A 72,089-nucleotide genomic window follows, 5' to 3' on the forward strand; every position below is an offset into this window, starting at 1 on the left:
TTGACTTATTTAATTGAGTGTTTTGCAAAGGTGACAATATATTGAGGAGTGTAGTGCAATTGATGTGATTTGCATGGACTTCAGTAAAGCCTTTGACAAGGTCCCACATGGAAGGCTGATCCAAAAGCTAAGACCCCATGGGATCCAAGGCAATGTTGGCAAACTGGATCCAAAATTGGTTTGCAAACAGGAGGCAATAAATGATGGTGGAGGGTTGTTTTTCTAAATGAAAACCTGAGACCAGCAGTGTACCACAGGAATCAGTGCTGGGACCTTTGCAGTTTATGAACATGAATGACTTGGATATGAATGTAGATGATTTAATTAGTACGTTTGCAGATGACATGAAAATTGGTGTGTTGTTGATAGTGAGGTCTCGGGCTGCATATTGGTCAGCTGATAAATTGAGCAGAGCAATGACTGATGGAATTTAACCTCAAAGTCTGAGTTGATGCATTTTGGGAGGCCTCATGAGGAAAGGTTATATGCAATGTATGGTGGGTACCCAGGGTGTCCTGAGGAACAAAAGGACTTTAGTTTACAAGTCCATAGATCCATGAAGATATTAGCACAGGTATATAGGGTGGTGAACGAGGCTTACTGGATGCTTGCCACCTTTAGTTGAGGTGAAGAATATAAGGTCAGAAATGACAATACATGATGGGGCTACACTCCGAAAGCTTGTGTTTTCAAAAAAGCCTGTTGGACTATAACCTGGTGTCGTGCGATTTCTGACCTTGTTCATCCCAGTCCAACACTAGCACCTCTATCATGAAGAATATAAGAGCAAGGAAGTCTTGTTCCAACTTGGAATACTGTATGCAGTTCTGGTTTCCACAATGTCAGAAGGATATGATTGCATTGGAGAGGGAATTCACCAGGATGTTCTGAAGAAAAGTTGCTGGACCCAAAATGTTAACTCTGCTTTCTCTCCACAGATGCTGCCAGATCTACTGAGTTTTTCTAGCAATTTGTTTTTGTTTCGCAGAATATTGCTTGGGATGAAAAGTCAGTTATGAGGAGAGACTGGATAGACTGGGCTTGTTTTCCTTGGAGTAGAAGAGGCTGGGGTTTGGTTCTGATTGAGGTACACAGAATTAGGAGAGGCATAGAGTAGATTGTGAGAATCTCTTTCCTATGGCAGATGTATCTAAGACCAGAGGGCGCAAGTGGTTTAGAGGAGATCCGAGGGGGAAAGAAACATTTGCATGCAGAGGGTAGTAGATAAATGGAACGTGCTGCCTGAGAGGATGATGGCAGCAACATTTAAGAAGCATCTGAATGAGTACTTAAAATGCGGGGCATAGTTGACTGTGAACCAAATGCAGGTAAATAGGATTAGTGTAGTTTGATGTTGGTTGGCATTGTCAATGCCATTTGGCATTGTCAAAGGATTGCTGTGAGAACAAGGAGTATAGCAGTCCAAGTGAAAGATCCATCGTCTTTCTCAGATGAGAGATGGGTAGTGCTGGTTTATTGGTGGCAAGACAGGTATCAAGGAAAAACAGACTTCACTGAGTAGCAGCACCTGATTGGAATTTGATTTGCTGTAGCCATGGTATTCTGGCTCATCTTTCTGCTGTTCAGTATTACCGGCGCAGATTCAGGGTAAAGCCTGGAGCTGGTAAGGAATTTGCTGATGTGTCAATACCTCGGGGGAGCTTTTGTTTTTAAAGAGTGAGGAATTGGAGTCATTGAGGGAATGTTCTAATGAAGTCCTCTTTCTCAATTACATTGAACATCTGAACTCGGATTAGTAAAGTTCTCAATACTGAACCAGGAAGAGAGAAGGTATTAGAATTTGAGGAAGCAGTCACATAATAGCAATGGCATTGCTTAAAATATTTAAATGGAAAGTAGAAATTGTAATCTAAAATGTTCAGATTTTCCAAATCTCTTGGTATTCTGATAGAAATGGAGGTCAGCATTGGAATTAGTTGTTTGAACGTATGCCTGTTAACTCACCATAGAGACTAAACCATAGCTTGTTTCTTCATGTCTCTTTTCAATGCTGCCTCCACCAGAAAACAGACAGCGAGTAATATGGTTTAGAAGCATTTGAAAGTTAATATTTATACTGCTGAGAAAATTGTGCTAAGTGTCAGTTTTCAAAACCTTGCATCCTTTTTACTGGGGGATTCGTGTATGTTGTGTACAACCAGAAGTAAAGGTGATAAGGCATCACAAAGCCCTGCTATCTAATCCCAGCTCAAGCAGCAAATCGTAAGATAGTAAACTTCTTATTCCTGTCTAAACTTGGTAAAACTTTTCAGCACTGATTTAACTGTTTGCATCTTTTTCTAACTGTACAGTTTTGGTTTTTTGGTATAATCATGACCATTAAGGAAAAAAATGTGTTTTTTTTTTTTGGGCTAGCTTTGAATGCTAATAGTTTTTCTTACTCGGCCTGTGTATTTTAATTGCTTTAACTGATCAGTTTATGTTGACCATGGGTGGAATTCTTGGGCTAATAGAAATATTATGTAGGAATTTCAGACCAAGGGGAGGTCATTCAGCCCTTCACACCCGTTCCACTATTTTTTTTTAATCATTCACCGAATGAGGGCACTTCTGGGTAGGCTGGCATTTATTGCTCATCTTGTGGAGTGTTTAGAGTCAACCACATTGCTGTGGGTCTGGAGTCACATGTAGGCAAGACCAGGTAAGAAAGGCACTTTCCTTCTCTGAAAGATATTAGTGAACTATTCAGTATGATCATAGCTGATCTTGCAACTCAGTACCCTGATCTCACTTTCTCCCCATATGCTTTGATCCTAAGAATGAGCCTAACAACTCCTCCTCAAAGATTTAGTGTTGAAAATATTTAATGTTTTGGCTTGCACAGTATCCTGTGGCAGAGAGTTCCACATTCTCAGCACACTGTGGGTAAAGAAATTCCCTTTCATCTGTCTTCTGTCTTTTGTCAGAAGTCACACGACACCAGGTTATAGTCCCAACAGGTTTATTTGAAATCACCAGCTTTCGATGTGCTGCTGCTTTGTCAGGCTCTTCACCTGACAAAGGAGCAACACTTTGAAAGCTTGTGAATTCAAATAAACCTGTTGGACTATAATCTGGTGTCGTGTGACTTCTGACTTTGTCCACCCCAGTCCAACACCGGCACCTCCAAAGCATGGTTACCTCTCACTTTTGTAGTTGCACATTCTGCATTTTTTACTGTGCGTGCACTGCCATTATATTGTAAACTTTATATTTCCCTGTGGTAACTTCCATTGCATTAATGAATAATGAGCTAAGATAGAAACAACTGGTTCCAGGTATTCCTTCTGTCATAGGCCTGTGTATAATTTAGTGCACAAATAGAATGAAATATAAATTTACCTCTTTTTAAAGATTTTTAGTTTTCACTTGTTTCAGTCAAGCTATTTAACACAAATTGTGTATGTTGGTCATGTCATTGTCCCATATGCTTATTATAGCTTGATGTGACTGTTCTTTTAAATATTTGATCAAATGAGGAAGAAATTGGATAACAAGGAGGGATTTTAGCCAGACCAATAATTATGAAGTTTGGAAAGAAATGTACAATTTTGAGAATTATTATGTACTTAAATTCTAACCTTTCAGCCTCCAGGAGAGGAACCTCTTGGTCGACTGGAACCTCTCAGCAATGGGCCTTTGCTTGCACTTGTGCACAAAATGAACAACTGTCTGAGCCAGATGGAGCAATTTCCAGTGAAAGTGCACGATTTTCCAAGTGGGAATGGGACCGGAAGCAGGTATCAATTGTTTGCTAATTTGATTTAACTAAATGGGAATATTGCAATTTAAGTTTGTGTGGGGTAGTTGATCGGCATGATATCAGGTATAGTTTTCATGCAAGCCCATTGTCTACCCCTGGAGTTAGGGACTCTCCTAATATTCTTCGGTCAGAAGCTTTTTTTTTTAGAAATTGCCTTGTGAACAATCCACTTTGCTCCAGATTAGCTTAGTGAAGAAACTAAGCTTCTATATTTCAGCCTTGGGTTGAAATTGTAGTCAGCCTCTGATTAATGGTGGCAGTCCTGTTCCATCATCTGAGGAGTGAAATAAAATTGCAATCTGTGGAAAGGCGGTGATGTCGGCAATTAAGTTGCTATGGACGTTTTAATGGCCTGTCCAGCTGATATCCTACCCATGTTAAACCGGCTTATACTCTTGAAGGTCCAGCTGAAATCTAGAACTTCTAAAATCATTCTGTTGGACAATCTAATGGGCTGTAGTTCTTGACGTGGAATGACTTCAAAATGTTACTTTCAGGAAGTAGTATTCTCCCTCGTTAGGTTAATTGACAGGCCAACTGTGCGTCATGATTGAAAACATCATTGTTTTTGCATTGTTTTGACGCAATTTTGACTTTTGACAGTTTTGCCTAACTAACGCATATGGAAAAGCATTTTTCATTGTTCTTGAAAAAATGTTTTCTTTGTTAACAGGGGATCGCAGGCCTTGAAATTCTTCAATACGCATCAGTTAAAATGCCAGCTACAGAGACACCCAGACAGTACCAATGTCAAGCAATGGAAGGGCGGTCCTGTGAAGATTGATCCATTGGCTTTAGTACAGGCTATTGAGCGCTATCTTGTCGTCAGAGGTGGTGGCTGCTTTATTTCTGTGTTAAGCAGTAAAACTTTATTTTCTTACCCTTTTGTCTTGTGCTGCAGGCAATACTGTTTAAGATTGATGATTAATGTGGTCGGATAAAGATCCATTTGAGGGTGGGCAAGTTTTGGCCAAATAAAAAATTATCTACATTTCCTTACATTTCATTAATTTTAGGAACAGAACTACATTTTGTACTTGCAGAAATAAACATTATCTATAAATACAATCCATCTTAAGCATTAATTTTTGATGCCTTAATGATTTTAAATGCTGATTATCCATGAAGAGCTATACCAGAATTAAGAGTAGTGCATGAATCCACAGCACAGAAATATTTATGGTCACAGTTTCTTCAGTTGATTCTTTTAGCTCACACAAATTGGACTGCAGAGTATAAGTCTCTATCATGGATGTAGGCTGAAGGGCAAATCAAAACATGTACTGCAGTTTCTATCAATACTTTTTAATTCATTTGTGGGATGTGGGTGTCATTGGCTGGCCAGCATTTGTTGCCCATCCTTAGTTGTCCTTGAGAAGGTGGTGGTGAGCCGCCTTCTTGAACCGCTGTAGTCCATGTGCTGTAGATTGACCCACCATGCCATTAGGGAGAGAATTCCAGGATTTTGACCCAGCAACAATGAAGGAATGGTGATTATATTTCCAAGTCAGAATGATGAGTGATTTGGAGGGAACCTTGAAGGTCGTGGTGTTCCCATGTATCTGCTGCCCTTGTCCCTCTAGATGCAAACAGTCATGGGTTTGGAACGTGCTGTCTGAGGATTTTTGGTAAATATCGACAGTGTATCTTGTAGATAGTACACACTGACCGTTTGTGGTGGAAGGAATGGATGCTTGTTGATGTGGCGCTGATCAAGCGGGCTGCTTTGTCCTGGATGGTGTCAAGCTTGTTGAGTGTTGGAGCTGCCTCCATCCAGGCAAGTGGGCAGAATTCCATTACGCTCCTGACTTGTGCCTTGATGATGGACACGCTTTGGGGAGTCAGGAGGTGAGTTAACCACCGCAGTATTCCTTGTCTCTGACTTGCTTTCTTGTAGCCACTGTGTTTATGTGGTGAGTCCAATTGAGTTTCTAGTCAGTGGTAACCCGAGGATGCTAGTTGGAGTTTGTGATGTTAATGTCATTGAACATCAAGTTGGGGTTGTCTGTGATTGCTGATGCTCTTAGCCTGGCATTTGTGTGGTGCAAATGTTACTTGTCCCTTGTCAGCCCAAGCCTGGATATTGTCCAGATCTTGTTGAACGTGGACTGCTTCCTTGTAACTAGAAGGAGAAAATGGATAAAATTGTGCTGGTTTGTATTCTTGCTAGCAAATATTTTAGCTAGACTATTCCTTCAGAGTCACTCAAACTGTGATTGAGATCTCTGTATGGAATTTCAAATATAACTGCAGCCTAACTGTACACCTTGGTAGATTAATGTTATTTAGTTGAACTCCAGATTTGGGTTTTAGCTGTCACAAAAATAATCCTGAAGTGTTTGCAAGTAAGATGGGAAATTGTATAATGGATACTGTATAAGGAAAAACCAGGATGCATTAGTTTGTTTTTAATTGCAAGCAAAGCCTGACTAGAGAGATCCTTGAACTTGTGGGAGATGAGAGATGAAATTCCCTGTCTTAAAAAAATGATACATAGAAAAATACATTTGCACTGTTGTCTTGATGTGTACTTGACTAATTGGAGACCAAAAGACACTTTTTTTCAAGAAGGTTGAAGATGTTGTGAATTGCAGAACAATTTTTGTAGCTATTTTAGGGTTTTTTTATGTCTCCAAAACTTAAGTTTCTATCTAGCAAGGACTTCAAATGGGACAATGCTGCTGGTCAGACCTTAATTATTTCATGAGATAGCTGACATACAAATTTGGAGCTAGAGTAAACTATTCAGCTCATCAAGCCCATTCCTCCAGTTGATATAATGGTGGCTGATCTTATCATAGCCACACTCCACTTTCTTGCCTAACCCCGATGCGCTTTGACTCCTTTAGTTAAGAGTCTGACTACCTGTGCCTTTTTAAAAATATTTCATGATGTTCCTTCCACTTCTCTCTGGGGAGATTTCCACCACTTATGACCTGAGAGAGAGAGATTCTCTTCTCTGTTCTAAATGGAGAATCCCTTACTGTTTTAAACTCTGTCCCTTAGTTTGGCTGTCTCCCAGAATGGGAAATATCTACCCCAATCTAGTCTTGTCAGATCATTGTTTCAGAACAATCACGTCTCATTTGTCTGATGGATGTGACCCAAATGTTCCACATAAGATAACCCTGCATCCCGGAGATCCATTTCTGAGCTGTTTCCAATACAGCTTACGTCAAGTTTCATCAGCGTGATGTCAAATATTTAATATTGGAAAAACAAGTCTATAAACCTTTTTAGAAGGAGATAAAGCTGTAAAAAGGTATTGAGAAGATTGAAAAATGAGCTAAAATACGCTAACACATCATTAATTGTGTGAGGTGTTCTTTTGTTTTTGAAATGTTTTTAAGTTGGTTGTTGATGTCCATGCATCATCCTTCATGTTGAAAAGGCTCATGGATAGCTGCTTGGGGTGTGATGAGCAGGTGTTGCTCTTGTTTTCCTGTTTGTGGGTTATGTTTAATATTTCAACTGTACTGCACAATTGAACAGCCAAAATTACCTCTAAATTGGGAAAATATGGATATAAGCTGTATCCAACCAGTATACATTTGGACCTTTTGCACCACAATTCATGGCCAAACTTCAACTTTATTGCTTTGATGTTTAAGTTAATTCTTGTGATCTCCAACAATCTGTGATTGTCTAAGGTCTGAAAATTTAGAGCTCATCTTGATGTAATATTTCTGTAATTCAAGGGTATGGAAGAATACGAGAGGAAGATGAAGATAGTGATGATGATGGCTCAGATGATGAAATTGATGAATCATTGGTAAGTTTGTCACACGTTAATCTGAAAGTAACAGTAAAGTTTTGATTATCAAGGTTGATTATTAGAGTTGGTGAGAGCCTTTATAAGGTGCAACTGAAGGACAATTCTCCTATTCACTCCTGTCTTAACCAAATCTTAACATCGTTCTAAACAGCAGGATTGGTGCCTGAAAATGTTGAATTGAATTACGAAAAGATCTACAAGAAAGTTGATGGAATTGGAGGGTTTGAGCTAAAGGGAGAGGCTGAATAGGCTGTGGCTATTTTCCCTGGAGCGTCAGAGGCTGAGGGGACCTTTATAGAGGTTTATAAAGTCATGAGGGGCACGGATAGAGTGAATAGCCAAGGTCTTTTCCCCATAGATGGGGGAAGTCCAAAACTAGACGGCAGAGGTTTAAGGTGAGAGGGGGAGATTTGAGACCTGAGGGTAAACTTTCTCATGCAGAGGGTGGTGCATGTATAGAATGAGCTGCCAGAAGAAGTGGTGGAGGTGGGTTATGACATTTAAAAGGCATCTGGATGGTTACATGAATAAAAAGGGTTTAGAAGGATATGGACCAAATACTGGCAAATGGGAGTAGGTCAGATTGGGATGTCTGGTCAGCATGGATGAGTTGGACAAAGGGTCTGTTTCTTTGCTGTATAACTCAATGTCTGTATGTATAAAATTGTTGATGTTTCAGTATGATGTATACATTCTTGATCACAATTTAAAGTAGCAATGTAACAGGAGGTTTCTTTTTTTGACATGGAAGAAGGAAGATTGAGAAAGTAAAGGAAAAGATAATGTTAATACAATGTCTATTCACTTGTATCCATTGTCTTAGTTCTGAACTTGTTGCATTGATGTCTGGCTAGAGTCAGTTGTACAGATCCGAAACAGACCCTCTGGCCCAACTCGTCCATGCCGACCAGATATCCTAAAATTTAGTTCCATTTGACCCCCATATCCCTCTTAAAAACTTCCTATACATATGCCCATACAGATGCTTTTTTTAAATGTTGTAGTTGTACCAGCCTCCTCCACTTCCTCTGGCAGCTCATTCCATACCCGCACCACCCCTTGAAAAAGTTGCCCCTTTGATTCCTTTTAAATCTTTCCCCTCTCACCTTAAACCTATGCCCCTCTAGTTTTGGACTCACCCACCCTGGGGAAAAGACCTTGACTAATCACCCTATCAATGCCCCTCAGAGTTTATAAACGCCTGAGGTCACCCCTCAGCATCCGACCAGCAAGGAAAATAGCCCCAGCCTATTCAGCCTCCCCGTACAGTTCAAACACTAAAACACACGCACACACTAAAAACTGAAAGAACTGTGGATGCTGGAAATCAGGAATACAAACAGAAGTTGCTGGAAAAGCTCAGAAGGTCTGGCAGCATCTGTGAAGAAAAGATCAGAGTTAACGTTTAGGGTCCAATGACCCTTCCTCAAACCTTCCAACCCTGCCAACGTCCTTGTAAATCTTTTCTGAACCCTTTCAAGTTTCACAACATCCTTCTTATAGCAAGGAGACCAGAATTACACAAAGTAATTCCAAAAGTGGCCCTCCGGTCCCTTTTAAATCTTCCCCTTCTCTCCTTAAACCTATGCCCTCTAGTTTTAGACTCCCTCACCTCCAGGGTGGAAAAGACCTCAGCTACTCACCCTATCCATGCCCCTCATGATTTTATAAACTTCTATAAAGGTCACCTCTCTGCCTCCAACGTTCCAGGGAAAATCGCCCCAGCCTATTTAGTCTCACCCTATAGCTCAAACCCTCCAACCCTGTCAACACCCTTGTTAACTTTTTCTGAACCCTTTCAAGTTTCACAACATCCTTTCTATAACAGGGAGACCAGAACTGTACGCAGTGTTCCAAAAGTGACTAACCAATGTCCTATAAAGCCACAACATGACCTTCCAACTCCTTTACGAGAATGGATGCAGGGATGAGGATATGATTATAGTGATAGATTGATGTAGTTGGGACAGATCTCCATAGATAGTAGGCTGAGAAGAGATCTGATTGAGGTTTCCAAAATCATGAGCAGGATGGATAGGGGACATACAGCAATGCTTTGAGAGAAACAAGACGAGTACATTGATTTAAAGTGATGGCAAAAGAAGCAGAAGTGATGTGAGGAAAAACTTTTTCATGCAAGTAGTTCGGGCATGGAATGTACTGCTTGGTAGAGGCAGGTTCAACTGGGGTATTCAAGAGGAAATTCATTGATTATTCAGGTAAAAAAGTGCAAGGATATGAGGGAAAAAAACAGGAGATTGGATTGGTAACAGAACTGGTGCAAGCATGATGGGCTGAATGGCCTTCCTCTGCATCGTAACAACTCTGAGAGAAGAAATTTCTCCCCATTCTTCATTTAAATGTACGACCCCCTTACTCTAAGATTTCTGACCTTTGGTCCTAGACTTTGCCACATGGGTAAACAACCTCTCCACGTCTACAGTATTATAAAACAAACATCTGTGGATAGTGAAAATCTGATACAAAAAGCAGAAATTGCTGGATAAACTCAGCGTCTGCGATGGAGAAAACAAAGTTAACGTTTGGAGTCCAGTGATCCTTCTCCTCACCTACCCTGTCAAGTCCCCGAAGAATCCCCACGATCTCAATGCAGGACTGTTGTCGTTGTACCAGGCAGACACGCGCGCACACAGGCAGACACGTGCAAAGTTAAACTCCAGCAGCCATCACTGGGCAGGTGCTGTTGCTGACTCCGTGATGTGTGTGCTTGTGAAGTAATATATCCAGCAAGTCCTCACTTAATGTTATGCTTGCATTCCTGAGAAGTGCAACTTTCCTCTTAATTAGAAAATCTGATTCACTTCATGTAAAAACTGTAGTACCTTACTCAAAAGAAAGCATTAAAACAATGTACCCTGTAAGTTAAAATGCTTCGAATTGCTGAATTCTTATTTTATTAAATAAATTAACTTTTAAAAATTACTTCGAAACTTTACACTAGTAAGTTACATCCTGCTCACTGCCTCTTCCTGCCGTCAAACCCCTCACTTGCCAAACTTGCCGCTCTCGACAAACCAGCGTTCACCTTGCATTTTATGGCTGCAGCTGACCATCTGATACATCACCTCTCCCACTCCTTCTCACTACAAATCTTCATTCTTTTAAGCTCCCGCTCTGTTTCTTTCACTTGCAACTTTCTTTGCCTGAACCCTAGCTGTTGAATGAGGACTCAGGAGATGAGTGGTGACAGTCGGGCAAAACAGCTTCAACTTGCAGGAGGCAAATGATGAACTAGAGGGTTGGTAGAGAGAGGTTGGGTCATGGAGCTGCCTGGATAAATGGACTGGTGGGCCTGGGAGCAGAAGAGGCTATAAACTGGAGGTCAAAGGTGAGAGGAAGTGTCAGTGAGCAGCAGAGGTAGCTCCACAATCTGCCAATTGGGTCACCGAACCCCACATTAAACAAGAAATTACTTGAAAATGAGCTGCTTGATGGTAAACATACATTCATGTTCCGAACTTTTCTATTTGTTTATGGAATGTGGATTTAGCTGAATGGACCAACACTTGTTGCTTATCTCATGTGGTTTTGGCACAGCAAAGTGTGGGAGGGAGTTCCAGGATTTTAAACCAGCAACAATGAAGCAATGGTGATATAATTCCAGGTCAAGATAACATAAGACCTTAAGGGAACTTGGTGTTCCATGTATTTGCTGCCGTGGCCCTTCTAAGTGGGAGGGATCATGGGTTTTGAAGGTGCTATCTAAGGAGCCATGGTGAGTTGTGCGCTTAAGTTTAGAGACGGTACTCTCTGCTGCCACTGTGCAGTGGTGGTGGAGTGACTGTCTTTTGAAAATATTAAATGTGGTGCCAGTCAAACAAACTGCTTTGTCCTGAGTGATGTTTAGCTTCTTGCATGTTGGATCTGAAGGCAGATGGAGAGTATTCCCTCAAACCGCTGTGTCTTGTAAACAGTGGATAAGCTTTGAGCCAGGTGGCAAGTTTGTTTCTGCAAAATCCCCAGCCTCTGACCTGTTCTTGTATCTGGCCAGTGCAGTTTCTGGTAACCCCTAAGACAATAGGTCTTTCAGTGCCATTGAGCCTCAAGAGGCAGTGGTTACATTGTCCATTTGGAGGTGGCTGATGCGCAGCACTTTTGTAGCTACTTGTTAGTTCAAGCATGGATGTCTTCCAGGTCTTGCCACATATGGGCATTTACTGCCTCTGTCTGAGGAGTCAAATGATGCTGACCATTGCACAATCATTGACGAATAGCCTCATTTCTGACCTTATGATAGGGGGAAGGTCAGAAGTGAACCAGCCAAGATGATTGAACCTCGGACACTACCCTCAGGAATTGATCAAATTTGAAGCTGACAACATAAAGTAGGGACTTGCCATACACGGTACATGTGTTTTGGAGAATTTCTCTCAATCATCTTATCGCTGGGTTCTTGTCTCTTTCCCAAAAATTAAATAGTCTCAAAAGTAGATCCTCTGTTTAGTCCCAAATTGTTCAAAACAACAAGTAAAATTTAGATATCATCTTGCTAATAATTACCAATCCAGGTTCCTGTTATTCAGGAATAGGTTGGAGAATCAATGACAGTAGTTCACTTCCCACTGTGTACCTGGCTAAGCTCAATTATGTTCTTGCAGCTGTTTTGTCTAGCACAGAGTATGGCGAAAGTGTTTTTAAGAAAATGTTGAAATATATTTGCAGTATGCTGCTTTGTCAGAAGATGGCGCAATTTTGATAGAGCAGGCTAGATGAGAGAGGAAATTGTATGTGATATGCTTCAATGTACTTTACAATTTTGTGCAACTTCCAAGCTAAGTTGCCTGTGTTTTCTTCAAATTGTTCGTCTAATTAGCTTTTCATCTCTTCTGCAAATTGTCTTTTCAAATTGTTGCTTGTGTCCTTGCTCCTATTTTTTTTAATTAAAATGTCGGTTGCTTTATAAATTGCACGACCAGAATAAGAACAGGGGTGTAGACAATTTAGTCCCTTGAACTTGGTATCCTGTTCAGATGATGGCTGATCTCAGCCGTAATGACATCCATCTGCCTTAACCTCATACATCTGTCTAGCAAAAGCCTTCAGATCTCCAGCTTGAGCGATAATCTGCTTTTTAGGGAGAGGGTTTTACATTTCACGAATGTGTACAATATGTTGTATTCTTGGATTTGGATTTCAAAATTCAGGCAGGTGGATGTAGGTCAACTTTCTTTAAAAGGTCAGTTTAAAACTGTGACTTAACTGCAGTGACTTTCAAGGAAGCATGTGAATGTTGTGGATTATCTAGGAGAACACTTACTGTTAATGAATGAAATGTTCATGTGATTGGCTTTATGATGGAGAGAGTTAACTTAATAGCCTTTGCTGTTAAGTATTGACTTGAGAAAACAGATGGTTCATAGTCTCTTCTTTAAAACAAAATTACATTAGAAGAGAACTGTTTCTCTAGCAGGGGAACAAAGATGTTTTTACAATTACTGATCACCTGAACAGGTGCAGGTGAGCTTAGACAGAAGTTATTAGAACTGAGAGAATTGACAGATTTGATACCAGGTAAGCTCTGAAAGGAATCGTTCTTGAAAAAAATAAAGTGCCTCAACATTCCAAGGGAAACAAACTGGAAAGCTATAGTTAAGTTCTTTTGAAAGTGGAGTCACAGGTAGACAGGATAGTGAAGACAATGTTTGGTATGTTTGCCTTTATTGGTCGGTGCATTGAGTATAGGAGTTGGGAGGTCATGTTGTGGCTGTACAGGTCATTGGTTAGGCCACTATTGGAATGCTGCTTGCAATTCTGGTCTCCCTGCTTTGGAAGGATGTTGTGAAACTTGAAAGGGTTCAGAAAAGATTTACAAGGATGTTGCCAGGGTTGGAGACTTTGAGCTATAGTGAGAGGCTGAATAGGCTGGGGCTATTTTCCCTGGAATGTTGGTGGCTGGGGGTGACTTTTATAGAAGTTTACAAAATCATGAGGGGCATTTATCAAGTAAATAGACAAGTCTTTTTCCCAGGATGGGGGTGTCTAAAACTAGAGAGCATACGTTTAAGGTGAGAAGGGAAATATTTAAAAGGGACCTAAGAGGCAACTTGTTCACACAGAGGGTGGTGCGTGTATGGAATGAGCTGCCAGAGGAAGTGGTGGAGGCTGATACACCCATCCAGATGCCTTTCAAATGTCGTAATTGTATGAGTAGGAAGGGTTTATAGGGATATGGGCCAAACGCTGGCAAATGGGACTAGATTAATTTAGGAAATCAGGTCAGCATGGACCAGTTGGACTGAAGAGTCTGCGTCCGTGCTGTATATGTCTGTGACTCTAACAGACAGTTTTAAAAAGCTGAGTTTTGTGAATTTTCTCCAGGATTGCTTGTGTAAGATCATTCGAACTGTGTTGCTCACGTGCTCGCTCTCCCCCACTGTCTCTACCTGTACTCCCACCCCCCCACCCCAATCATCACATGCCATTGTTTTGTTCATAACCTCGTCATTGTCTCTGATTTTGCGTCCCTGCCTATTCATATGTACAGCTTGTAGGAATAGGCTGATCAGAAATGCATGTTTTTTAAAAAATTGTCTGTTTCAACTTCAAGAAGGCACTTCAGAGACAAAGTACCTGAACTACAAGTGGACATTAAGTACCTTGCTACTTTGGAAATGAGGCTGCTATAATCGCACAATGCTTCTGCTACAGGCAATCTGACAAATGCAGTCTTGATCCCATACATTATTCTTCATAGTTGGTACCCATGCCTTGTTACAATCTATTAATCTGGCCTCCATTATATTCCAAGCAGTTAGCTGTCAGGTATTCTGTCTAATTCATAACAAAAATCATTTTGACAATTGAGTATTGATATGGATTTTTCTTCTAATATTCTTGAATAATTGCTCATAAGAGTTGACTTCTGACTCTATTTTGTTTTCTTTCCTGTCTAGGCTGCCCAGTTCTTGAATTCTGGAAGTGTAAGACATAGACTACAGTTTTACATAGGCGATCACTTACTGCCTTACAATATGACTGTTTACCAAGCTGTCAGGCAGTTCAGTGTTCAAGCTGATGATGAAAGGGAGTCCACAGATGATGAAAGTAACCCATTAGGAAGAGCAGGAATATGGACTAAGACGCATACAATATGGTATGTATTCAATACTCCCAGCAGCTGTCTTCACTGAAAAATTGTTTTAAAAATTTACCTGTTGATTCCTATTACTCAAGTATGTAAGAAAATTGGAAAGGTAAGCATCAGCCCAGCTGAGGGTACCTCATTAATTTGCCATTCCTAATTGGGATTAGGGTGCAGTTGAGAGTAAACGATATTGCTGTGGGACTGGAGTCGCATGTAGGCCAGACCAGGTAAGGATGGCAGTTTCCTTCCCTAAAGGACGTTAGTGAACCAGATGGGTTTTTCCCCCAGCAATCAACAGTGGATTCACGGTCGTTACCAGACACTTCATTCCAGAAATTTATTGAATTTAAGTTCCACCAGTTGCAGTGGCAGGATTCGAACCCAGGTCCCCAGAACATTCACTGGATTAAGATTCCAGTGATAGTACCACTAGGCCATTGCCTTCCCTATATTAACCGTGACTTCTCTCCTCAGATGCTGCCAGACCTGCTGAGTTTTTCCAGCAATTTGTTTTTGTTTTAGATAGCCAGTACTACTTTAGAGCATTAAATTCTTCATAAACTTTGTCAAAAATTTCAGTGATCTAAAGACAATTGCAAAGATTTCTGGCATTTGACTTACTATGCATCACACATTTGAGTGTCTTGTACTGGCTTGCATATACCCTCCGAGTGAGGCCTGTGTCTGTAACGCTTATTCATCTGAGACTAAAATATTGTAGATGCTGGAAGTATTTAGGATGTCTGGCAGCGTCAGTGGGGAGAGAGGAGGAGTGACTGTTTCAGGCTTAATGAACTTTTGTCAGAAATGATGAAAGGACACCAACCTGAATGGTGACTCTTGCTTTCCTCTTGAAAGATGTTGCCAAAGCTGCTGAGTTTAGGGCAGCAGTATTTGCAGCATTTTCTCGGCAAATGAGCCTTTTACTACTTGCCGTTGCTGCTTTTAACTGCCAGAAATCCAGGTCAGAAGTCATAATATGAAAGAGTAACTGAAAGCATTTTTGAATTTGTATACAATAGGTATAAGCCTGTGAGAGAAGAGGAGGAGGGAACAAAGGATACAGTTGGTGGAAAGCGAGGACGAGCTCAGACTGCACCCACAAAAACCTCCCCAAGAAATGCAAGAAAACATGACGAGCTGTGGCATGGTGAGTGCTTTAAGGTGCAACCTCCATCCACCATTATTCCTGCATTGTTCTCACATTCTGTAATCTGATTTTCTTTTTTCTTTGGAATACGTTCAGGGTCTGAACACCCACAGCCCTTGGAGGAATCCCAAGGCCCAGAGCAGCAAATTCTGCTTTCTTAAGTGCTAAATAGCTAATCTCTTACTCTGAAGCTCTGACACCTTGATTCCAGTTAGGAGAAGCGTCTATTTGGTTCTAAGCATTCTGTTTCAGTGAAATAATCCCTGATTTAAGAATTGCAGGGATTACTTCCATCTGTAGATCTTTGATTTAAGTCAGTTCGCTCATCCAAGGAACCTCCTGAGTAAACCTTTGTTGCACTCTCTCGAAGGCTTTTCTATGTTTTCCTGTTAATATGAATAACTTCACACTTGCCCATATTGTATTCCAGCTGTTATGTTTTTGTCCACTCACTTAACCTGTTTATGTTCTTTTGCTGACTGTCTCTGTCCTCCCAGTTTACCACCTGACTTGGTATCCTGATTTGTTGTTGATATATTGCACTTAGTCCCCTTGTTTAAGTCATTCATATAGATTGTAAATTGAGACGCAAATACTAATCATCGCAGTATCCCCCTAGTTATAGTTTGGCAGTTGAGGAAATGGTCCATATATTTTCTAATCAAGTCATGTTAAGACATTACCCCTAATTCCACGAGCTCGAGTCATGTTTGTTTGACCATAAAACGAAGGAGCAGAAATTAGGCCATTTGGCCCACTGAGTCTGCTCTGCCATTCAATCATGGTTGATAAGTTCCTCAACCCCATTCTCCCGCTTTCTCCCTGTAACCCTTGATCCCTTTGATAATCAAGAACCTATCTATCTCAGTTTTAAACATACTCAATGACCTGGCCTCCACAGCCTTCTGTGGCAGTGAATTCCATAGATTCATCACTCTCTGGCTGAAGTAGTTTCTCCTTATCTTCATTCTAAAAGGCCTTCCCTTTACTCGAAGGCTGTGCCCTCGGGTCCTAGGCTCTCCTACCAATGGAAGCATCTTCCCAACATCCACTTTGTCCAGGCCATTCAGTTTTCTGAAAGTTTCAGTTAGATTCCCCCCTCATCCGTCTAAACTCCAATGAGTACAGTCCCAGAGTTCTCAAATGTTCCTCATGTTAAGCTTTTCATTCCTGGGACCATTTTCATGAACCTCCTCTGAACCCGCTCCAGGGCCAATACATCCGTCCTGAGATATAGGGCCCAAAACTGCATGCAATACTCCAAATGTGGCCTGACCAGGGCCTTATAAAGCCTCAGTAGTACATCCCTGCTTTTATATTCAAGTTCTTTCAAAATAAATGCCAACATTGCATTTGCTTTCCTGACTACTGACTCAACGTGCAAGTTTACCTTGAGAGAATCCGGGACTAGAACTCCCAAGTCTCTTTGCACTTCAGACTTCTGAATTTTATCCCCATTTAGAAAATAGTCCATGCTTTTGTTCTTCTTACCAAGTGCATGACCTCACACTTTCCCACGTTGTACTCCATCTGCCATTTCTTTGCCCACTCTCCTAACCTGTCCAAATCCTTCTGCAGCCTCACCACCTCCTCAAAACTACTTGTCCTTCCACCTATCTTTGTACCATCTGCAAACTCAGCCAGAATGCCCACCGTTCCTTCATCTAGATCATTAATGTATACAGTGAAAAGTTGTCCCAGCACTGACCCTTGTAGAACACCACTTGTCACCAGCTGCCATCCTGAGAAAGACCCTTTTAACCCCACTCTCTGCTTTCTGCCAGACAACTAATCTTCTATCCATGCTAGAAGCTTGCCTCTAACACCATGGGCCCTTATCTTACTCAGCAGCCTCCTGTGTGGCACCTTATCAAAGGCCTTTTTGATGTTCAGGTAGATAACACCCATTGGCTCTCCTTGGTCTACCCTGCCTGTTACTTCCTCAATGAATTCTAGTAGATTTGTCAGGCATGACCTCCCCTTGATGAAACCATGCTGACTTTGCCCTATTTTACTATACACTTCCAAATATTCAGCAATCTCATCCTTTACAATGGACCCCAAAATCTTACCCATGACTGAGGTTAGGCTTTGGTACCTCCAGTGTGGTGTTGTTGACAATCCAAATACACCAGATACATTGGTTCTCTACCACCACTATTATTTGTTTCTGAAAATGAAGAAACAGCTCCTAGCTTTGTCAAATGTTATTTCCTATTCATGAATCCAATCTAGCACCATCTAATTGTAGATTTCTCAGTGTTCTATTATCAAATGCCTAATAATAGATGCTGACAAATTGCCAACCATCAATGTCAAATTGACTGTCATTTCAGTTCCCTTCCTACAGCCTGTTCCCTCCCTCAAATAATTGAGCTTATGTTCACATCTTCCAATGCATGAAGTCCAGCCAGAGTTATTGGCTGTACTCTTAATATGACAATGTTACTTTGAAGGCTACAAGGCTAATTTAAAGGTACAGTTAGTGTGAAGTTGCAAATAGATAGGAAGATTACAGAAGTGACTAAATCTGAAGCAACTAAACTTTAAATTACCTGGTGTTCTGTTTTGGTGAACAATTCATTTGTGCTGTTTTCTAAGTTAAGTAGCCATATCTGACAGTGTTATAAGGTTGTTTGATGTTTTTAAAAAGTGCTTTTTCAATGGCTGTCTGGTTGCCAACCATTTTGGCAGTGATAGGACATTGTACATGACAATGCTTTCGGTTTAAGATCTGACCCCAGTTAGCTCCTCTCTAACTTCCTGTGCTAGTTTAGTCATGCCCCAGCAATTTTGAATTCTGATTTTTCAAGGACAGAATACTTTCTAATTGTTACCCAACAATGTTCTGCATTCAGTTCTACCGAGTGCATGTTAATTCTCACTTCCACTTTGTACACTAAAATTAGATTCTCCCTTAATCCCTATGTTTTTGCCCTCAGTAATTGTTCATTTAATTTGATTGGAAGTGTTCCATTCAGCTTGTGGTTTGCTAGCCTCTTTAATACTTGATCTGTCCTCTCACCTCCATTGCTAAAGGATTAAAGATTAATAAGCATTTTTCATTCTCGGTTTGCTAAACCTATCGTAGATTTTTTTTTTAATTGTATGTAACGTGCCATTATAATGGAATCTGCTTTATGTAAAGTTTTACGAAACTTAAATGATCCAGAAAGATATTTAATTAATAACCTTAAATCCTAGATGGTGTGTGCCCTCCAGTGGGAAATCCTTTGGAAACATATCTTCTTTCAGGTCCTCCAGATGGTATAACATTTGAGGACCCATCGCTTGATGTGATTCTGCTTCTGAGAGTGCTTCATGCTATCAGTAGATACTGGTATTACCTATATAATGTGAGTACTGCCAGATGCTGTCTAGAAAAGTGGATGCCTGCAAATATTTGTAACAGAAGTCTAATTACCTTTTAAAGCTTGGTCAATAATTCTGAAATTAGCTCATAACTTTGTGTTGGCTTTTGTGCATCAATTTTCCTTTTATAATTTAGACTTACTATTTCCATTTATATGGTGCTTTGCTTAACTTCCTCTCCCACTCCACTTTTTTGTACACTGTTTTGAGTAGTTTAAGACTATTTACTGACTGGAGTCAGTGATGAGGGTCATCAATTTAAATTGTTTGAAGACAGCACAAAGACATTTTTCCAAGGGGTTCTGAATGAGTGTGTTTTTGAGGCAGGGCAATTGTGTATTGCAGTTAAAGTTCAGTTCAATATTCAACCATGAGGCCAATAGACCTACAAGTTTAGAGGAAGGAAAATGTTCACTTTTGGGTTGTCAGTGAAGATCTAGGCATGCCAATCCTAATGGAAGCTACCTGTGCTTCATGTTTCAATTGTGCTTTGATTCACTATTTCCTACCTTGATGGTTATTGTATTTGATGCCCAGACATGCATTGATATAGTGCCTTTCACGATATCAGGACCACTGAAGGACTTAGAAGACAAAATAATTTGATATTTCAAACTTTGCCTTTCACATCGTGAGACATTGCCTGGCCAAAATAATTGCTTTGTTTAACTAAGCCACATTTTATTTGATGCTGCATAAAGGTCCTGATTATGCAATGCTCAGGATTTCCTGCTGTTGTTTTTGAAAGGAGATTTATTTTGACCATTGATTGAGAAAAGACATTTTGTCAAAACTTTAATGTTGCACTCATCAGGATGTTCACAAAAATATCAGTGTAAAGGGGAACAAAATTTTATAATGGATCAGAAGACCACTGATTAGTTGGCATGTGGATCCTGGGAGCAATGTTGCCATTGTGAATGCACCAGTTAGATGACAACTGGCAGTTAACTGCCAAGCTTTGTTTAAATTGGGCGGATTGACTCTGGTCAAAGCAAGCCAATGAATCCGAGAATGGACACCTATTGTTCAGTTGATAAAGGCATAATGTATGTACATTTTCTATCTGTCTGCAAAAAAAAAAACGCCCTATATATTAACGTACATAACTTCTGGTATGTGCAAGTGCTTACTCATTTTGGCTGATGGCAGCATCCTGTTAGTAAAAACACCACTCGTGTTGCTTCTGTATGGTATGTGATACATGAATTTGTTTGAGATGCTACGTGTTAAGCCCATATGTCCCAAAGACTGGATCATGTGCAATAGTGTAAACAGTTTCCAACTTTAGATGTGCTTTCATAATTGGGCAGCAATAGGTACCTAAAATCGTAGAATCCCTACAGTGTGGAAGCAAGCATTGTGGCCCATTGAGTCCACATCGACCCAGACCCACACCCCTCTACCCTATCCCTGTATCTCTGCATTTCCTGTGGCTAATCCACCTAGCCTACACATCCCTGAATACTATGGACAATTTAATACGGCCAATCCACCTAACCTGCACATCTTTGGACTGTGGGAGGAAACTGGAGCTCCCAGAGCAAACCCACACGGACACACAGAATGTGCCAACTCCACACAGTTGCCAGAGGGTGGAATTGAATAAGAGTTCCTGGTGTTGTGAAGCAGCAGTGCTAACCGCTCAGCCACCATGCTGCCCTAAAGAAATTCGACATTACCATTTGGAGCTGTCTGTGTGGTACGCTTGTACATTTTGGAAGCTGAGAGCAGCTAGTAGAACTTATTTTAATTTAAAATAAATCCAGGAACTGCACATGCTGGAAATCTGAAAAGAAAACAGAAGTTGCTGCAGAAGCTGACAACATCTGTGGAGAGAAAGCAGAGTCAACATTATGCCCAGTGAACCTTCATCAGAATGCATGTATGAATTGCTAAGGGAAGGATGGCAGTCCAGTTGTGATGAAGGGTCACTGGACCTGAAACATTGAGTTTGCTTTTTCTTCACAGATAGTGCCAGATCTGTTGAGTTTCTCCAGCAGTTTCTGTTTGTTTTAAATAAGTTCAATTAATTGGATCATACTTAATTACCCTTTGAAATGGCCCAGCAAGCCACTGTGTTCAAGGTCAGTGAGTGATGGGCAACAAAAGCTGACCTTGTCACTGATGCCTACATTCCCCAAAAAGAATAAATAGTATGTAAAGCCCTTTAAGTCTCCAAATCATGAGCCGTATCATTTGTGATTCATTTTCATTGTGCAAGTCACAATAACCTGAGACCTTCACCTTGGTTCCCTAACTGATTATGTTTATAGTGACCAATTCGTGAGTACAATGAGTTTTCCCTGTCCCAGTGGATTTCTTTTTGCCCTTGAGTATTGAACAACTGAAGATGACAGTTTTATTTTAACTCCTCTAAATCATCCTGCTTTAAAATCATGTGGATTAGTTTTTGATGTTAAATGTCAGTATGTTATTTCATAACGCTGCGTGCGAAGTTTCAGAAAGGGTACACCCTGACTAATTCCCACACAAAACCATTAGTCCATCTTCCCATTTCAGATTTTGAAAGATGTAATAACTTAAATCAAAATGTTGATTCAATTATGAAAATTTTAAGGATATGTTTCAGAAATGGGTGAGCAGATGCTGAACTACCCTTCCCCTAGCATCTCATATGTGATGTGCAGGCTGGTAAGGTATTGCAATCATTGTTCAGAGCATGCAGTTTGCTGTTGAGTTGTACCTCTATATTCGATATGTATGCACACTTTTAACATTTTGATTTCTTGTTTACAGAATGCAGTGTGTAAAGAGATTATCCCAACAAATGAATTGATTAACAGCAAACTAACTGCAAAGGCTAACCGTCAACTTCAAGATCCCCTGGTTATTATGACGGGAAATATACCAATTTGGTTGACTGAATTGGGAAGGACCTGGTATGCAATAAACCTCATTACTTCCCTTCTCCTCTGCCACTGGATTAATAGTGTTTAATTAACTAATTGCTAGGTTTTATACAAAGATTTTCAAATTCTGATTTTCAGTTGTCTATGAATAACCTTTTATCCATGAACTTGTCACTGAATGTGGAATGCACTGCACATTTCATTAAAAATTGAATAATGCTGATGCAGGAAGAAAGCACTGCAAGAAGGAGAAAATTGTACCACAGTTCATTTAGGTGGGAAGGTAACTTGGGGTGAAGAACATAATCTGGTTCATCATATTGCCCTGCAGCCATGTCAGTTCCCTACCATTCCTGACTCACTTATCTTTAAATTCATTCACGAAATGAATGAATTTATGGCTAGAAGTTCAGAGTTGATGATTTGTAAAATTACGATGGAGTCGAATTATTTCCTTTCCCTTGCAGCAGATATACTTGAACAATGTTCCAATCTAGTTTAAATATGGAATTTGCTGTTCAATACTATAATAAAAACAGCCATCTACCCCGTAGATCGATAAGTAAGTTAACAATGTGAAAAACATTTGTAATACATAGCTATATTTAGACTTTGAATGTTGTCTTCAAAAAGACAAAAATTAGTATTGTGGTTTTCTCCCCCATTTACTTAGCCTTTTATAAAGTAACCTGAATTTAGATTGTGTTATCAACTGAATAGTTGAAATCACATGGAATTCCCCAAGAGCTAGATAGTTTGGAGAGCCCTGTAAGGTTAATCCAATATATTTTGCGGAGTTTAAGCGGAATTACCAAGTTACTTTCCTGAAGGTTGCACAAAAAATCAACTTCTAATTGGATTTCATGACCGTATTAAACAGCAAATTATATATATTGAGAAGCTCTTGGACATATATGTGGATCGGAAGGGAATAGAGCGATGTGGATCCTACAAATGAACACTGTTTTAGAATGGAGGGGCACCATATGGCAGTGCAGGCTTGGAGGACCAAAGGGCCTGTTCCTGTACTGTTATTGTTCTTTGTTATTCAGATAGTTCATAGGACATTTCACATAATATCAGAAATTTCAGGAAACTATACAGTCCAGAATAACTGCAGCTCGAGTGACGTGTTAAAGCTAACAACATTTTCTTTAAACTGCAAGGTCAGAATACATCTTACTGTAACTTCAAATTGGTTTTCAGTGCAGTGGCATCTCCTTTTTCTGCTGAAGAAGGGAATGGAAAATAGTAAATGAGACTCCAGTTGAAGATAATTTGTCTTGAGTTTGGCTTAACAAGAACAGTAAAGAATTAAATGACTTGTAATTTTTTTTTTTCTGAATTTAAAAAGCAGGTCACCAATGATCTTTGTTTTTTAGCCCATTTTTTTTCCCATTCGACACACGGCAAATGCTGTTCTATGTGACTGCGTTTGATCGAGATCGAGCCATGCAGAGATTACTAGATACTAACCCAGAAATCAATCAGTCTGATTCGCAAGATAGCAGAGTTGCTCCTCGTTTGGATCGGAAAAAGGTAAATGCCTGTGTTGCAGCTTAACATGACAGTTTTTCACTATTACTTGAGCTTTGTACTATCTGCTGTTACCTGTAATATGTATGTAATTCTAAAAATATCGTCTAAAAAGAAAACCATGATGAACTGAAGGACTAATTCTGCTATTTTAGTCCTTTCGTTAATTTCTGGATTGGCATGCAGGACTGAAAGTGTTTCTCTGTAATATTTTATTAATGTTGAAAAGCTATCAGAAACAAGTGTGTTTAGGAGAAAAGTACAATCAAAAATGGGACCTTCTGGTGTATTCCTGCTCATTATGTCACTTGAAGGGAGAAGAGCTAACATCAGTCAGCTTTCTACGGCATGGCAAGATAGTCAAGGATGACCCACTTAACTGCTGTCAATATGTACCTGGGTGCTGATGAGGCAATGTACATGCTGCAGAGATTAATAAAACAAATTTTGAAAAAGTTGTAATGGATACTTTTCAACATGACATTCAACAAAACTTAGAGAAATTGTTCTATTTTCGGAGACACTAGATTTTGCAAGTTTAATATAATCCTTGTAGGTGACTACAGGGAATTTTCTTTTAGGAATTTGTTATTTCAGCGAGACTTGAATGTAGGTCTCTTCACACATGAGGGAAAACCTTCTCATGATTTTATTTTGCAGACCCTTTATTGCGTTTTCACTGGTACTTTGATCACCATCACCAAATCATTTTGCCACCCTGTAGTCCTCTCCCTCCATAGAAGCAGAATCCTTTTCCAAATTGCTGGAGAAACTCAGCAGGTCTGGCAGCATCTGGAGAGAAAGCAGAACTAACATTTCAAGTCCAGTGACCGTTCAGCACTGATAATAGCTAAGAAAGGGTGGTGACAGGCATGGGGGTGGAGGAGAGGAGTGAGCAGATAGGCAAAGCTGGAGCCCAGAGAGAGAGAATGACAGGGAGACAAAGGGATGGATGTTCAGGAAAAAGAGAAGCCTGATAATGCAGACCGTGAAAATAAGAAAATCTGTTGGCTGTGCTGAAAGCAGCCATGTCACGACGTGTGGGGTGGGTGAAGGAGATGGAAGGTGGTGTTCACACCCAAAAATGAACTAACATGATATTGAATCCTGAAAGCTGCAGGGTCCTCGAGCAGCAACTGAGGTCCTGTTTTTCCAGCTCGCATTGAATTTCGCTGGAGCACTGCAGCAAACCCAAGACCCAGATGTTAGTCAGGAACACTAGTGTTGAAATGGCAGGTAACTGAAGCACTGGGTCACTTTTGTGGACAGAACGTGGGTGTTTTTGTGGACAGAACGTGGGTGTTCTGCAAAGTGGTAGTCCAGTCCACGCTTTCTCTCTCCAGTATAGAGGAGACCACGTTGTGAGCAGCAAATGCAGTCGACTAGATTGAGTGAAGTGGAGGTAAATTGCTGTGTGTGGGAATCCTTGGATAGTGAGGAAGGAGGTGGTAAACTGGCAAATGTTTTCTATCATTGTGTGAGCAGAAATATGCAGAGCATTTCAGAAAGAATTTAACATACGGTTTACTTAGTGCCAATTCAGAGAGATTTCTCAAGGCCACGCTAACCTGATGGTTGTATAGTAATCAGTTGGTTATCTGTGAACTCAAATAATCTAGTAATCTGGGGGCTAGTACAAATTACAGCAAAATTTCCTGGATTCCCCCTGATTTATGCAAGGGAAATTATTGGTGATTCTGCTATTTTGGATATTTCAGCCAAAGTCAAACTCCTTAGCTGCTGTTCACCAATGTCACATGGTCTCCAAAATATTTGGCTGCTTCACTGAAAATGATCCATGTAAAAATGTACTCCAGTGTTCAATCCATCTCTTTAGAAAATTGGCAAAGGAGTTTTAAACAATCATCACTCTTTCAATAGGCCTTAGGAGATAATTCTATTCCAACTGTTAATTCTTTTAATTCCCCTTGCAGCGTACTGTGAACAGGGAAGAGTTGTTAAAACAAGCAGAATCGGTAATGCAGGATTTAGGAAGTTCACGGGCAATGTTGGAGATTCAATATGAAAATGAAGTAAGCCTAACTTTGACTCACATTTAGTCAGAATTTATAATTTTTGTATATTTGTTGTGCCCAATTATTTTAATCCTGTTAATGATAACTTAACCTTCACTTCAACTTTTCTAACACCAGCTAACATTTTCCTTAGGTTGGGACGGGCCTAGGTCCAACATTGGAATTCTATGCACTTGTATCTCAGGAACTGCAGAGAGCTGATCTGGGTCTGTGGCGGGGAGATGAAGTCACACTGTCCCATCCTAAAGGTACAATCTGTCCAATAAAATTGTGAAAATAATAATAAACTCATCCTTTTTACCTGCTGTCAGCTAATGAATTCAACTTAAAACAAAAGTGGTTGTGATCATATTATGAAGCTTGGAATTACTATTTCATTATACAAAGTTTTTATTTTGCTAATTAAAGCAAGTAAAACTGAAAATGGTGGAAACGTGGGTCTAGCAACTATGGTTTTTATGGTTTTCCAGTATCTGCCATCATTTACTTAAATGAACATGAGGCTTTTGACATTTGTTGAATGTGTTTTTTGTTCCACAAATGCACTTGTATTCTGAAAATAGCCTGAAATGCTGAGGATGTACCCAACAAAAACAATTGAGTTTTCTCTTGAGTGATCCATGAAATATTGGTGATCTTGTAATTGGCTGGTAGCTTGCACTGTAGTTGCCTTTTTCGATTTTTGTTCACTGCTGCAGTCTGTCTGAATTGGTGCAATGCAAAATATACAGCTTCGTGAACTAATCTAAACGATATTCCAAGCTTTAGTGCCTGACTTTTACTAGCGATGCTTTGAGTTACCATAACCATTTTTATACTCTCATTCCTTCCTCTTAAGCTGCATAATTCTGATGAAACACGTGCGGTTTGAATTAACTAAGTTAAAATGAATAACTTTACACAAGCATCAAGGTGTAACAGAAGCCTGCATTTAGCAGCTAACTAATATAAAATTAGTGTTCATGATAACTTGTATGGTAACAATATTGTCACATTTACATGAGGTTTTGAACTACAAGCTGCTGATCATTTCTACAAATGCTTAAATCCTGGTGTGATGCAATACTGGCTGTATGCAGATCCTGCCTGATTCTGACTGTAATGCTTGTGTGTCAACTTTTTCTGGATTCTTATGACCTTGCTTTATTCTTAACCTGTTTCTCAGCCAATACCAGCTGTATTGTAAACAGTTATTCAGAACTGTTTTGAAGCAAGGATAAAATTGCTTGTCAGCTAACTACCTTAATTGTGTTGTTAGGTAGCCAAGAAGGGACCAGATACATCCATAATCCACGGGGCCTTTTCCCTGTCCCTTTCGGAAGGAATACAAAGCCGGCACATGTGGCTAAAGTGAAAATGAAATTGCGATTTTTGGGCAAGTTTTTGGCCAAAGCAATCATGGACTTTCGATTGGTATGTTTTACCCATAACTACTGTGAGTCTGCATACAATTTGTAATAAGCATCATTTGATTGCAAATTTTTAAGTTGGTAATACTGTGTTTCCACTGTAAGCAATATTAAAATGATGTAGAAATTGGGGCTGGAGAGATTGTTTTATGAAGCAATTTCTGGAGTTTCCTTAAACTGTCAGGTGTAATTGTTATAGTTAGATAACATAGCTTACACAATTCAGTTTGGCTTTAATCTAGAATTGGAATGCCATAGGAAAGACCCACATGAAGGAAAAAAAGCACACTCTGTGCTGTTCTATTAACTTCCCTCTGAATCTTGTATGTTTCAATCATTTTTCTTTCCTTTTTCTATACTTAAATGCACGTCAGACCAGCTTGTTCAATATTCCTTACGATAAGCTAAACAGCAGCAGAATTTCACAACTTTTCCATAACCTGTAATCACATGGACCGGCATATCCCCCACTCAACCATTACCATCAAGCCAGGGGATCAACCCTGGTTCAGTGGAGAGTGCAGGAGGGCATGCCAGGAGCAGCACCAGGCATACCTGAAGATGAGGTTTCAACCTGGTGAAGTCACCAAACGGGACTACTTGCACACCAGACAGCATAAGCAGCAAGTGATACAGTTAAGTGATCCCACAACCAGCAGTTCAGATCTAAGCCTTGCAGTCCTGCCACATCCAGTCAGTTAATGGTGGGGGACAGTTTAACAACTCACTGGAGGAGGAGGCTGCACAAATATCCCCATCCTCGACAATGGAAGAGCCCAGCCCAGCACATCAGTGCAAGAGATGAGGCTGAAGCTTTTGCAGCAATCTTCAGCGAGAAGTGCTGAGTGGATGATCCAACTCTGCCTCTTCCAGTGGTCCCCAGCATCACAGATACCAGTCTTCAGCCAATTTGATTCACTGTACATGATGGCAAGATGGTTGCATACTGCAAAGGCTACAGCCCTGACAATATTCTGGCAATAGTACTGAAGACTTGTGCTCCAGAACTTGCTGCTCCCCTAGACAAGCTCTTCCTACAGTTACAATACTGGCATTGACCTGACAATGTGGAAAATTGCCCAAGTAGATCCTGTACACAAAAAGCAGGACAAATTAAACCCAGCCAATTACTGCCTCATCACTCTACTCTTGATCATCAGTAAAGTAACCCAAGGTATCATTGACAGTGCTATCAAGCACCTGCTCAGTGACACCCAGTTTGGATTCTGCCAGGGCCACTCGGCTCCTGACCTCATTACATCCTTGGTTCAACATGGATGAAGGATTTGAATTCCAGAGGTTAGGTGAGAGTGACAGCTTCTGACATCAAGGCTGCATTTGACCGAGTGTGGCATCAAGGTCCCCTAGCAAAACTACAATCTGAGTATTGGGGCAAACTCACCACTGGTTGGAATCGTACCTGGCACTTAGATGATCTCGGTTGTCAGAGGTCAATCATCTCAGCTCCAGGACATCTCTGCAGGAGTTCCTCAGGGTAGTGTCCTAGGCCCACCCATCTTCAGCTGCTTCATTTAATGATCTTCCTTCCAACATACAGTCAGAAACGGGGATGTTTGACGATGATTTGTGCACTGTTGAGCACTATTCGTAGTGACTCGCACTGTAGCTGTCTGTATCCAAATGCAACAAGATCCGGACAATATTCAGGCTTGGGCTGACAAGTGGCAAGTAACGTTTGTGTGACACAAATGCCAGGTTATGACCATCGGCAAAAGACAATTTAATCACTGCCCCATTGACATTCAATGGTGTTACCATCACTGAATCCTCCATTATCAACATCTTGGGGGGTTACCATTGACCAGAAACTCAACTACTCTTGCCACATAAGTGCAGTGGCTAAAAGAGCAGGTCAGAGACTAGGAATAGTGCAGCGAGTAATTCACCACCTGTCTCCCCAGTGCCTGTTCAGAATTTGCAAGACAAGTCAGGAGTGTGATGAGAGTACTCCCCACTTGAGGTTGTTGACTTGCTTACCGAGCTGGCTTTTCATTCAGACGGTTCATCGCCACGCCAGGTAACGACATGAGTGGAGCCTCCGATGAAGCAACGTTATTCTACTCCGCTTGGAATTTATACTGTCCAGTCCATTATGGGGAGTAGTGTCATTTCCGGTTTTGATCTGTATGGGTTTGTATATGGGGTCCAGTTCTGTTTGTTGATTGCATTATGGGTGGAGAACCATGCCTCTAGGAATTCCTGTGCGTGTCTATGTTTGGCTTGGGCTACTATGGTTACTTTGTCCCAGTTAAGTTGATGGCCTTCATTGTCTGAGTGTACCGATATTAAGGAGAGTTCATCGTGTCGTTTTGGTGCTAGTTGATGTTAATGTATTCTGATGGCTGGTTTCCTTCCTGTGTCTCCGATGTAATGTTTGTGGCGGTCGTTGCATGGTATTTTGTAAACCACATTGGTTCTGCATGTTGTGAGAATGAGGTCTTTAATCCTTGTAAGCCCAGACAACAACCGGACACGGTAAGCCCTAACACATTGGCCACACTGCCCTACGTCAAGAACATATTGGAACTGAGAACAAGACTCCTAAGACCACTGGGAATCGTGGTAGCCCACAGCCACACTACGACAAATACTCTCAAGGATTATAGACCCCATCCCTGCAACATATAGAGCCAACGTGGTTTACAAAATACCATGCAATGACTGCCACAAACATTACATCGGACAGACAAGAAGAAAACAAGCCATCAGAATACATGAATATCAACTAGAGCAAAACAACACGACGAACTCTCCTTAATATCGGTACACTCAAGACAATGAAGGCCATCAGTTTAACTGGGACAATGTAACCTTAGTAGCCCAAGCCCAACATAGACACTAACGGAAATTCCTAGAGGCATGGTTCTCCACCCGTAATGCAATCAACAAACATATAGAATTGGACCCCGTATACAAACCCATACAGATCAAAACCGGCAATGACAGTACTCCCCATAATGGACTGGACAGTATAAATTCCAAAGGGAATAGAATAACGTTGCTTCATCGGAGGCTCCACTCATGATGTCACCTGGCATGGTGACGAAATGTCTGAATGAAAACAAGCCAGCTGAGTGAGCAAGTCAACAACCTCGCCCACAACCTGAGCGATAGATCTTTGCCAAAACTTTATACTCCCCACTTGCCTAGATGGATGCAGCTCCAACTGCACTCAAGCCTGACACCATCTAGGACAAAGCAGCCGGCTTGATCAATACTACATCCACAAGCATCCACTCCCTCCACCACCAATACTCAGTAGCAGCAGTGTGTGCTATCTACAAGGTGCACTACAGAAAATCACAAAATATCCTCAATAGCACCTTCCAAACCCACAACCACTTCCATCTAGAAGGACAAGGGTAGCAAATACAAGGGAACACTACCACCTGCAAGTTCTCCTCCAAGCATCTCACCATCCTGACTTGGAAATATATTACAGTTCCTTTACTGTCACTGGGTCAAAATCCTGGAATTCCTTCCCTAATGGCAATGTCAGTCAACCCACAGGACATGGACTATACAGCAGTTTAGCAAGGCAGCTTGCCACCACCCCCTCAAGGACAACTAGGGACAGGAATAAATGCTGGGTCCAGCCAGGGACACTCGCATCCCACAAATGAATCACTCTTGGGCGTTTTTAAATTCAACAGAATCGCTTCTGAACTGTCTCTTATGCTGTTGTGTTCCTTTTCAAATAACATCATCAAAACTGCACTCACTTCAGATATGATCACCTCGAAGTCCTGTGTAATTCCAGCAAATCTTTCAGACTTGTGTTCCATTCCCCTTGCAATAAATGGCAACGTTCCATTTGTCTTTAGCTTGCAGGCAGAGCCAGTAATTTCAATGTCTTGCGGCATGTACCAGGTACGCTGATCCCATGTATCTCTGAGTGCTGAGTCACCATTTAAATAATATGCTGCTGTTCTGTTCCTCCTGCCAAAGCATTCAAGATCACAGTTTCGCACACTAAACTCCACTGAAGGCATTTGTGTTATTGGTGCCAGGAAAGCCTCTTGCAGCAACATTGATTCATCTACTTGTCAACATATTTTGTGATGAGCAATCCTAATCATATGTTGATCAGAAATTTACAGAAAAATGCAGACCTTTACGCAACTTCCAAATTTATCGCTTCTTCCCTATCACTTTTTTTTTTAAATTCACTTATGGGATGTGGACACCACTGCATGGGCTGTTTATTAACCAACCCTAATTGTCCTGGAGAATGTGGTGGTGGTGAGGTGCCTCTGTGAACTGCTGCAGTCCATGTGCTGTAAGTGGACCCACAGTGTCCTTAAGAAGAGAATTCTAGGGTTTTGACCCAGCGACACTGAAGGAATGGTGATATATTTCCAAGTCAAGATGATGAGTAGCTTGGAGGGGAGCTCGCAAGTGGCGTTGTTCCTGTATATCTGCTACTCTTGTCCTTCTAGATGGTAATGGTTGTGTGTTTGGAAGGTGTTGTCTGAGGAACCGTGGTGAATCTTGTAGATAGTACCACTGGTGCCTGTCCAGTGAATTGCTTTGTCCTGGATGGTGTTGGAGCTGTACCTGTTGGACTCCTGACTTGTTCCTGGTGGATGGGATTTGGGAGTCATCAGAGTTGCTTGCTGCAGGATCCCTAGTCTCTGACCTGCTGTTTCAGCCTCTGTATTTATATGACTAGTCCAGTTGAGTTCTGGTCAATGGTAACTCCCGGGATGTTGATAGTGAGGAATTCCGTGATGGTAATGTCATTGAATGTCAAGGGCAGTGTGCTAAATTGTTTTGTATTAAAAATGGTCGTTGCCTGGCATTATGTGGTTTTTCACCCCAAGCCTGAATATTGTTCAGGTCTTGCTGTATTTGAACATGGATTGCTTCAGTAACAAACACTTTATAAAGGATGTATCCAGCTTGTTGAGTTTCCTTGTAGCATTCTTTGAGCCTGGTGCAGTTGTGTTCCAGAATCCAGAAGCTTGTGGGTTCAAGTCTAGCTCCACATCATAAGCGTGTCATAATATTTGTGCCACACGTGTCAAATATTGACTAAGATTTTGTCTTGTGGACAGGGTGGTTCCCTTTTATGTGATGTCACAGGATTAGCTACTGACCTCAGTGTAAAGACACCTCGAGTAGCAGCACCAATGCAATTGAATTTTAGAATTTGGCTTAGAAAGAAGAGTGGTCTCGGACCAGTGTTTTCAAGATAAATCAGGGTAACTATGGACATGAAAGTTGAGTCAGCTGAAATGAACTGGCTGACAAGAATGGATCAATTGAGTTTTTGTGGTAGAAAATTAATAAGATGCTGCAGAATATGGATTAGAGTGTTAAGTAGAAGCTAGCTAGAATTCTAAAAATAGGTAGCAAGCGTTTGTACAAGTATTTAAGGGAGAGATGATCCTCTAGAGTGAGAATGGGAAGTTAATAGATAAATGACAGAAGTAATGAATAAATATTTTTGTCTTCATGTTAGATATGCAAAAAAGTTCCATTTAAGACTAGAGGTAGAAGTGAGATGGAGACTTGATAAAAATATAAGCATCCTAAACAAACTGGAGATAGTAAGAACTGCCGATGCTGGAGTCAGAGATAAGTGTGGTGCTGGAGGAACACGGCAGACCAGGCAGCATCAGAGGAGCAGGAAAGTTGATGTTTAGGGTCAGGACCCTCCTTCAGAAATGGGGGAGGGGGAAGGGAGCTCCAAAATAGAGAGAGGAGGGGTGGGGCTGGGGAAGATAGGTGGGATGGTGATAGGTGAATGCAGGTAAGGAATGGTAGGGATTGGTCAGTGAGGTGGGAGGAGCGGATAAGTAGGAGAGAAGATCGACAGGTTGCGTCAGGTCAAGGAGGCAGTGATGAAAGGAGGGTTGGCCAGGGGTGGGGAGTTTTTCAAACTGGTAAAGTCCGCATTTAGGTTGTAGGCTCCCAAGGCAGAATGAGGTGCTGCACTACCAGTTTCCGGTTGGCTTCATTGTGATACTTTACTCAGAGTAGTAAGGGCGTGGAATGCCCTGCCTGCAAAAATAGTAGACTCGCCCACTTTAAGGGCATTTAAATGGTCATTGGATAAACATATGGATGATAATGGAATAGTTTAGGTTAGATGGGCTTCAGATTGGTTTCACAGGTCGGTGCAACATCGAGGGCCGAAGGGCCTGTACTGCGCTGTAATGTTATATGTTCCATGTTCTATGTTCTATGATACTGGAGAAGGCCCGTGATGGACATGTTGTCCAGGGAGTGGGAGGGGGAGAGGAAATGGTTCGCGACCAGAAGGTGTTGTCATTTGTCGCGAACAGAGCGCAGGCGCTCTACAAAGCGGTGTTCGAGCCTCCGCTTGGTGTCTCCAATGTAGAGGAGGCCACATTAGGAGCAGCAGATGCAGTAGACCTCGTTGATGGATGTGCAGGTGAACCCCTGTCTGATGTGGAAGGTTTGTTTGATGCCTCCCCACCACCTCCATTCAAGGCACCAAATGATTACTTATTACTTTGGTTTGACGCTCGGCGTGCGACTCTCATCTATCATGTTATTCCAGTCATTTGGTTTGTCTCCAGCACCACCTTATTTTTGAATTTTTTTTGTAATTATATCTGTTTCATTTAGTCGTATTACAGGTCATCCTTTCGCTTGTTTTTCAACTGTTGACACTTTATTCACACAGTCTGATACTCTTGGTCACCTGCAGAGTCTTATTATTCGACACTCCATTCATGCCATTTGTATGATGTTTTGATCTTTCTGCCCTTGATCTCTCTGTCCATAAATTCTGTGTTCTGTGTGCTTCTCTCTCACTTGACCTGATGAAGAGGCTATGCTCCAAAAGCTTGTGGTTTCAAATAAACCTTTTAGACTATAAACCTGGTGTCAAGTGACCTTGAGAAATTTCTTCTTAGTGTAGTGAATCTGTGGAGTTCTGTAAAACAACATAAACAGCAAGTGATACGTAGGACTAAGACATTCCATAACTAATAGTGATGGCCATGTCCTGCCAGTGGTGTTGGCAAACAGATTATATACATCATGGACACCTTTGTAATGGGGTGGGGGGGATGCATTCGGTTTTGGAATTTTTAATATAGATATTCAGAGATGACTTTCAATTTAGTGTAAAAATCATCTCATCATTGAACCACAAGTTTACATTACTGTGCTTTTATTCTGTTCAAGATCAGTTCTGCTTATTTAAGGTGTACATGATGGAACTACATAATAGATTTTAAACTGGACATTCATAAGACTGCACTGCATGCCTGCATTCAACCTTGAGATTTGGGATCTGTCTTTTTCTGTGGTGCATATCACTGCAATATACATTGCAGATTTGCGATGACTGATTTTAATGAAACTGTAATGCAGACTATTCCAGAATTGGGAAAAGGTATGTGTACATTGAAATTGTGAAAGTCTGTTTATTGTGTAGAAGTAATTTCACTTATTTTTTTTTCCCCCTCCCTCCTTCCCTGGCTGCCTATGCCCCTCTTGCTCTTGCTGTCTTTCTCTCTCTGTCGTGCTCGCTCTCGTTCACTCACTTTTTTTTCTCTCTCGTTCACTACCCCCATCCCCCACCCCCCACCACCACCCTTTGTTTTGAGCAGTTGGATTTGCCTCTTAGTCTATCATTTTACAAATGGATGCTGCGGCAAGAAATTTCCCTCTGCTCTCATGACCTTTTCAACATTGATCCAGTTGTAGCAAAATCAATTTGTCATCTTGAGGATATCATAAAACAAAAGAAGAAATTAGAGCAGGACAGATCACAGGTAAGAATGAAAAATGTCAGTTTAACCATTTTGCCTCCTGGCACCCTGTATCCTTACACCTGAAACAAGTGCATTTCTGGCATTGCGCGTAAAAGAATATCTGACTTAAAACAAAGGGCAGTTTTGTTTGATTACGGTTGCAACATGTAGGCAGTTAAACTAAATATTATGGGTTAGCGCCATTATTGCTTATCTACGCTTCATATATTCAACTCCCTTAACAAACCATCTCTCTCTTTCCCCTAAAACATTATCCTAATGTGCCTGTTCACACAAAGTGAGCACCTTCATGTTTGAGAAATTCATGGAGAAAATTGAGCAGCTTACTGGGCTACCTTGCCCTGTACTTTCAGTTCTCCATATTTGCTGTTCTAAATTTGAAAAGCATTGTATGCATTTAAGGCTCCTGAAGAAGCATGTTCATTTATCACAAATTTGTAAGGAGATCTCCGTTATCTGTAAGAATAATCAGGTGGTTATATAAGGGAATATTAACTTACCAAACATCAACTGGGATTGCCATAGTGTTAAGGGCTTGGATGTAGAGGAATTTAAGCATGTACAAGAAACTTTTCTGATTCAGGATGTGGATGTACCTACGAGAGAAGGTGCAAAACTTGACCTATTGTTGGGAAATGAGGCAGGTCAGATGACTGAGGTGTCAGTGGGGAGCACTTTGGGGCCAGTGACCATAATTCTATTAGTTTTAAAATAGCGATGGAAAAGGATACGTCGGATCTAAAAGTTGAAGTTCTAAATTGGAGGAAGGCCAATTTTGACGGTATTAGGCAAGAGCTTCCAAAAGTTGATTGGAGCCAGGTGTTTGCAGGTAAAAGGACAGCTGGAAAATGGGAAGCCTTCAAAAATGAGAGAATGACAGTCCAGAGACAGTATGTTCCTGTTAGGGTGAAGGGCAAGGCTGGTAGTTGTAGGGAATGCTGGATGACTGGAGAAATTGAGGTTTTGGTCAAGAAAAAGGAGGAAGCTTATGTCAGGTATAGACAGCAGACATCGAGTGAATCCCTAGAAGAGTATAAAGGCAGTAGGGGTATGCTTAGGAGGGAAATCAGGCGGGCAAAAAGGGGACATGAGATAGCTTTGGCAAGTAGGGTTACGGAGAATCCAAAGGGATTCTACAAATACATTAAGGGCAGAAGGGTAACAAGGGAGAATAAGACCACTTAAAGATCTGCAAGGCCGTCTGTGTGGAGATGGGGGAGATATTAAACAAGTATTTTGCATCCGAGTTTACTGTGGAGAAGGATTTCAAGATAGAGAGCGAATGGAAATAAATGGCGACATCTAGAAAAATGTCCATTCTACAGAGGTTGTGGTATTGGACGTCTTGAGGTGGATATATCCCCAGGACCTGATCAGGTGTATCCAGAACCCTGTGGGGAGCTAGGGAAGTGATTACTGTTCCCTTTGCTGAGATATTTGTCTCATCAATAGTTGTAGGTAAGGTGCCAGAAGACTGGAGGATGGCTAACATGGTGCCACTATTTAAGAAAGGTGGTAAGAAAATGGAGGGAACTATAGACCGGTGAGCCTGACATCAGTGGTGGGCAAGTTGTTGGAGGGAATCCTGGGGGACAGGATTTACATGTATTTGGAAAGGCAAGACTGATTAGGGATAGTCAACATGGCTTTGTGTGGGAAATTGTGTCTCACTAACTTGAGTTTTTTTTTGAAGAAGTAACAAAGAGGAATGATGAGGGCAGAGTGATGGATGTGATCTATATGGGCTTCAGTAAGGCATTTGACAAGGTTCACACGGAATACAGGGAGAACTAGCCATTTAGATACAGAACTGGCTTGAAGGTAGAAGACAGTGTGGTGGTGGAGGGTTGCTTTTCAGACTGGAGACCTGTGACCAGCGGTGTGCCACAAGATTGATGCTGGGTCCACTGCATTTCGTCATTTATATTAAATGGTTTGGATCTGAATGTAGGGGGTATAGTTAGTAAGAGTGGAGGTGTAGTGGACAGGCTAGAAGGTTACCTCAGAACAATTGGATCTTGATTAGGTGGGCTGAGGAGTGGCAAAGGAGTTGAATTTAGATAAATGTGGGGTGCTGCAGTTTGGAAAGGTAAATCAGGGTAGGGCCCATGTACTTAATCGTCAGGTCCTGGCGAATGTTGCTGAATAAAGAGACCTTGGAGTGCAGGTTCATAGTTCCTGGAAAATGGAGTTGCAAGTAGACAGGATAGTTTTGTTGGTATGCTTGCCTTTATTGGTCAGTGCACTGAGTATAGGAGTTGGGAAGTCATGTTGCGGCTGTACAGGACGTTGGTTAGGCCACTTTTTGGTCTCCCTGCTATAGGAAGGATGTTGTGAAACTAGAAAGAGTTCGGAAAAAATTTACGAGAATGTTGGCAGGGTTGGAGGATTTGAACAATAGGGAGAGGCTGAATAGGCTGGGGCTATTTTCCTTGCAGCGGGGACTGAGGGGTGATCTTAGAAAGATTTATAAAATCATGAGGGGCATGGATCGAGTGAATAGCCAAGGTCCTTAAGACATCCGGTACCACTGTCTGAAATATGGACGTTTTTCAAGATGTTGCTATTTATTTCCACACATTATCTTCCACATCCTTTTCCACAGTAAACAGATGCAAAATACTCATTTAGTATTCTGTGGCTCCCAGATAGGGGAGACCAAAACTAGAGGGCATAGGTTTAAGATGAGAGGAGAAAGATTTAAAAGGGGCAACTTTTTCACAGAGGGTGGTGCGTGTATGGAATGAGCTGCCAGAGAAGGTGGTGGAGGCTGGTACAATAACAGCGTTTAAAAAGTATCTGTATGGGTATAGGAAGGGTTTAGAGGGATGTGGGCCAAATGCTGACAAATAGGACTAGATTAATTTAGGATACCTGGTCAGCATGGACGAGTTGGACTGAAGAGTCTGTGCAGCTCTGACTCTATCAAGTTTTCTCATTCATTGGTTTGACTGCCAAGACTTGTTTTTCTTGCGTGGCATTTTGGGAAACGGCCTGTTATTTGGCATATCCCAATGAGACAAACTCTCATCAACCCTCATCTTAGAAATTAGTCCAGTTTTGATTTTTCCAGAGAGGCTGACGTTTCGGGCCTAGACCCTTCATCAGAAAAGGGGGAGGGGAAGGGGGTTCTGAAATAAATAGGGAGAGAGTGGGAGGCAGATAGAAGATGGATAGAGGAGAGGATAGATGGAGAGGAAACAGACAGGTCGAAGAGGCGGGGATGGAGCCAGTAAAGGTGAGTGTAGGTGGGGAGTTAGGGAGGGGATTGGTCAGTCCAGGGAGGACGGACAGGTCAAGGGGGTGGGATGAGGTTAGTCGGTAGGAGATGGAGGTGCGGCTTGAGGTGGGAGGAGGGGATAGGTGGGAGGAAGAACAGGTTAGGGAGGCAGGGACGAGCTGGACTGGTTTTGGGATGCGGTAGGGGGAGGGGAGAATGTAGCATGTTTTCATTTTCAGAAGTGCACATTTGCTAAGTTCCCAATGAGCTTGCTGTTTAGTTCTTGACTTGCCATGCTGTAGTGACCTTACTTTGCAGACTTGGCTGAGTTTGACGGATGGCCATCTGATCTTCCATGGTCGATCTCTCTCTAAGGAGGTTTTGACTTAGTTATTTTCTCTTTAAACATCCCGTGTACATTTTGTGGAAAATTAAAACTTTGAAGTTACCAAGGGCAGGTATTTAGAGTATATAACAAGATTAGATTTAATGTTGTCAATATGGATCTCTTGATAGAGCAAAGAATGTCTTCAACAGGCTCTGGAAAGCCTCAATATGAATGGCTGCTCTGTGGAAGATCTTGGACTGGACTTCACACTACCTGGATATGCCAGTGTTGAACTGAAAAAAGGAGGGAAGGATACAGTTGTCACCATACACAATTTGGAGGAGTATCTCCGGGTATGTACTGTGTAATTTTCATCTGTATAAAATAAACAGTGAATAAACTTGGACCATAAGAGGTCTGTGACCAGCAGTCTTCCACAAGGATCAATGCTGGGTCCACTTGTGTTTGTCATTTATATAAGTGATTTAGATAAGAATATAGAAGGCAGGGTTAGTAGGTTTGTGGAAGATACCAAAATTGGTGGAATAGTCGACAATGAAGAAGGTTGTCTAAGATTACAAAGAGATTTTGATCAATTTGGTCAATGGGCTGAGAAATGACAGATAGAGTTCAATCTTGGTAAAGCAGACAAGGGCAGGACTTGTGCAATTAATAGTACAGCACTGTGTGCTGTTGTTGAACAAAGACCTAGGAGTTCAGGTGCATAATTCTTAGAAATTTGCATCACAGGTAGGCAGGGTGGTTAATAAGGCATTTAGCACACTTGTCTTCATTGCTCAGACTTTAGCACAGGCTGTCATGTTGAGGTGGTGTGAGGACGTTGATGAGGTGTCTTCTGGAATACTGTGTGCAGTTCTGGTTTTCCTGCTATAGGAAAGATAATAAATTGGAGAGGGCTGAGAAAAGATTTACCAAGATGTTGCTGGGAATGGAGAGTTTGAGATATAAAAATACACTGGAAAGAATGGGACTTTTTTTTTCACTGGAGCATAGGAGGTTCAGAAGTGACTTTTTTATAGAGGCTTATAAAATCATAAGGGGTATAGATAAGGTGAATGGCAGGTGTTTTTTTCTCTACAGTGTGGGATTTCAAGATGGGGCATATTTTTAAGGTGAGAGGAGAGAGACTTGAAAAAGACATGGGTGGTTAGTCCGTGGAAAGAACTTCAAGAGGGAGTGGTGGATGTGGCTACAGTTACAATATTTTAAAAAAACATTTAGTTAAGTATGTGAATAAAAAATCTTTGGAAGAATATAAGCCAAGCGCAGGCAGGTGGGGCTTATGTTTGCGATTATTGCCAGCATGGACTGGTTGGACCAAAGGGTTTGTTTCTGTGCTGTATCTCTGTATGTAGAGGGAAAAGTAGGCAATTTGATCCGTCAAGTCTACTCTGCTTTTCAGTTATTCTCATTTTCGTCCTAACTGGGTGAGCCCTTACTCAGAGATGATGACATTTGGTCCTAGTCTGTCCCAAAAGAGGAAATAATCTCTCCACAACTATCATGTCAAGCACTCCTACGAATCTCGTGTTTCAATAAGGTCACTTCTCACTCTTCTAAACGCCAATGAGTACAGGCCCGACCTACTCAATCTCTCCTCATAAGAAAATCTCTTCAGACCCTGGATCAACCTGGTGAGCCTTGTCTGAGCTGCCCAGGGGACCAAAACTCTTGGCAATGTTATAGGTATGGTCTAACCAGTGCCTTTTGTGTAGATAGTTATAGCAAGAGTTCCCAATTTTTATACACTGTCCCTTTTGAGATAACAGCCAACATTCTGTTTGCCTTGACTAATATCAGCCTGCTGAACGTGGCATGCTAGCTTTTTGTGATTTTTTTTTTTTTTTTTTTTTCTTTGCATGAGAGCCCCTAAATCCCTCTGCAGCTTTCAATTTAAAAACTACTGTGCTGCTGTATTCTTCTTTCTAAACTGTGTAACCTCACATTTTCCGTCTGTCAACTTTTTACCCACGTGCTCCACCTGACTACAACCCTCACCAATGGCCTTCCCACCTATTTTTGTCATCCACGGACTTGGCAGTAGGTCCCTGTGGCACTCTACTTGTTACATTTTGTGATCCTAAAAATGTCCCCCTTATATGAGTTCTGTCTTCTATTAGTCAGGCAAACCTTTATCCATGCTAAAAACTACCCCAACACTGGACTCTTATTCAGGAACCTAATCTGTGGTACCTTATTTTATGCCTTTTGGAAATACAAATGTATTTTGTGGTTGGTTGGCTTGCCGAGCCGATTTGTTGTTCTGCAGACATTTCATTACCCTGCTGGGTAATATCAGTGCAGCATCCGATGAAGCGCCGTTGTATTTTCCCACCTGTTATTTAAACTCTGGAGTCCGTTGAGCTGGATTACCTCACTTCCGGTCTTCCTTTGCACTGGAGTGTATATGGGGTCGAGCTCTGTGTTTGTTGATGGCTTTCTTAGTGGAGTTCCAGGCTTCTAGGAATTCCCGTGCCTGTCTCCAACCAACCACAACATCCACAACCCGAGCTACATATCTAATCTAAAACCTTAGATACAAATGTATTATGTGTGTTGATTCCCCTCTTATTTATTCTGCTTGCTACTTTCATAAAGAATTCTCACCAACTAGTCAGGCTTGATTTCCCCTTCATGATGCCATGTTGACTCTGCTTGATGGTAATATGTATTTCTAAATGCTGTGTTCATACTTGCTTTGTAACATTTTCCCTAGTGACGGGCCTACATATATATATTTTTTTTCTTTTCTTTTAAATCTCCTTTCCTTTTTGAATAATCGTGTAACATTGGCAGTTTTCAAACCCTCAGACTTTTCCAGAACTCTAATGGTTCATAGTGATAATCTTCTGCCCTTGTAGCTGCTTCCTTCAGTATCCTAGAATGTAGGCCATCAGGTCCAGGGGACTTGTTGGCATTTAAGTCCCATTAATTCTCCTAGTACTATTTCTCTAGTGATAGTTACTGGACTTATTTCCTCCCCAGCCTTGATTATTTCATTATCTTGGAACTGTTACTGTCTTTTACCTGTGAAGAATGAGGCAGAGGATTTATTCAACTCCTGTGCCCTTTCCTACTTCTTCAGTATTATTTCCCCAGCCTAATTTTCTAAGGATTCTGTGTTCACTTTGGCCTATCTTTGCCTTTGGATATATTTAACTGTTGTCAATTTTGGTAAGTCTTGCTACTTTATCCATAAAGTTTCCTTTCTCCTCTTGACTTTTTTGGTATCTTTTCTTTATTTCCTGATCCTGTGGCTTACCACGAATCTTTTTCACATTGTATGTTTATTTTCTTTTAATTTGGTACTGTCCTGAACTAACTTGGTTAACCATGGCTAGTTTAACCCCTTCCTTGAATATTTCCTCACTGGGATATGTCATTGCTGTGAGTCATGAACAATTCACTTAAACGACTGCTATTGTTCCTCACCTATGTTTTCTGCTAAACTCCTTTCCCAGTCTACTTTAGTCAAGCCTACCCTAGTTCCTTTGTAATTAGCCTAATTTAAATTTAGCAGAGCTGTTTCTGACCCAGGTGCTAAAATTTACCATGCTATGGTCTATAGGAGCAAAATTGGGCCATTTGGCCCATTTGAGTCTACTCCACCATTCGATCATGGCTGATACGTTTCTCAACCCCATTCTTCTGCCTTCTTCCCATAACCCTTGATCCTTTTATCAATCAAGAAACTATCTCTGTCTTAAATAGACTCAATGACTTGGCCTCCACAATGAGTTCCACAGATTAAGCACCCTCTGGTTCAAGAAATCCTTCCTCATCCCAGTACTAAACAGTCATTTCATCACTCAATGTGCCGTCGGGTCCTGGTCTCTTCCTACAAGTTAAAAGGTCTTCCCCATGTCCACTCTATCCAGGTGTCTCAGTATTCTGTAAGTTTCAATCAGATTCCACTGCCCCCCCCCAATCAATCTAAACTACCAATTACAGACCTAAAGTCCTCAGTTGCTCCTCATATGATCATTCTTGTAAAGCTCTTCTGGATCCCCTCCAACACCAGCACATCCTCCTTTAGATACACTGTATTCTAAACGCAATCTGACTGGAGCCTTGTACAACCTCAAAAGTACATCTCTGCTCTTGTATCCCCTTGAAGTAAATGCTGACATTGCATGAGTCTGGCAACTGAACTTGCATGTTAACTTTAAGAGAATCCTGAAATAGGACACCCAAGTCCCTTTCATGCTTCAGATTTCCAAAGCCATTCCCCATTGAGAAAATAGTCTGTGCCTCTTCTTCCTACCAAAGTGCCATAACCTCATACTTTCCCACATTACATTATATTTGCCACTTCTTTGCCCATTCTCCCAGCCTGGTCAAGTCTTTCTGCAGCCTCCCTGCTTCCTCCACACCACCTGCCCTCCCCTTATCTTTGTGTTATCTGCAAACTTCACAACAATGCCTTCAGTTCCTTCGACCAGATTGTTAATGCATAATGTGAATAGTTGTGGTTCCAGCACTAAGCCCCTAGTGACCCTCTTGTCACAGGCTGCCATCCTGAAAAAGACCCTTTATTTCTACTCTCTGCCTTTTGCCAGTCAGCCAATCCTCTATCCATGCCATTACCTTGCCCTGACATCATGGGTTCTTCTCTTACTTAGCAGCCTCCTGTGCAGCACCTTGTCAAAGGCCTTTTGGAAATCCAAATAGATCGTACCTACTGGCTCTCCTTTGTCTCACTTGCTCATTTCCTCCTCAATGAATTCTAACAGATTTGTCAGGCATGACCTCCCCTTGATCGAAGCTGTGCTGACTTTCCCTATTTTACCGTGCACTTCTGAATAGTCTGCAATCTCCTCCTTAATAATGGGCTCTAAAATCTTTACCAGCGACTAAGGTCAGGCTAACCTGCCTAGAGTTTCTGGTCTTCTGCCTCCTCCCTTCTTAAACTGGGATGGTCAGTGTTTCCTAGGGAATCTTTTACTGTGAGATCATTAATTAAACCTGTCTCTTTACACATCACCAGATCCAAAATAGCCTGATTCCTGGTTGGATCCACAGCATATCCTTCTAGAAACCTGCCCCAAATACACGCTGAATTCTTCTTCATGGCTCCCTGCGCCAATTTGAATTTCCTTATCAGTATGAAGATGACAGTCATGCCTGATTCGTGCACTGACTTTTTTTTTAACGTGCTGTAATTTTCTCGACTTATCTTCTGTCATACAACATAGCTGCTGTTAGGGGACCCAAAGACTACTCCCATAACATGTCTTCTATTGTATATCTTTGGGTCCATGATAATTTCTTGCTATCAAGTATGTTCCATCCCATACTAAAGAAGCTACCCCTCATTCCTACCATTCCTTTCTGCCTGTCCTTTCAAAAAGTCACATACTTCTGAATATTTAGTTTCCAGCTTTGATCTCCTTGTAATCATGTCTCCATAATGGCAGTAAGAGCATGCGGGTTAACTTCTAATTTTGCTTTAATTCATGTAGTCTTTGGAACAAAATATCAGCATTTAAGTGAAGAGCCACTGACTTGCCTTTATAACCATGTTTTCCCCCTTTGACCATATTTATAGTTTTTCAGTGCTTGTACTCACTCACCCTTCATGTGACTGCTGCAAAGCTGCCATGTTCTTTTGCCCTTTCAAGTCCATGGTTGCCCTCTCCTGAACCCTCATCCCCTTAAATTAATTTAAAGTTTTTCCAACTCATCAATTTTTGATTTTTGTCCCAATGTGGTGCAAGTGAAGCCTGTCCCTTGGTTAGAGCTCCCTTCTACTTCAGTTCTGATGCCAATGTCCCGTGAGTTGAAACTCATTCTTATGCCAGTTTTGCGTCATCAGTCTTTGCATTTACCTCCTTGATTTTATTTACCTTTGCCAGATTTCCTGTGGCTTGGTTACTAATCCCAAGATTATTACCTTATAAAGTCTGCTTTTTAAATAAGCTTCAAATTGTTCAAAATCTCCACTTAGAATCTCCTTTCTAGTCCTTTTTCAATGTCATAAGTAACTTTGCTCCTGTGCCTCTAAGTATAAAAATCCAGTGGGGTGTCTCATTTTCTGTTGATTTTCAAATCTTTGCAACAGTTTCTAATTGGGAAATGTGAAATGTAAAACTCCTGAGATTATTCAACTATTATTCGGATCATTATATGACTAAAGCTCCATGTATCTTGCTCAGGAAGTCTTGTGGATCTTATTTTAATGGCTGTTATCAATTGGAATAGCTAAGTTCCTGTGGTCAAACACAATTGCCTGCAGTTATACCAAGCAAATGTTTTCAATTTGCCTAGTCGTTTCCCCAGAATGAGTTGCCTGGATGCATAATAGTCACAGTTAACTGCACATACTGTATGTTAATTTTTGCATATCTGTTAATTTTAAAGCTTATTGGAAATCCTTATAGGTTTTCATGAAATAGTAATGGTGAAAGATCAGCTTGTCTGCAGAACAGAGTCGATGATCCTAAGTATTCTAAATAAGAACTGCTTAAATTGGCAAACATATTATTTTACTGTGAGACCATTTACATTATTGGTTGACTTCTGCCTGATTGATATGAGCTAGAAGGATGCAACAAACCAGATATGTACTTACCTAGTCAAAGGCCACCTCACTAGGAACAATTTTAAAAATGGGTGCAGTTTCGTTTGGTAAATAGTCATTCCCATTTGAAGTTGGTTTCCTCATGCTAAATGTTGTTTTGATGCATTGACATCCCGAAGTGTTAATTATTTCAAGCACTTTTCCTTGTGTCATTGGTAATTTAGTCTCTGGAATCCAAATTCAGTACATACACCAACTTTTTTTTTTAAACAAAGTACATTGCTTTCTAATCCTTGGATCACTCCTGATTTAAAATTAACTTTTAAAGCTGTTGCTTCTGTTTTTTTATAATTTTAAAATATTTTTTCATCTTTTTTTAAGAATGGAAGAACTATGATCTCCCATTTTTACTTGCTGCCCTCTTCAAGACAAAGTATTTTGCTGAATGTTTTTGTTAGTATTAAAGTGCCAATTTCTGGCCTTTTTCTTAAATGGCCAATAATTTATTTCCAGTTGACAGAAGTTCCAACATCATTGCTGTCACTCTTCATCTCTACCCTACAGACATGGGTTAAGTCTCTACATACATACTAATCAAAGCCAGCTCTACTTTGGCTCTGTTGTTTTCCATACCTCCACTGCCTACATGTTGGATTACTTGCTTCATGTCCAGTCATGCATTTGTTGCAGTTTCTTCCAACTGAACGTTATGGATTGTGAGGCGATTGTCTTCAGACCTTCATCACTGAAGCATTGAACCCTCAGTTGGATTTCATCCATTTCTCTTCCCGTTGTCACACGCTAAAACATAGGATGCAAAGGTAGTGAACCTATTAACTTCCCATTGTAAGGACTACGTATTTCTGACTCAACACCTCTAACACTAGTCCATCTGCTGTTGAAATTTTAGACTCTGCTTTTGCAACCTAAGATTTTAGAGTAGATTTGCAGCTCGGGTTGTGGATGTTGTTGGTTGGCTCGCCGAGCTGGTTCATTGCTCCGCAGACATTTCATTACCCTGCTGGGTAACAACATCAGTGCGGCCTCCGATGAAACACCGTTGTGTTTTCCCGCCTGTTATTTAAACTCTGGGGTCCGTTGAGCTGGATTACCTCACTTCCGGTTTCCCTTCACAATGGAGTGTATATGGGGTCTAACTCTGTTTATTGATGGTTACCTTTTACCATCCTGCGGACGTTGTGTTTGCTGTTTTACGAGCGAGGGGGTTGTATTTCACACTGCGTGGTAATATCTGGTTCCTAAGGCATCCATGTAGGAACCATGTTGCAACTTGCAAACTCACCATTGCATGACTGAGTAGCTCCTCATCCAATAATCTCAGTAAACTTCAATTTAACCAAACTTTTTTTTCCTCCATATCTTATTCTACAGCAAACTCTGTGCCCATCACCTTGTCCTTTCTGACTTACAATGACGCCTGGCAGTTAAGTTTCTCCAATTCTATTGGCCCATCCCAGCCGAAACTCTACTTTTGTGATGGTGTCAACTTTTGTCCAATTATATCGTCCTGAAGCATTTTGGGAATGTACCTGTCTGTTAAATGCACATTTATAATTGCAAGTACTTATGATTCAGCATAATTGGAGATGTGTTTCCTTCTGCAGCTGGTAGTTTACTGGACCTTGAATGAAGGTGTTTCTAAGCAGTTTGAATCTTTTCGAGATGGCTTCGAGTCAGTTTTTCCACTCCATCACTTGCAGTATTTTTACCCTGAGGAGGTTAGTTTCTTGCGGTAATATACTTACCTGGTCAAAGGTCAACTTGCTGGGAGCAACTTTAAAAATTTATGCAATATGCTATCAGAACTAGATAGCTGTTCCCAGTGAAGTTGCTTTCTTTAAATCTAAATGTTATGTCGATGCAGTGACATCAATGATGGTTGTGCTTAAGACTGCATGAACTAAACTTTATAATGCTTCAATAATATATCTTCCTCAGTTACTCAAACTAAGTTCAGAACTTTGGTTTTCAAATATAAAATATTTCAGTTCATGTTTATAATTTTGTAAAGCAAATCCATTCTTTAAAAAATTCATTTTCTTATGTGGAACTTCTGGCCTGTTACTTGGAAAATGGAGATTAATACTATTTTTAAGATTGCCATGAGGTTGTTTCCTGATACAATCAAGTATGCAAGTCAGTTTGTTCCTAAACATCTACACCCTATTGCATATGAAAGAACACCACTAATGCGTGACCTGTGTAGCTAGGCAAAGGCACATTTCTTCAATTGTGAGCGTGAAACATTGGCGATCAGGTGTCATCCACAACAGCTGGTCTCCCATTTTGATTTTGATGGCATGTAAAGCTATTTGTTGCCTAAATAATGGAAAATTAAAGGACATTTTACTGCTCAATGCAAGTACAACTTGCATTCTGGTCATAGACAGATTTAAGTCCATTATCTTGAGTACCATCTAAATTTCCTTTTGTATTAACTAGTGTTATAGAACATAGAACATAATAGCGCAGTACAGGTCCTTCGGCCCTCGATGTTGCGCGGACCTGTGAAACCAATCTGAAGCCCATCTAACCTAAACTATTCCATTATCATCCATATGTTTAGCCACTGACCATTTAAATGCCCTTGAAGTTGGCGAGTCTACTACTGTTGCAGGCAGGGCATTCCACGCCCTTACTACTCTCTGAGTAAAGAACCTACCTCTGACATCTGTCCTATATCTATCACCCCTCAATTTAAAGCTATGTCCCCTCGTGCTAGCCACCACCATCCGAGGAAAAAGGCTCCCACTGTCCACCCTATCTAATCCTCTGATCATCTTGTACGTCTCTATCAAGTCACCTCTTAACCTTCTTCTCTCTAACGAAAACAGCCTCAAGTCCCTCAGCCTTTCCTCATTAGACCTTCCCTCCATACCAGGCAATATCCTGGTAAATCTCCTCTGCACCCTTTCCAATGCTTCCACATCCTTCCTATAATGTGGTGACCAGAACTGTGCACAATACTCCAAGTGCGGCCGCACCAGAGTTTTGTACAGCTGCAACATGACCTCATGGCTCCGAAACTCAATCCCTCTATCAATAAAACCTAACGTACTGTATGCCACCTTAACGCTATCAACCTGGGTGGCAACTTTCAGTGATCTATGCACATGGACACCGAGATCTTTCTGCTCATCCACACTACCAAGAATCTTACCATTAGCCCAGTACTCTGTATTCCTGTTACTCCTTCCAAAGTGAATCACCTCACACTTCTCCACATTAAACTCCATTTGCCACCTTTCAGCCCAGCTCTGCAGCTTATCTATGTCCCTCTGTAACCTGCAACATCCTTTCGCACTATCCACAACTCCACCAACTTTGGTGTCATCCGCAAATTTACTAACCCATCCTTCTACGCCCTCATCCAGGTCATTTATAAAAATGACAAACAGCAGTGGCCCCAAAACAGATCCTTGAGGTACACCACTAGTAGAACTCCAGGATGAACATTTCCCATCAACCACCACCCTCTGTCTTCTTACAGCTAGCCAATTTCTGATCCAAACCGCTAAATCACCCTCAATCCCATGCCTCCGTATTTTCTGCAATAGCCTACCGTGGGGAACCTTATCAAACGCTTTACTGAAATAATAATAATATAATCCTCTATTCTAGCATTCTCTACTGGCTCTCCAGTAATGTACACATCAGTACTGCTAATGACCTTCAACAAAGGTTATCAGTTCACAAATTAGTATTGCAGACAGCGTGTGCAAGGTACCGACATGTGAACAAGAGGATGGAAATTATTTGTCTCTCTGAGAGATTCATAGAAATGTAGAATGTCTATAGTGTGGAAAGAGGCCATTCGGCTCATTGAGCTGGCACAAACCCTCCGAAGAGCAGCTCGCCCAGACCAAGCCCCATGCAATCCCTGCAACCCCACATTTACTATGCCTAATCCACCTAGCCTGCACATCTCTGGACACTAAGGGCAATTTAGCATGAACCTAACCTGCATGTATTTGGACTGTTGGAGGAAACCCATGTGGACATGGAGAGAACGTGTAAACTCCACACACAGTTGCCCAAGGGTGGACTCGGGTCCCTAATACTGTGAGGCATCACTGCCAACCACTGAGCCACTGTGCTGACCATGATATAAATATTGACATAGATGCTGTCACCAATCCAGAAATTTAAGGATAATTTTGGTAGGTATATTCTCAAAAGAAAGGTTCACGTCTCATCAGTGAGGAAACGTCACTGGTACACAATTTGGCCTTCTGTTACTTCATCAAGCAAGCTCACAGACTCCTACTGAAGCTTGCCTCTGCCAAACGCCAAAGTCTTAACCAGGTTGTGTTTGTAGCTCCTTGTTTGCTGCAATTCAAATTAAGTGTTGCAAGGCTGCCTTGTAAGATAGTGAACCTGCCCAAAAGGTGCTGATTCAAAAATCCTGCTGTTATATCAGGTGATCAGTATTTTAATTGAGAAGGAAATCATGGTTTCGGTGCTTGAGTCAAATATTTTGATAAATAAAATTTAGATTGAAAATCCTACACTTCCCTTTCCTGGCTGGCCTTTTGTTGACACTGACATTGAGACAACTTGCAGAAACTTACCTGGATCTTCTCATCCAAAATTTAGGCCCTAACCTTTACTTTCTCAGGAATAGTGAGATTTTAAATATGCTGTTGCTTTCCTTTGTAATTTCTAACTGAGGGAAACAAAAGGGTAATGTCTGTGTAAATGGTTTCATTCCTGCCATAATTAAGCACTGGTGTAATGAGATTTAAACTATGTTTCATATCTGGATCATTCTAATGAATTGTCTTATCTCAAAGCCAAAGACCCTTAATGCATCAACTTGAAATTATTTGAGTTATAAGCCATATGTCAAACTTATAGGAATTTTCTAACACATAAACATAATTGCAAAAGAATATGGTAGAAAATGTCATAAGCAATAAAGTAATATCTCATTAGTAATGAATAAACCAAGATAGCCAAGAGTAATTAAGGCACGAGAATGTGTTGAGTAAACTTTACGTATTCCCTCTACATGCCATTCTAACTTAGACAATTCGAACTGGCTTTGTATGAGTTACCAAAGTTGAAATCTAAAAACGTGTTTGATTTGATGGCATAAAATGATGGAGGTTTACAGCATAGCTGAATATTGAACTTCTGTTAGTTTACTGTGAAAGCAAACCAAAACTAATATGTCATTCTTCTTACACTCCAAGTGCCTCTGATTATCTGTTTCAGATATTTAAAAGCTTGTGTCTTGTGCCTCTCCCCTCTCTGTACAACAAAACATTCTTTGTTAAAACCCATATATAAGAAATTTGGTGAAACTTTTCACTGGTGATTATAACTCCCTTGTTACTGATTTGGCACTAAAAGAAATGGTTTTTTCATATTTGCTTTTACTAAGAATGCATAATTTTGACCACTTGTAAATTTTTTAGTCTGCAATGGTATAATAAGCAAAAAGCAATCGCTTTAATAATGCACTTTCCTCTAAATTCACATTTATTTGCTCTAATATTTTTGTTTAATCAATAGTTGGATCAGCTACTCTGTGGCTCCAAATCAGAGGCATGGGACGTGAAAACTTTAATGGAATGTTGCAGGCCAGATCACGGATATAATCATGACAGGTACAAATATTTCACCTGGAATTGTGTAACTTTTAATATATCTCAGCATTCAAACTGCTACCTAAATATAACCTATGAATTTCTGGAGAACTTGTCCCCAGTATCTGCCACGCTTTGAGAAGACCAAAGCCCAGAGAAACAACAACATCCATTTTGGGCAATTCTGACTTCTTTTTTTGTTTGCAAAGGTTTGTTAGATGATGTCGGATCACCACCCAAACCCAAGTCTTTAGGCATAATGGGAAACATTACATGTGAAGCAGTTTTGTTTGGACTAAGATTATTTGGTGTGAGCAAGTATTTACAACGAAGAACAAACTGTTCAGGCCAACTGGTCTGCGCTGGTGTTTATGTTCCCCTAAGAGCCTGATCTATCTTTTTGTAACCCCAATAACATTTGATTTGTTGCTGTCAGAATTCTTTATTGGATTTATTTTTGTACCTAATTTTTATTGGTTATCGTTTTGTTCTCACCTGCATGTGGAAATGTTGATTCTATGTTTACTGAGAAACCCCTTGGTAATCTCCTATGTGCTGTCAGATCATCTTGGTCTGCCTTGAGAAAGCAGACTGTGATCTTTCCTGACAGGTATAAGTTTTCAGGTCTCATACATGGTAGAATTTTTATATTTTTGCTGCTTACAGTGCACTTCTATTCTTGTTATAGCAATTAAAATTGTACTCCCAGGTGTTCCCTAATTAAAGTGCCTATACAAACTGAATATTTCTTTTCTGTTACTCCCAGAAATTAACCCTAATGAATTTTTCTTTTTAATAACACATTAAACCGCATCACAACTTTTTACTGATCTATAATTTTTGTAATCCTCCAATCTCTCTCCCACTCAGTGCTATTTTCCAATGTCCATGTAACATTTATTGCCCCTACCCAAAATACATTGTCTTGTATTAATTGAAGTTCATGTGTCATCACCTGATAACTGTACAGTTTTTATTGATGTTGTCTTGCATTATGTTGTGGCCCTTTACTATTAACCATATCCACTAAAGGAACAGGTGTATGGTATTTAGCTCCTCGAGTCCATTGCACTGGTCAGTTAGATCGTGGTTGATCTATGGCCTAATTCTATACATTTGCTTTGGCCCATATTCCTTCATACCTTCTGCTGAACAAAAAATGATCCATCTGTGATTTAAAACGTACAACTGATGCAGTGTCAAACAAAAATTTTTAAATTGGACTTTTATGATCTGAATTCTAATCATTTATGTAAATAACAAACAACAGTGGGCTAAGCACCAGTCCTTGTAGATTACCATTTTGCACCATTTGTTTTGTATTTTGTCAGCAGCTTGATATCTATTCAGCTATATGTTGCCTGTTTCCAGTGCAGTCTCTGGTCTACTATGCAGTTGTTTGTTTTTTAATTGAAAAAAAGAAGGGTCTGGGCCCAAAACGTCAGCCTTCCTGCTCCTCTGATGCTGCTTGGCCTGCTGTGTTCATCTTGCTGTACACCTTGTTATCTAATGTCTACTCTGTTATCCTTTTACAGTGCTTTCTGACATTACTTCAAGGAATTTGTCATTTCTGCTGACTTGTATTTTCCATTTCTTTTATCCTTTACAGCTTTAAACAAGGATTCCATTAACTTGCCTACCCAATATTAAGCTAGTTGGTCTTTAGTATCCATTTTTGTATACCACTTAAGTTAGAATTGTATAAAGCAGTCACGAAGTTTATGCCATCATCGGCAGCAAAAAATCATGATAAAACCACAACAAGACACTGTTCACTTTTCAAATCTTTATGATCTTGCAGTATAAAACTGATTTCTCACCAAGGTAGACACTATAACAATATAATATTCAAATTGGTGTAACTCCTGGATTATGTGGATTGAAGTGTGGCATATCCTGTACAACAGTCATAACACAAGTAAATCTCTCAGCTTCACCTTCCCAAGATTCGATACATCTGACACTGAAACAGTATAAAGGAATTGCAGTAAATGCTGATTTGTGGAAACTGTTGTTTCTGGAGGAGCAGACACTACAGAAGATGTCAAATTAATAAAGTTGGTATTGTCTTTTTGTTGCTTTTGTCCCACAGTCGTGCCGTGAAATTTCTGTTTGAAATACTCAGTAGTTTTGATGGTGAGCAACAAAGACTATTTCTTCAATTTGTTACTGGAAGTCCACGACTACCTGTCGGAGGTAAGCCTGATCTTGCCACTTCTGTCACATTTGTTAACAAGGTGTAGAGCTGGATGAACACAGTGTTCATCCAGCTGTACACCTTGCTATCTCAGATTCTCCAGCATCGGCAGTTCCTACTATCTCTATCACATTGTTGGTGTGTTGAAGAAACACTGAGCTATAAAGTAACATGCTGGGCTGTAATGGATGTAAAGTATGAAATTAGGATTTTTGCATATCTCTGCATACTGGATTCTTCCACATTAGCTGAATAAAGCCATGTAACAGCAATCATAGCCTTTCTGTTGAAGTAGTATTGGCAGTTGTTTGGTACTGCAGCAAAAGCCTTCATTTAGTATTTACTGCTGTTTTCAAAATTTTGTATGTCAGTGTCATTGGCTAGGCCAGTATTTATTGCCAGTCCCTAATTGCCCAGAGGGCAGTTAAGAATCAGTCACATTGCTGTGGTCTGGAGTCATGTGTAGGCCAGATCGGGAAAGCTCCGATTTCCTTCCCTGAAGAACATTAGTGAACCAGATTTGGATTTTAAACCCTCAACAGTGGTTCAATTTTAGTTAAAAATTCAGATCTGCCATGGTGTGATTTAAACACGTGTCCCCTGAACATTAACACGAGGTTCTGGATTACTCGTCCAGTGACATTACCACAATGCCATCACCTGCCCTTTGTCAAGCAATGACTGCATTAGAAGGTACTCATTAGCTGTAATGTATTTTGAAATGTCTGGTCATGAGAAATGATGAATAAATGGAAGTTCATCTTTCTCTTCATGGTTCTTGCACTGTTCTGGTTTTCAATTCTGTTATAACTTAATTTGGAACAACCATTTGAGAGTTGGAACCCATTTGACCAAGGCTGTGACCATCTTGGGTCAATGAGGTGAAGCGTTACTCCCAAAACAGTCAAGCAGCTACTTGGATTAAATGTATTATTAACTTAAACACTGACTTGACCTTGTATTCGATGGAAAAAGGCAATTTGGCTTTATGCTTTAAGAAGTTGTTTATTTTCAAATTTCAGATGTCTTTCAGGTTTTTATCTATCTAATCATATGTGGATCGTTTGCAGATACGGATGGAAGGAAATAAAGCACTTGTATTTATAACATGGCTTTCACAAACTCCAGGCACCCAAAAACATCTGGTAGCTAATGCAGCACTTCAGAAGTTTAGTCAAGGAAGGGCACTGCAGCAACTATTTTGTGTCTGCTAGCCCTGCTAAGAATGAAATAAATTTGACAATTAAATTATTTGAATGATAGCTATTGGCCAAGGCACTGAGAGTAACCCCTGCTCTTCACATATAATTGTGAAGGCATAGTCAAAGGTTCTTCTGAAAAATGGTAACTCCCAGCAGTGCAGCACTGCCTCAATACTACACTGTAGTATAGCCTAGATTTATGTTTGGATTTTTGGAGTTGGGTTTGAACCCTCAGTCCCTGCAAGGGGGTTACCACTGAGCCCAAGTCTCTAACAACAGTTTTTCCCAATGTAGGATTTGCATTTGCTATTATCTCCATGTTTCTCCCTGCCACAGCGCTCTCTATGTCCTAGTGTATCTTCAAGCTTTTCAAATCTACATTGGCTTCTGACTTCATCTATTTTTTGATATTAGCTCTGGTGCTAGGAGATGAGAAAGAGAATCTGACCAAGCCATACATAGTAATAAACGCAGTGGTAAAGAAGCAGGAAGCACATGCCAACACTATAATTTTAGAGCACGGTTTGAATATTATGGCTTTAGGCTAGTACAAGGCTATAGTTATCTCAGAATAAGCGTTGCCCATTTAAGACATGAGGAATTTTGTCAGAGGATAGTGAATCTGTGGAATTCCTACCACAGGGCTGTTGAGGTTGGTTCATTAAGTAATTCAGGGCTGAGAGATTTTTAATCAGTAAGGGAATCAAGCGTTATGAGAAAACAACAGAAAAGCGGAGTTGAGGTTAATTGGATCAGTTATGATCTTGTTGAATGTGGAACAGACTCGATGGACTGAATTATCTACCTTCGCTCCTAATTACAAAAGGTTGGTGAATTTGGCTTTATTTGCATACTGTGTTGAAACTTACGCAAGTTTTTCTTTTTACAGGGTTTCGGAGTTTAAACCCCCCACTCACCATTGTCCGCAAGACATTTGAATCCACAGAAAATCCTGATGATTTCTTACCCTCTGTAATGACCTGTGTTAATTATCTCAAGTTGCCAGATTACTCCAGTATCGACATAATGCGTGAAAAACTTTTAATAGCTGCTAGAGAAGGGCAGCAATCGTTCCATCTCTCCTGATCACAGCATCTGAATCTTCAAGCTGCCTGTTACAACAAATGACAAAATCATGATTTATTTTCTAAGTGTATCACTGCATCAAGGCAATGTGTACAGCGTACTTATTGTAGAAATGGCTTGGGTATGCTGCAAATCTTCAACAAAAAGACTTGGATGGTATATTTATTAAAATAGCCCTTATGGACTGAAAAAATGAAAAAAAGACCCCAAAGTTAATGCAAGATTTAAACAAAAATAAATTCTTAAAGAAGTTCTTGTTAATTTAACAATTATTTGGGTGCAGTTTTTAAATTGCTTTTTTTCTGTGTGGTATTCAAAATCAAAAGAAAGGGATGTTTTTTCTTCCAGGATGACGGAACAATAAAATGTCACTGTGCAGTTTGGTATTGGTGTGTATATCCATCTGGAGCCTACATTTCTGGTGGTTTTTTTTGTTTTTGTTTCCAAAGATTAATATGTACAAACATGCAAAAATGACAGACTTAAACCTTGCATAAAATAATTTAAGCTCTGGTTAGTGTCATTTGCATTTTTCTCTTGTCTATCTTCACCCTCTCTTCCATTTAGTTTGTCCATTTATGTTTAACTCATCTGCACTTGTGTGATGTAACATAGGGTTCTGCTTTTTTGTGATGTTTCTTAAGCAGATAATTCAGCAAATGGTTAAGCCAAGGGCTTGAAGATTTTAAGCATTTCTTAACCTCCATTGGCCCAACAATTGTATCATAGTCTAAAATTTATTTGTTTCCAATATACAAATTCTAGTATTTGCCAGTAGTTTTATTGTAAAATAATAGGACTGTTGGCAGAAGCCTTTAATCTCTCTCTAGATTTGTTTACAGAATGACTTCAGGCAACAATTAACAATACTCAGAAATCCCCTTTTTTCCTTTTTTTAAAACCTATAGTTTAAACCAATATTGGGCTGGTTAGTCTGTTATTCAAGGGACAGGTAGCATTTCCAGTTGGTGTAAAACTTTGAGGAAAGTTCCACTTGCTGTTATGGTGGGACAGTTGCTTTATCTTGTTTAATTTACCTTGTTGTAGTTCACTTGTTTTTTGCACTGCTAGCTTTGAACAAAAGTAATAGTTGAGCTCTCTTGGTTTGATAAGGATAGTGCACCTGTAAACACTGCTCTGTCCAACTGTTCATGTGCTGATTTCTGAAATCTGCAATAACTACTTCATCAGGTTAATGTTTTTACCTGAACATAAATAAATAAAATGTTTGACTCACTTTTTGTATAATTATTTTGTATTCAGCAACCAAACTTTTCTGATTCAGGGATAGTGCCAAAGTGTCTTTTTAACTAAAGTTGTGTTGGAGTTTGAGTAAATAAAGGTGGAAATATTCAATGTGGTTGTAATGCTTGGAACACTGTTGCATTCAGTGGCCCTCTTGATATTGAAACAAATCAAATGTTTTTTTAATTATATCTTTCAATGTTATGATTAGTTGATCTGTCCAGCTGTGAGGACATTATCAAATTTAACTCCTTTACCAGGTTAGATTAATAACCAAATGTTAAAGTGCTATAGTTTAATAACTGCTTGCTGGCCTTCAGACCTCTAGTCCCTCAGGCCTAGCCAGTTTACCTTGATTCTTACAAATTATGGGTTAAAAGTTTTAAAAGTCTATGGGTTTTTTAAGGGAATCTTACATGGATAGGGAGGATAAAGTTACAGCAACTTTAGGTATTCTACTCCCATGTCAAACAAGAAATCAGACTGTTTCAAGTAAGCCTGTTCTCTGAGCAAATATTTTACTTGTGCAGGCACATTTATAAGTTCAGTGAGACCTACTACGTCTGGTCACCCTGACAGGAAGTCCCTGATCAAACAGTTCTCAGTCTGCAGCCAGTTCTTAACTAATAGTGGAATTTAAAACTCAGGATTTAACAGTTCCTGATCTCCGTACAGTCTACTAGGTCTTCCTTGTATACCTAAGGAGATGGATGTCCTGGATACTATTTGTTGGTTTGCACATGTTGCTCTTTTGTGGGAAGGTGGATTATAGTGATAAATTTGTTTTTTAAAATCAACTTTTGAGTATATTGAGCAATGAAATGATATCACACTTTCTCTTTAACCTCCAGCATTTAGATTTCATTATTGTTGCATTGAATTCTAAATTCAAATGAGCTTAAACTTGTACTATATAACCAAGCAACCCTTTTAGTACACTTGTTGCAGTTTTCATCCATTTTGTAAAAGTCACTGTTTTTGTGCTTGCAAAAATATTGAACCATGCAGTTGATGCCAGCCATTTACATAATTTGTTGCTTCATCCCTATAATTTGCCTGTTTTACCTGCCTATTTGGTTCATTGCCTGTTACTTTATGAAACATTAAAAAAAATTGAACTAGTATGTCGTAAATCTGAGCAGATTATTGATTCATATATGGAAAGAAGGGAGATTTTTGTGGTTGAAAGCAAGCCTGTGTACTAATTCTACCATGTGGCCTATGAAAACACTCACTCCATTCTTTGTGTGTCAAGTTTATTCAATGGCCTGCCAAGTGTCAATTGGAAGTTGGCCTTCCTAGCCATCCAATTACTTTGTAAAAATGTTAGCACTTATTGTTAAATGCACTGGTGAGAAATGCGAGTTACGTATCAGCTTACTTTCACCAGTTTAAGAAACTGGTCTGAATATAATGCCTCTTCAAAATTAATTAAAATTCAAGTATTTCAGATTTTGGATTTGCCCAAGGTGAGAATATAGGAATGGAGAAAGGCCATTCAGTCTCTGGAGTACTGTCATCCTAGTTCTTCTCACACCACCATTTACCGAGTTCTTTATTTTTCTATCTCATTTTTGTTTCGCTCCTTCATAAATTAGGTATTAATACAATTTACCTTTTCAATGTTTTGGAAGATTAATGGAAAGTGAGGGGTGATTCTTAAAAACAGTTCTCTTCATCTGTACAAAGTCAACAAGTGGAGGGAACTCTGAAAGTGTTTGGTTAACGCATCCATAGCAATGAATGAAAACGTGAGGAAGAATGCGTCATCGTTAATGTAAGAAATCTTTATATACGTAGGATTAAGATTTTATTTTCAATATTAAAGTTTGTTTTTTAATTTAAATAGTTACAAGTTTATTCCTAGATGTTCCTGGACTGACTATTTACTTAAAAGACAGGATGTGTCAGATCCATATCTCTTGACTAGTGTTTATGGCCATGTTGTGAAATGAGCTAGCCAATTTGAGAAGTGGAATAAGGATAATGAAGCCAGGATGAAAACACTGAAATAAAACTGTGGATGCGGGAGATCTGAAACAAGCAAAACAGAATTTGCTGGAGAAACTCAGCAGGTCTGGCTGCATCTTTAGGGAGAGAAAGAGTTAATGTTTCAAGTCCAGTGACCCTTCTTCAGAACTCTGGACTCAAACCATTAACTCTGTTCCTCTCTCCACAGATGCTGCCAGGCATGTTGAGTTTCTCTAGCAATTTCGTTTTTTGTTCATTCCAGGATGAAAACAAATTGGCATCTGTTGATTTTGAAGGAAGTAATTCTGTTCTGCAGGTCTTGTTCGTTGTAATACATCAATTGTGCCATAATTAATTAGCACCGACAGTTTTTCAGAGAAACGGATTACAATTATCCCAAGCTTTTCTTCAACTCCTGTATTTGTCAGACTTGAAAAGAACTGATGAATGTTCATTAAGTTTCTACTTGGGGAAATGGATCAGGGTTATTTATCTGTGTCTATTACTCAAAGATATTGTGTATTTGGAATTAGTTGAATACAATAAACTGACAAAATTGCAAACCTGTATTTAGATGTCTGAAATCAAACTGCTTTCAGTAATCAATGGACAGGTAAACTGGATAAGTATTTGGGTTGGTTTTGTGTTTCTTTTTAAAGAAAAAAAACCTATACCTGAATTGAATTGGGTTTGCTGCCTGTTAAAAACAGTGTTGGCGATGCCAATGCACCCCCCAGGAAAAATAAAATGCAGATTTTAATTTCAGGTGAATTTACAGGTTTTTGAATCGATCAAATACCTTCTGGAAATAAGCAGCCCTTCAAATTTGAGGAATGCTGTCGGGAATTAGTTTGGATATCGTGACATCATTAACTCTGTTTCCTTGTAATCTCTGCCTGTTGCAATGTTATGACCCAGCACAGCTACCCTGCCTGCTGACCAATTAGTTTAATTGTATACATTAATTGCAAGTTCTACCTTCCCGAATGAGAAATTTTTGTTAATGTAGATGTATCAGCCAGAATTTGTCCCTGCTGTTGATGCTGAGCTAAAATCAAACTTAAATCTACTGGTGTCGTATGCAAAAACCAGTTGATCTCTAAGATTGGATAATTTAAACTTGTGGGTTCATTTGCCCAGTTGGCTGCACAGCTGGTTTGTGATGCCAACATCAGGAGTTCAATTCCCACACCGGTTTGGGTTATCATGAAGGGCTCTCCTTCTCAATCTTGCTCCTCTCTGATTCTCCCTCTCCCTCTCCCTCTTCCTCTTCCTTTCTCTGTCTCTGTCTCTCTTTCCCTCTCTCTCATTCTGGCTCTCCCCTGGCCTCCGAGCCCCCACCCTCTGATGCCACTTTTGCTGCTAAAACCTTAGAATAGTCCCAGTATCTTATGAGCGAAATCCAAGTGGTTCAAGGTATTCACGTGCAATTGCAATAGTGCAGTGAAACCTCCTGGAAAGGGAGTTAGTGGGGGTTAGGAAGAGGTGAGAATACTAACAAAAGTAATTTGCCTAAATTAAGCTTTAGGAAGGAGACTTTGTTTGTTTGTTTGTTTCATGATTGCTAGCGGCAGCATTTCAGAGCCCAGTGTAAACATTGTCCATTTGCGTAGTGACTGAGACTGATGTTGCAGTCATCATTCATTGACTGTGAAAGATTATTCACTTATGATTCAAATGTGATTTACAGTTGGGTTAATATCTTAACTCAGTTGCCAGAGTTGGTTTGAACCAGAGAAAAGTGTAGATTTATCTCTTATGGTCAAGAATGAAGTCTATAATTAAAGTGAATTCTTTTTATCAGGTATTTGATTTAAACCTTTCACTATCCATTAATATTTTATTAATATACTTGTTTACATATAAATTCATCTGCCATTTATAAAATATTAGTTGATACATATTGCGCAAAAGAATATTGCTTCCTGTAACTCTTCTCTGGCCCTTATTTTACATTTGTTCATGCATTTCACCCTTGTAACTAATTATCTCCACTGTCTAGATCTTTCTCAGTCTCTACTCTCCTGCTTGTCAGTGACTCTTGTAATTGACTCCCGTATACTCGGTTGCAGTTCTGGGATGTGTAGTGAATGAATGATGAGAGACTGGGGTTAAATCACTGAAATGGGGCTCTGGTTCAACATTTGGCTGCAATGTATTCAAAATGAAGAGTGAAAATAAGCAGCAGTCTGAGGATATAAACACTTTAACTGCTACTTTACAAATCGGATTGAGTTTGCTGAACTCTTTAGAAGGCGATGGAACAGAATTCATCAAGATTCTCCATTCCAGGAATGCTACCGCTACATTTGTCAGCCTGAGAACTGTGGTCGGTATCAGGCAGGAAACAGGATGGTAACTCATTTGGGCTTTGAATAAGCTGGCACTGAGTCAGTCTTATCACTTTAATACTGATTTCAAGGATTGTTGCACCCAATTAAAGCCAGTAGAAAACCGTCAGGGAACCACCCTGTGCAGAGGATATTTGAAAATAAAGCTAGTCTTCGTAACTATGGCTGGAAGTTTTTTTCCTGAGTCTAATTGAATTTGTATAGTTTACCTGGATGATTTCATTAGTTTTGTGATGGTTGCTGACTGTTAGTAACTTAAATGAATTTTTTTCTGGAAGTCTTAAAATTTTAACGCCAGAAAATTTTCTTGTTTGGGTCCAACGTATCAATGGCCAAAAACACCCATTGATCTGAGGGCAGTGTCCATTGTCTGATCAACTTAAAAGACAGTTTATGCCGTGTGAATTGCTTTAAGGACAATACAGCACTGGAACAGGCCCTTCAGCCCTCGAGCCAACGCTGACGCATTTTGCCTTTTCATACTAAAACTGTCTTCACTTACAGGATCTGTATCCCTCTATTCCCTTGCTATTCCTGTATTTGTCCAGATACTGCTATTGTGTCTGCTTCCATTGCCATCTCTGGCAATGCATTCCAGACACACACTACCCTTTGTGTGGAAAAACTTCTCTCACACATCTCTTTTAAACTCCCCCATCCCCCCTGCACAATTGTGTCTCCGAATAATTAACCCCTCTACCCCAGGAAAAACATCATACTTTTCACTCTATACATGCCATTCACAATCAGATCGCCCGTCAACCTCCTCCCTTCCAGTGAAAACAAACCCAGTCTGTCCAACCTTTCTTCATAGCTAAAATCCCCCATACCAGGCAATATCCTGGTAAACCTTTTCTGTACCCTCTCCAAGGCATCTACATCCTTTTTGGTAGTGTGACCAGACCTATACACAATATTCCAAGTGTGGCCTAACCTTCAATTAAGTTGCAGCATAACTTGCCTATCTTTTATACTTAATGCCCCTTCCAATGAAGGCAAGCATGCCAAATGCCTTTTTTACTACCTTTATCCGCCTTTGCTGTCACCTTCAGTGATCTGTGGACCTGCACACCCAGACGGCTCTGCAAATCAATAGTCGTAAGGATTCTGCCATTCAGTGTATAATTTTCACTTGTACTTGACCTTCCAAAATGCATCAACCCACATTTGTCCGGATTAAACTCCATCTTCCATTTTTCTGCCCATGCTTCCAACTGATCTATATCCTGCTATATCTTCTGACAATCCTCCTCACTATCCACAACTCCATCAACCTTTGTATCGTCTGCAAACTTACTTATTAGACCAGCCACATTTTCCTCCAAGTCATTTATGTAGATCACGAGCAACAGAAGTCCCAGCACTGATCCCTGTGGAACACCACTCGTCACAACCCTCCATTCCGAAAAGCATCCTTCCACTGCTACCCTCTGTCTCCTATGACTAAACCAGTTCTGTATCCACCTTGCCAGATCACCCCTGATACGATGTGACTTCCCTTTTTTTAACTAGACTGCCATGAGGGACCTTGTGAAAGGCTTTTCTGAAGTCCATGTCGACAGCATCAACCATTTTTCCCTCATCAATCATCTTTGTCACATCCTCCAAAGAACTCGATCAAGTTAGTGAGGCATCACTTCCCCCACACAAAACCATGCTCTATCACTAATAAGTCCATTTGCTTCTAAATGTGTATGGATCTTGCCCCTGAGAATCTTTTTCCAATAATTTTCCTACCACTGACCTGAGGCTCACAGGCCTGTAATTTCCTGGATTATCCCTGCTACCCTACTTAATGGGACAAGATTGGCTATTCTCCAGTCCTTTCAAACCTCACCTGTGGCCAAATTGGATACACAGATGTCTGTCAATGCTCCAGCAATTAGTTCTCTTTCCTCCCTCTATATTCTGGGATCGATCCCAAAGGACCCGGGGATTTATCTACCTTAATACATTTTTAAGACGCACAATGCCTATTTTTTTTTTTTAAGTAGCAACTTGACTTAGAAATTTGACACTCACTTCCCTGAGATCATCCTCTACCCATTCCTTCTCTTTGGTGAATACCGATACAAAGTTTTCATTTAGGTCCTTAGCTACCGCTTCTGGCTCCACACAGATTCCCTCCTTTGTCCTCGTGTGGACCAACCCTTCCCTTATATTTAAAAAAAGCCTTGAGATTCTCCTTAATCCTGTTTGTTAATGACTTTTCTTGACCCCTTTTAGCCCTTCTGATTCCCTGTTTAAGTTCTTTCCTACTTTCTTTATACTTCAAGGGCTCCATCAGTTCCCATCCTCCAAGACGTTGTGTATGCTTCCATCTTTTTTTGACCAAGGTCATATCCCTGATCATCCAGGTTCACAACTTGCCATACCTATCCTTCATTCTCGCAGGAATGGGCCGCTCCTGAACTCATATCAATTGCTGTTTGAAATAGTCCCAAATGGCTGTGGATTTACCCTCAAACAGCCACCTCCAATCAAATTTCTCCAGTTTCTGCCTAATATTATTGTAGTTCGCTTTCCCCCAGTTTAACACTTTCACCCAGGGACAGTTGGTGTCCCTATCCATGAGTATCTTAAAACTCACGATATTATGGTCACTATTCCCAAAATGCTCCCCCACTGAAACTTCACTCACCTAGCCAGGGTCACTTCCCAAAACCAGGTCCAGTATAACCCCTTCCCTGGTTGGACTGTTTACACACCGTGTCAAGAAACCGTCCTGAATGGTCTTTACAAATTCTGCCCCATCCATGCCCCTGGCACAAAGTGAATCCCAGTCAGTACAGGGGAAGGTAAAATTACCCAGCACAACAACCTTGCTGTTTTCACATCTTTCTAAAATCTGTCTACATATTGTCTCCTCTCCTCTATCTCCTGCTGATTGTTGGGAGGCCTGTAGTGTACCCCCAGCATTGTGATTTCATCTTTCTTATTCCTGAATTCTACCCATACTGCCTCGCTGCACGCGTCCTGCGATGTATCCTCTCTCAGTACAGCTGTGAAATACTCCTCTGCCAGTAACCCTTTCATATCCCTTTCTATCACATCTGAAACATCCAAATCCTGGGACATTTCAGCTGCCAGTCCTGACCCTCTTTCAGCCAAAATTCTATCATCATTAATAATGTCATAGTTCCAAATACTAACCAGAGCTGAGTTCATCTATCTTGCCTATTGTACTTCTCGCATTGAGTTCTGTCTACAGACCTCTGTTTTGCTGGAGACACATTGAGGATTTGTTAAAGACACCTTCAGTTTACAGGTGATGAAAAGAGAAGGGAAAGCTTTCCCCCTTCCTCCCTGCCCCATGGTGAAAAACATAAATGTTTAGAGAATTGGCAATCCTTAAACATGATACACAAAGTTTGCATGCACTACAGTTAACCATTAGCAAGGCAAAACATATCCTTCAAGGAATTCTACCACTGTATAGGGTGTTTCTGATAGCATGCTTCTGAAGAACATTTCTTGCCTTAGTTTAGGGTCAGTTAAAGTTAATGGGCTTTATTTCTGTAGTGAGGGTTGTACTATGCAGAAAAATGAATTGGAATGTGCCGGTGCTCTAACATTTTGAAGAATAAGAGAAGATCTTATGAACAAGTGAGATTTTTGAGACAACCAATAGAATAGGAGTGAGAAATTTCTCTAGCCAGGGCTAGCGTAGCCGTATGTGGCATAATGTCAAAAGGAGTTGGCCAAATTGGAATGGAAAAAAATGAAATTTCACAGGAGTTTATGATTCCTTAAAATATTTTCATCCAGTGGGATATAAATGCTCAGTTGCTGGCTATATTTGTGGATCTGAGAACTCTACAGACTCTTAAAACATTGAGATATGAGCATCAGGCAAGAAAGTGGAGTTGACGTCAAGAAACAATGGTGGAGCAGAGACTGTATGCTTTCCTGATGCTCGTATCTCATGTGATCAACAACCCCAAGTGATAACCTTGTGAATTGATGTTTAGTTTGGGTTCTGTCTGAGCCAGTCAGCTCCAGAACACACTCAATCCAGGCATAATCAGCACTGGAGCACAGCCAAAGGAGAGACCAGAGTAGCTGGCTTGCCATCAGTGGTACTGGACAACAGTTGGGAACTTCAACAGATCCACCAGTAAAGGAAGAACCCATATCTGCTCCCGAGCTCCCTCAGCATTCAGACATCCGTTGTTGTAAAAGTTCATCATGAAAATGTATGTTTTTTCACTTAACTTCAGAGTTATGACCTCTGTTCATATCTGTTAATGAAATGGCCCATGTTTTTTTACAGCAAGACTGTGCCACTTGGAATACATGCATTCAGAAAACATTTCTGTCATAATTCACAGATAGTGACAATGAATAATGGCTGAAACATCTTCCTCCACCTCACGGCCACTGCTCACTGTTAATTTACTGTTGGTACATTGCAGATCAGAATATTCTGCAGCAAGACACGAGATCTGAACCTAAAACATCTTCACTTCCACTTGGCAAAGTGTGATGTAATACTTGCCACTGCTCTGAATAAACATTTGAAATTCAACAGTACCAAATTCAAAGTAGTTTGCTTAATTAATGTTGACAATAGATTTGAAGTTACTTTCATCTATCCCATTTGTACAGTTTTCACATTGCATTTATTACAGCGAACACTGTGATGACTCAAACTTATTTGGTCAGAACTTCTCAGTGCCATAAGAGACCAGGAGTAACAAGATAATCGCCACATTAGCCACTCATGCACTGACTTAAACAGAGGGATGGCCAAGGGAACTCGTGTAAATGGATAACTTTCCAAGAGCAATTATGAGTTTCATAGACAGACAACCATCTCTCCCCCCCCCCCCCCCACCTCTTTAATTGTCATGAATCTATGATTCTAATGGCCATTTTGGAAGAGGTGAAATGAAATGTCTCAATTTAGTTGGACAGGTTATATCTGAGAAATACTGGATTCTGTAATGTAATGATGGGATTTGTTAACAATAGAAATTCTCAAATTTGGATTCAGCAGAGCTTTTGATTAGATGCAACGAAAGTAATTAGTCCACAGAGTAAGTAGGCATAGACTAAGACCCATACCTCTGAATCCAGTTGCACATTGGTAATCAGGAAAAGCAAAAGCTGATTATGAATGGAGCTGAATCAACATAATGGTGAGACAATATTACAGGCCAAATGAAAGTATTGGGCTATGCTGTTAAATGTATGTGGATGAGATGAAACTGAAAGCAGAAACAAAACTGTCTGATGATATCCTGAGTCTATGCTGCAGGTATGTGTTTTTGTGAATTGTAAATATTTTGGCATGTTCTTGAATACTAAAGCCGAAATTTTGTTTGAGGCATAATGAAGTCATCTTATTTAAACAGCAATTAAATGTCATTTCAGCCACCAGTACTCGCAATGGCTTGAATTCTCCAGTCTGGGCAGCATACCCATAAATGTCCTAGAATACACCTCCTCTCATCCATCTTCCTGCAAAAATGCCATCCCTTATTCCCAATTCCTTTGCCTCTGCCGCATCTCTCCTGTGATGAGGCATTCCACGCCCTGACATCCCCAGATGTCTTCGTTTTTCAAGGACCGCAACTTCCCCTCCACAGTGGCGGAAAACGCCCTTGACCGTGTCTCTTGTATTTCCCACAACCCATCCCTCACACCCCCTCCCCACAATAACTACCAAAACAGAATTCCCCTTGTCCTCACGTACCACCGCACTAACCTCTGGATCCAACGCATCATCCTCGGACACTTCTGCCACCTGCAATCTGACCCCACTACCAAAGACATTTTTCCCCTCCCCACCCTTTTCTGCTTTCCGGAGGGACCACTCTCTCCGTGACTCCCTTGTCCGCTCCACACTCCCCTCCAGCCCCACCACACCCGGCACTTTTCCCTGCAACCGCAGGAAGTGCTACACCTGCCCCTACACCACCTCCCTCACCCCCATCCCAGGCCCCAAAAAGACTTTCCACATCAAACAGGTGTTCACCTACACATCTGCTAATGTGGTATACTGCATCCGCTGTACCCGTTGTGGCCTCTACATCGGGGAAACCGAGCGGAGGCTTGGGTACCGCTTTGTGGAACACCTACGCTCGGTTCGCAATAAACAACTGCACCTCCCAGTCACGAACCATTTCAACTCCCCCTCCCACTCCTTGGATGACATGTCCATCCTGGGCTTCCTGCAGTGCCACAACGATGCCACCCGAAGGTTGCAGGAACAGCACCTCATTTCGCTTGGGAGCCCTGCAGCCCAATGGTATCAATGTGGACTTCACAAGCTTCAAAATGTCCCGTCCCCCTACCGCATCCCAAAACCAGCCCAGCTCGTCCCTGCCTCTCTAACCTGTCCTTCCTCCCACCTACCCCCTCCTCCCACCTCAAGCCGCACCCCCATCTCCTACCTACTAACCTCATCCCGCCCCCTTGACCTGTCCGTCCTCCCTGGACTGACCTATCCCCATCCTAACTCCCCACCTGCACTCACCTTTACTGGCTCCACACCCGCCTCTTTGACCTGTCTGTCTCCTCTCCACCTATCTTCTCCTTTATCCATCTTCTATCTGCCTCCCCCTCTCCCTATTTATTTCAGAATCCCCTTCCCCTCCCCCATTTCTGAAGAAGGTTCTCTGCCCAAAACGTCAGCTTTCCTGGTCCTCTGCTGCTTCGCCTGCTCTGTTCATCCAGCTTTACACCTTGTTATCCCATAAATGTCCTGTCTGGTACACTCTCATTCTTTCTGTGATGTGAGCAGTGTACACAGTATTAACCCACACAAATAGACTGTCCTTTGAAGAAGGTTAACATGGGAAGGAAAAATGGCCAATCTGTATTAGCTAAAGCAAACAGAGACTGCTGGAGAAACTCAGCAAGTCTGATAGCACCTCTGGAGGGAGAAACTGTTAACATTTCAGTCCCATATGACTGTTCAGAGTTTGTTCCAAATTTCCAGCATCTGCAGTATTTTGTCTTTATTCATGAGTTAGCTTCAGGTTATGGAGCGAGCCAGTGGGCTTGTATCCAGAGTGTTCTGGAAAACATGAAAATGCATGATTTGCCTAATATGAAATAATGAACAGTGAGATCTCCAAGTATACAAGAAACTATCATGCAGAATTTTATTCCAACTAGCTTTAAGTTGGAAGAAAAATCAGGTAAAACATCTGCAATCAAATGGCAGCGAGGGCGTGGAATACCTAGCATGAGATGCCTGTAGATGAAGAATCTGTTTAAAGGAAGATAAATGCTATGTGGAAGGAAAGGTTAGGAAATTTCGATTAAAGGTAAAATAGCTAAGCCAACAAACTAGCAAAGCAAGTTTTTAGAGTAGCTTGGTTTCCTGTAGCTGTAGGTTTTATAACACAAACTAGATCCAACCTTGCTGTGCGTTGGTTGCCCACCCACTAATTGCTCCAATTTATTGATTTTTCTTGATGAAATGAGCCTTTCTTCCCAGAAACAAAGTATCTGATTAATTTTCACTGCAGAGAGGTGATACTAAGCAAGGTCGGCCTTCTGCTAGCCCGGGGGTTGACTCTAATGCTGAATGTCATTATGATGTGTGTAGTGGGCTTCTCCAATTCTTAACGAAATGTGCTGGGGAAACTCATATTGGTTTCCTTTTTTTCTCACCATTTTAAGTATTAATCTCGATGCAAAGTCCCTTTGTCTAGTTTGCGCTCCTGCGGTTTAGGGGGGAAGAATAAAAAATATATGCACTGTGCCAAGGCTGTAGATACGAAAATTACTTGAACCTTGAGAGCAAATAATCGGCTGTCTTTGTTTGCTTGTCTGTATCGGAGCCAGACTTTCTGTAAAGTGCGTGGGAAACTCGTAGCTTGACATTTTGACCAGTTTGTGTGTTAAATAATAACCTTAACATCGCTACAAAAAAAACATTCATTTCTGCATGTGACATTACTGACTGTAGCTACTGGTACAAGGTATAATCTGGCACACCAGCTACACACAGAGCCATTTTGTGAGCCAGTAAGTGGAAACCAACATCGCAGTAGTAGCTGAAAATCTCCAAAGTAAAAGATGTGTTTTCTGACAACGGCCTTCAGTTCTCCTCTTCACCACCAGAGGTCACTGGTCCCTTACTATCAGAAACAATATTGACCCATTACTACAGGGAAGTGGGCACTTGAATCAAGTGTGTTATCTTTTTCTAAACTAAAAGTACTTATAACTTGTTCATTGCATGTCTACTGCATGTTGCATTCACAATGACTATAAGTTGTACTTTGACAAGATTGTGTGTCTTTTTTTAAAAGTATACACCAGGTTTGCTGTCCCATGTTTTTCCCGTTCCTCACTGATCACTTGCCTTCTGCTGGGAACAGTGTCCAGGTGAATTAGTTCAGTAAGGCTGTAGCACAGGCGTTAAACTAATTTGAGGAGAAGGATTACAGTGCAATAGACGTGGCAGCTATTTGAATAACGATATCCAGGGTGGGACAGTGTACAAATGTAGAAAACCGCTCCAAATAGGGTTAAAGCAGGAAAGAGTGAAGACTTGGGAGTTCTTCAATATATGTAGTATTTGGAGTAAAATAAATGAATGAACACCACAAACAGGTTAATGGTACGATTGTACAACCATTATGAAGACATAGTTACAAGAAAGTCAAAGCTGAGGACTAAATATTCAGGGGTATGTGACTATTTGAAAGGAAGGAAGGAAAGGGTGGTGGGGTAGCATTGTTAATACAGGATAGAATAAGTACAATAGCAAGAAATGATCTGGATCAGAAGATGTAGAACGCATATAAATAAGAAATAAGAAGGGTAGGAGTAGTCTATTGGCCCCCTAAAAGCAAACAGAGAATACCTCAAAATAGCAGGTTGTTTTTTTTTAAATGATGTATATTAATCATGCGTAACTTTAATCTTGATGTAGATTGGAAAAAAGTAAATTAGCAAAGGTAGACATGAGCAAGAATTCATACTGAGACAGTTACCTAGAAAAATTTTTTCATTCATTTGTGGGATGTGGGCATCGCTGGCTGAGCCAACATTTATTGCACATCACTAGTCCTGCGTGAGAAGGTGGGGGTGAGCTGCCGCCTTGAACCACTGCAGTCCATGTGTAGGTTGACCCACAATGTCCCTTAGGGAGGGAATTCCCAGAGTTTGACCCAGTGGCAGTGAATGAACAGCGATACATTTCCAAATCAGGATGGTGAGTGGCTTGGAGGAGAACCTGCAGGAAGTGGTGTTCCTGTGTATCTGCTGTCCTTATCCTCCTAGATGGAAGTGGTTGTGAGTTTGGAAGGTTTTGCCTCAGGGTCTTTGGTGAATTTCTGCAGTGCATCTTGTAGATGGAGTACACACTGCTGTTACTGAGCATCGGTGGTGGAAGGAGTCTGCTTTGTCCTGGATAGCCATAGAGTTGTACAGCATGGAAACAGACTGTTCAGTCCAACTCATCCATCCCGACCAGATACCCTTCATAAATCTCATCCCATTTGCTAGAATTTAGCCCATATCCCTCTTAAACCCTTCCTACCATCTAGATGCCTTTTTAAATATTGTAATTGTACCAGCCTCCACCACTTCCTCTGGCAGCTCATTCCATACACGCACCACCCTCTGTGTGAAAAAGTTACCCCTTAGGCCCCTTTTATATCTTTCCCCTCTCACCTTAAACCTATGCCCTCCAGTTTTGGACTCCTCCATCCTGGGGAAAAGGCCTTGCCAATTACCTTTATCCATGCCCCTCATGATTTTATAAACCTCTATAAGGTCACCCCTCCGCTTCTGATGCTCCAGGGAAAATAGCCCAGCTCCATTTAGCTCCAACCCTGGCAATATCCTCATTAATCTTTTCTGAACCCTTTCTAGTTTCACCACATCCCTCCTGTGTCAAGCTTCTTGAGTGTTGTTGGGGCTGCACTTGTTCAGTTAAGTGGGGAGTATTCCATCACACTCCTGACTTGTGCCTTGTAGATGGTGGACAGGCTTTGGGGAGTTAGGAGGTGAGTTACTCACCACAGTATTCCCAGCTTCTGGCCTGCTCTTGTAGCCACTGTGTTAATGTGGTGAGTCCAGTTGAGTTTTTCGTCCATGGTAACCTCCAGGACATTGATAGTGGGGGATTCAGTGATGGTAACACTATTGAATGTCAAGAGGTGGTGGTTAGATTGTCTCTTATTGGTGATGGTCATAGCCTGGCATTTGTGTGGCGTGAATGTCACTTGCCACTTGTCAGCCCAAGCCTGGCTGTTGTCCCGATCCTGTTGCACGTGAACATGGGCTATTTCAGTATCTGAGGAGTCGCGAATGGTGCTGAACATTGTGCAATTATTGGCAAATATCCCCACTTTTGACCTTATGGAGGAAAAGTTTCTTTGTTCATTCACAGGATGAGGGTGTTGCTTTTAGGCAGCATTTATTGCCCCTCCCTAATTGTCCAGAGGGCAGTTAAGAGTGAACCACATTGCTGTGGGTCTGGAGTCACATGTAGGCCAGACCAGGTGAGGATGGCAGATTCCTTTCCCTGAAGGATATTAGTGAGCCTTACTAATGCTGTGGGTTAGTTCTATACTCACTGGAGTTTAGAAGAATGAGAGGTGACTTCATTGAATTGTACAGGATTTTTAGGCATTGATGTGGGACGGTTTTGCAAAATAAGGGGTTACCATTTTAAAACTGACGAGGAAACTTTTTTTTTCTATGGCGGACTGACGGTGGTTACAGAATCTCTAAATATTTTCAAGGTGGAGGTAGATTCTTCATTAGCGAGGGAAAGAAAGATTATTGGACTATCTGTTGAGGTTAAGATCATGGCTGATCTGATTTTATTGAATGGTGGAGCAGACTCAAAGGGCTGAGTGGCCTACTGTTCCTTGTTTGTATGTTGTTTCCTTTTGTAGAAGGTTTTCACCCAAAGGCAGTATCCTCAAAGTAAGGAGTCACCTATTTAAGAAAGAAGAGAAAGGTGAGGATTAACCTTTCCAGATTGTCAGTCATTGTGGAGTTCTTTACTATTGAGGGCTGCTGTGGCTGGATTATTAAACTATACTTATTGAGATTGATTCCCTCACTGATTAAAAATCAAAGTTTATGGGGAAAAGGCAGGAACATGGAGTTGAGGATTATCAAGTAACCTCTGATCTCATTGAAAGGTGGAGCAGACATGATGGGCTGAATGGCATCCTTGTGCTCCTGTACCTTATGGTCTTATAAATTAGAAAGTCTGGAGAGCTTCCCCCTGACTTCATCAACATACCTTTCAAACACATTAGATTGACTCATCAAGAGCAAAGATGGCAGACGCTTGGGAACACTGCATATGCCTGGATGCTATGGGTAATTTCCCATGGCTAATCCACCTAACCTGCACCCCCTTCGACTGTGAGAGGAAATGGGATCACCTGGAGGAAACCCACGCAGCTACAGGGAGATTGTCTGTGTGGAGTTTGCATAGTCACCCAAGGGTAGAATCAAACTTGCCACTGTGTGGCAGTAGTGTTAGTCGCTGCCTTCATTATCTGGTTTGGGGCTGTATTGCTGTCCTGCGCTGGGGCTGGGTCAAACAGTATCT

At 40.8% G+C, this 72,089-nt stretch overlaps 1 protein-coding gene across 2 annotated transcripts; it reads left to right on the forward strand.

Moving 5' to 3' along the window:
• Window positions 1-3,568: 3,568 nt before the first annotated feature.
• Window positions 3,569-56,216, forward strand: LOC125484669 (E3 ubiquitin-protein ligase TRIP12-like). Of its 2 annotated transcripts, none has more exons than XM_048604234.1 (17): window positions 3,569-3,740; window positions 4,437-4,594; window positions 7,462-7,535; window positions 14,453-14,652; window positions 15,666-15,793; window positions 18,998-19,149; window positions 21,926-22,068; window positions 23,421-23,577; window positions 25,509-25,607; window positions 25,744-25,858; window positions 26,869-27,023; window positions 34,630-34,794; window positions 38,531-38,695; window positions 46,509-46,622; window positions 50,422-50,516; window positions 52,588-52,691; window positions 54,784-56,216. In XM_048604234.1, exons 1-17 carry the CDS (start codon window positions 3,661-3,663, stop codon window positions 54,978-54,980), a joined length of 2,301 nt encoding a protein of 766 aa, XP_048460191.1. In that variant the 5' UTR covers window positions 3,569-3,660; the 3' UTR covers window positions 54,981-56,216. The 2 variants fall into 2 exon arrangements, with proteins under 2 accessions (XP_048460191.1, XP_048460192.1); XM_048604235.1 differs by having other exon boundaries at window positions 38,552-38,695.
• The last annotated feature ends 15,873 nt before the right edge of the window (window positions 56,217-72,089 follow it).

Source organism: Rhincodon typus, chromosome 13 (assembly GCF_021869965.1).
Source record: "Rhincodon typus isolate 14 chromosome 13, sRhiTyp1.1, whole genome shotgun sequence".
NCBI classification, from domain to species: Eukaryota; Metazoa; Chordata; class Chondrichthyes; order Orectolobiformes; family Rhincodontidae; genus Rhincodon; species Rhincodon typus.

Coding starts and splice junctions, on each gene's coding strand:
- LOC125484669 (XM_048604234.1), top strand. CDS start 3,661: ATGAACAACTGTCTGAGCCAGATGGAGCAATTTCCAGTGAAAGTGCAC. Junction 23,578..25,508: donor CTCGTTTGGATCGGAAAAAG/GTAAATGCCTGT, acceptor TTCCCCTTGCAG/CGTACTGTGAACAGGGAAGA. Junction 50,517..52,587: donor CACGGATATAATCATGACAG/GTACAAATATTT, acceptor TTTGTCCCACAG/TCGTGCCGTGAAATTTCTGT.